We start from the raw sequence: 62919 nt of genomic DNA, 5'->3' as shown, positions 1-62919 counted from the left end.
TGATATGACGAGGGAAATGGAAAAATGTGGTGGACTTACAGAGGGAGGAAAGATAAATAGAATATTTGAAACATCATTTTCCCCCAATAAAGGGAGATTCATCAGCAGGAAAGTATAAGCAAAGAGCAACTCACTCCACAGACATCATGAGGGTGGAGTGAAATGCATGGCCAGAGAAGTTCCATCAGGACCCACCACCTCACAAGACCTGGAGGTCTGTTGCCCGGGATGAAAGTTAAGAACAGAGTAGGAGGTCACATTCTCTACGACAATACAAATGGTTCTACCTGTGGCTTCCTGACTCATACGAGGCTCTGTCCTATTAATGGTGATTGTCCAGTTGGATGCCAAGTGGACTTGAAGTTTTTCTTCTTCTAGGGACAGCATTTCTAGCTCTGATATGGTGGTCCTTCAGTCATGGAGCCAGCAATGCCTGCAATGTTCTGTATTGCCACAGCAAGGTGCAGAATCTTAGGAGGATTGCTGTCATTTGAAGGTTTATCTTCCATTGACCTCACACTGAGGGTCACAGCAATCCTTGCCAATGCATTTCCTCTGGAATAGAAGCCATCAGGAGATCTCAAGAGTCCAGCCTTGCAAAAGGTGTGCATGTATTTTGTTTTCTCATCCTCTCTACAAGTCCTAACCTAACTTTGTCCCCTCTGTTCTGCCCCTAACTACATGTTCTATGAAGCAGGATGATTTAGATTTAGTAAATGGTAGTCTAAGTTGCCAATGAAAGTTTATAATCTTCTCCTGATATCAGGAGCAGTTTTAATATGGATCCATTCTGTAAGTGATTTTTATTTCGGGGTATTACCTTCAACCATAGTATGTGTTTCTGTAGCCATCTAGAGACAGTAGGGGTTTTTATTAGGTCCCTGATCACTTCTTTCTAGTTACTGGTTATATCTATCATTTACTTTAAGTTGGCCAATTGTATTTATTACATACATCTGGGTCTTCTTTTTTGAACATTTGTTCAGCCATTTATACAAAGAGGTAAAAGGACCAGCCTCTCTGGCAAGGTTTCTGCCATCCTGCTTTAAGGTTGGCTACTGAATGTGTCCCATGGCGGGGTGGGGGTATGGGTCTGCTGAGTGGATGAAAGGCACTTGAGGGAGAATGTCATATCTGGAACAGAAAGCAAAAAACATGACTTCATATCCAAGGTGGCTGATTTACCCAGAAGCCTGGAAACAACCAGAGTCTATTTCCACAATTCCAGATTTGCCTTGGAAGGTAGAAGACAAGTTCCTGGCTGGGGGGTGTCGTATTGCTCAAGCTCTCTGTGAACTGGATGTAGCCTGGGCTTCTGGAGGTGCTTTGTCTGCAGGCCATGATTCCCCTTTTTTCTTTCCCCTTTCTGCTCCTTCTTTCTCCTCTCCTCACCCCTCTGCCCACACTCTCTCCCTCTTTATCCCCTCTACATCTCCCACAGTAAAAACAAGGTCTCCTTCAAGTCTAAGAGGAGGAGCAGCTAAAGGGATCATGTTCCTGAGATTTTAACATGGGTTCAGCTGTGAAACACAAAGCAGGCCTTTGGTTTTCTGATCTGGACAAATCTGTTCTGTGGAATAGCTGTGCATCACTTTGCGGCAGACCTGCTGAAGCTTTCAGGGTCATACGCCTTAGGTCGAAGAAATGGAACAGTAGTCCTGGTTAGAAATAGAGACATTTTGGTAAGAAAAGGAAGACTCCCGGAGTGTGCCCAGTGGGGAAAGTCATATGCTCATAAACACCAGGCCACTCTCAGCGCTGATTCCAGCATCTTCTATTGTTTGTATTTCTTTAGCTTTCCCACATGAGCTCCTGTTGTACAGGGAGGCAGCGTTTTCAGTCTTCCTTGCCTACTGGCTTCTTCATTGCTGGTCCTGATGCTGTTCTCTCCTCCCTGCTCTCATGCCATATGGACCCTGGTTTGTTTTGTGCCCTCAGTATCAATGTGTAAAGATGGCACATGGACAACTCCTGGCCTTTTGACGGTCTTTTCCATTTGTTGGACAACTGTTGATGTGACAGGCCATGTTGACTGTATGTGCCAGTAAGCCTGTTTGCTTGCTTTTCTCCATAGCCTTGTGTGACATCTGTCTACAGGTAGTTTAATCTTTAACTCTGTTTTGTGTCTGAAAGCTGTTTGTACTCATCTTGAGTCACTTTGATGGGCCAGCTGATGTAATCTCTGCTGTCTGATGCTTGAATAAACACTCAGGTGTTGGTTTTATTGTGAGATAAAGATGAATATTTTTACTTATATTTCAATTTGTGTGCATTTTGTTTGGAGAATTATATGTTTAAACATATGTGTAGAAATCTGTCTGTGTTAACTGTTTTGATGTAGGCTACAAAGCTGATGACAATCATTTTATTAGAGATTTATCCACATTCTCATTCCCTGGACACCAAAGAGAAGAGGTAACTGCTCTTTCCAGTCCTTTCTATGTGACTCCAGGGAGTCAAGGTTTAACAATGGTGGCAGGGGGTGTCTGGCCTAAGGATATCACATAAACCACATAAGAAGACTACACAAACATCATGGCTTGTTCTGGTCTCCAACAGCTCATCTGGGAGATAAACCTTAGATAGCCCAGTCACTGAGATATGCCACGCCTCTTGCTTCAGGGACTTCCTAGGACACTGGAGAAGGAAGATCTTCCCCCATTGGGGGTTTCTGGGAGGCAGTCCACATCAGCCATCACATAGTGATTACCTGGAACCAGTCAGTTAGCATTAACCATTGCTAAGCCACCAATTTGAGAGCTAACCTAAAACACAGTTTTCCTCTAGAATTCCTCAAAATAGCCGACTAGCATATGTATAGCCTTGTCATCTTAGTGCTTTCCCAGATTTATTTATTTATATGTACATAAGTGTTTGCCTACATGTATGTTTATGCACCGATGCCCCAGTGCCCTCAGAGGCCAGGAACAGGCATCAACTCCCTACAAGTGGAGTTGCAGATGGGTTTGAGCTCCCATCAGGATGCTGAGCATCAAGCCTCAGTCCTCTGGAAGAGCAGATGGTGCTCTTGACCACTAAGCCTTGTCTTCAGCCCACACCTTATTACATTTTTAAACATTTTTAATTGTTTTTTTGGGGAGTGTCACAACATGCACCCCAGTCCCTCTCATTTTCCAGTTCCTCCATATTTATCCTTTGCCCTTGCAGCATCCCTCCCTTGAAAGGGAGACCTTAAAAGGGAATAATAAAAGTCCATAAATAAAGATAAAAAATTAAAGCTCACATTTTTGATGCTCATATCACTCAGAAATTATTCTGACTGGCCTATTCAAATTATTTCTGCCATGCCTTGTCAAAATAAACGGGAGGTGGATTTCTAGGGTTGCTGCTAGTCTGGTTGTTTTGTATTTCCCCTTTCTGTGGTTCTTCTCTCTCTCAGTCAGGCCCAAGTGCAACAAGAATACTTACTTCAGTGTTGACTGTGAGCCCCCTGGTGGTAGACTCTGGACTCAGCACTTTCAAAGCTTAATTCTGGACGTTAAGGAATCCAATCCAGAGTTACTTCAGGTTGACTAAGCATGCATGACCTATAACACATGAAAACATAGGTCTACCCATTCACAAACCAGATAGGTCTGTACTGTCTTACAAATGAAGGCATTCTTAACTTCTTAGAACCTATTAGAAAGTGGCAAGATTTGAATCAATGTGTAAAGTCAACTCCACCCAGCCTGGTAACCTGAGTCCAAGTCCCTGAATCCATATGTTATAGTGAGAGAACCAACTCCTGCAAGTTATTCTCAGCCCGACAGATGTGTGTGCATGTTGTACAAGTACAACTAAAATAATGTAAGAAAAATAACTTAAAATAAAAGATGTTCAGTGTAAGTTTTTTTGTGTATCCTCTTGGCATGAGCTATATTTATCTGTGAAGTGGACTTCAGTTGAGCAAATGCCTCCGTCTGAATGTGGGCTAGTCTGTGGTGGCATTTTCTCGGTTACTTATTGATGTAGAAGTGCCCTGCTCATTCTGGGGGATGCAATCCCTGGGCAGGTAGTTCTGTTTGCTACAAGAAAGCTGAACAAGCAAACCAGGAGGTGCAATTAAATAAGCTAGCTTCTGCCATGGTCTGCTTCAGAGTCTGCTTCCAGGTTCCTGCCGTGCTCGAGTTCATGCCCTGACTTCCGTCCTGTTCCAGTTCCTTCCCTACTGGATTTCCTGTCCTGACTCCCATCTCTGATGCAGCATGACCTGAGAGTTGAAAAAGGTAATAAACTCATTACTCTTTGAGTTGCTTTAAGTTATAGTGTTTTCCACAGCAATAGAAACCCAATTAAACAAAAGGATATACTTGGGTCTACTGTGTATTTAACAAAATATTTAAATGTGTGTATAGACACTGTTTAATATATGTATCTATGTGTTAGGTCTCAAACTCAGGACAAATGGCTAACTAAAGTGCCTATTTAACACATCAAAGTAAGCTCTGGTTGCCAGTTTCCCTCGGCCCCTCCCTGTTACAGGATCATTCTGGCTGGCATATACTTCCCCCTACCCTAAATTCTCCTACTCAGTTCCTAGGCTGGGCTTCCCCTCCCAAGCTTCTCAGATTCCTATATAACCCAGTCATATTGGCCATACATGTCTCTTGGTCTCCTGACTCACTCCTGACCTCATGGCTCCTGTTCCTCTTTCTTCCTCTATTCTCTTCCCCCACTCTCCTCTCATGACCCAATTGTCAGTTGGCACAGGTGGGTGAAAGACAATGATGGGCCAAGTTGGGTCCTCGTGGTTTGGGCTGGCTGAAGACATCCACATGCCTGTGTTAGCAGCACCTGTTGAGTAGGTGTGTAGAAGGAACGGCGGGGCTGTGTCCCACCACCCGGCTAGCTTTGCCCAAAATAATTACACGGAAACTGTATTCTTTTAAAACGCTGCCTGGCCCATAGTTTCAGCCTCTTATTGGCTAATTCTCACATCTTCCTTTAACCCATATTTAGTAATCTGTGTAGCACCACGAGGTGTGGCTTACCAGGAGAGATCTTAACCTGCGTCCATCTCGGAGAGGAGAAGCATGGAGACTGCATATGGCGACTGCCTGAAGCGTCTCCCCAACTCTGCTTCCTTTCTCCCACAATTCTGTTCTGTCTACTCCGCCTACCTAATTTTCTGTCTCTTAAAGGGCCAAGGCAGTATCTTTATTAATAATGAAAGTAACACATAAACACTCCTCCATCATAGGTGCCCCTATGATAAGCTAATATATGGTGGAGAAGTGGGAGAGAAAGAGAAGCAGACAGAATCACTTGCTGTGGAAAGGGGCATAACTGAAGAAGCAAAGGCCATAGGAACAGGCTGATGTGGTATCCTGCTTGTCAGCCCAGACCAAGGTGACATCTGTACCTAGGCTGCTGCCAAGGGCTATGTCTGGGTCTGTGGCCCTACAGCAGCCAGGGTCTGAGTTGATGTCTATGGTTCCTGTTACCACTGAGAGCTGTGTGGATACCTGCCATCTGGTCAGTCACCTGAGACCATGGTGGTGTCTGAAGAACATGCTGCCACCTGGGCCATACTGATATGGGTGCCCTGTGCTGCCACCGGGGCCATGGTGATGTCCCAGCCTGAGCTGCCAGTGAGGTTCATGTCTGCATTAGCTTCTCTGCTAGAACTGAGATCTGTGTTGATGTCCATTGCCTGTGTTACCACAGGGGGCCCTAGGAACTATGTCTGTTGAAAGTCCAGGGCATGCTGTGATGGCCCCAACCTTCACTGGTCCTGGGATAGCTGGCTTTGTGCCTGGATACTGTAGAAGGAGAGCTGGCCTCACTCCTCAAGGCAGAGATGTTCCTATCTCTCACAACTGCTGTGGGAGAGCTGGCTCTGACCCTTGCCTGAGGCCAAGCTGTTCCAGAGACCTGAGCTGACCGACTCAGCTGTCACCTAGGCCCACATCCTGGGCCTTGGTTTAGACGACCCTAAATCTACCTCGTCTATGACCTGCTGGAGAGTGTGAAGGGACTGGCCCTGTGGAACCATAGCCACAGGACCTCCATGACTCAGGACAACAGCACCTTATCGGAGAGGAGTTCCAATGAGGGTCCAGTGATGATGCTGTGCCAGAGTCTAGAATTAGACCAATGACTCATTGCAATGAACATTTTCTGGGTGGCGCGGATTGGACAAAAGGGTGGACTGTGTGACACACTGCAGTTTTCAATGCCACTAGGATGAATGTAGAGGTGTTGGTGGGGTGGGACAGAATGAGGAGCGAGGTGGGTTTTTTTGTTGTTGTTGCTTGTTTTGATTATAATAAATTTGGGGTGTTATGCACAAAGTCTGGATCCCCAAATACCACCATGAGACAGAATCCGATGCAAAAGCAAATAGTCTTTATTGTGGGTTAACATGTGTCTCTCTGTCCATTCAAAGCAGCAGCAGTAGCAGAGCAGGAGAGTCATGAGCAGCAAACAGGGAGGAGGTTTTTATAGTGGGCAGGCCAAAAGGGGAGGGCTTGGGTCATTCCAAACCTGCGTAGCTAAAGACTCAGGATTGGCTCAAGTCCTCCAAACATACATAGTTACAGATTTAGGATTGTCTCAAACACTGACTAGGGGTATCTGCACTGAGCTGATTGGCTGCTACATGTCTGGGGCAATTGCAACAATGTTCTCTCAGCATGAGGACACCTGGAGTTTGTTTACTCTTTTCTGATTGGCCTCTCCCTGTGCAGTGAGGTGTTGCCTGTTCCTAATTGGTCACTCTTGGTGTGTGAACTAAGGGCAGAGAAAGGTCAGAGGCAGTCACACCTGGACAAGAAGATGCTGCTTCCTGCTAAGGACAGGGTAAGGTCACCTTTAGACCTGAGGCAGCTACTTCCCTGCTCAGGGGTTGGTTGGGTTTTCTTGCTCACGGTTTGATTGGTTTTGTGTTTTAATTGGGGCAGAGATGGCTCTGATTTCAGGGCCAAATTGTGTTTCTTCCACCGTTTTTTTTTTTTTCCTTTTGGCTCTAATTTTAGGGTCAGAGCATATTTTTTAACTGGCTCTGATTCTAGGGGTGTTCTCATGTTTCTTTGGCTCTGGTTTTATGGTCAGGGTGTTTTTCTCTGCCTCTGGGTTCAGGGATAAGACATTTCTCTCACTGGCTTACATTCCAGAATCTGGACGTGTTTCTTTCACTGGCTCTGGGTTCAGAGTCAGGGTGCTCAGGGATTGTGCTATGGCTACAGATCTGCTGGGGTCTGGGTCTCTCATAGGGGAGTTCTTTTAGGGAAATACTGCAGGGGTGATGGGCAGATGTGGAGGGCCTGGGAGGTGAGCAGGATTGGGGTGCATAATGTAAAATTCCCAGAGAATCAAAGAATTATTTGAGGATAGATACCAAAATTCTGATGAGTTGCTTTAAGGGAAAGCTACTTCCTCGGGATGGAAAGAATGAAATACAGCTCTGGCTGTGGCTGGCTGGTGACATGACTGTAAATGGCTCTGAAGAATGACTGTCACAGACTCCCATATCGATGGTCCCTTAAGAGTTAGTTAAGCAGAGTCTGGCAGTCATCTGGTGAAGCAACAGCCCCTCATGCAGGCTGATTTTCCTGGATCAATGCTAAGGAGAAGGGAGGAACAGTTTTCTGCACACCGAGACAAGGTCCTTGTCCCTCTCAGAAAGCCGCCCTCCACAGTGCAGACACATGCAGAGCTTTCCTCCCACAGCCCTGCAGATCTGATCAGACAAGGACGCTTTTCAGTTACCAGTCCTCCCCTCAAGCCTGAGCCTGCTTTCCCTGGGCTTCTGGGCTTTCTTACAGCTTCTCTGTCTCTTTAGTTGTCTGCTCCCTTTGCCGTGTGACCGCATACAAATAACAAATAGTGTACAAATAACTCTCCCTCTTCTCTAGCTTCCCTCTCTGAGCAAATGCCAAGATCCACAGGCTGCCAACCCTGCAGTTTTTCTCTCAAATCAGTAAAAATTGTCCTTGAGCTTCCTTCTGACTCCGTTTCTCAATTAATTTACTTACAAGACTAAGAACTCAAAATAGGCCATTGCAATTTCCCTAGTACCAATCGGCATCCACCTCAAGGGTCGCCACAGGTTCCAGTAACAGGGTGAATTAGGCTCTTTAGCAGTGTACAGATGTGGAAAATATGTCAGCTCCATCCTCTAGGTTGTTGGGACTGTTATAACATCCTAAGTAACATGATATTATAAATCTGACTCTCATATCCATAGCACAGAATTCTATGCAGGTTTGCAAGCACATTATAGTAAAACTAATGGCAGAAAGTAGATTCTAGTAAAAACTAATGGAAGTTGATTTGTAGGTGGTCAAAGTAGCGGCACCTCACATGATTCCCAGTGTGCGGGAGAGCAGGCACTTCCAACTGTGTTGTCAGGAATAAAGTTTGTCAATGGCCTTTGTAATGTAAAGGATAATTAAAAATACAGACTTTGTGATTCTGAAAGGATACCTTCAAGATTTCATTGTAGACAAGTGTTTGCAAGATGTACTATTGTAGGCAATAGAAACTATGACGATGGAAAATTCCCATCACTTGGGGGCTGGTGAGATACAGTTTAAGGTATCCCAGTATGGATCACTGTCGACATAAAACACAAACCTGAAATTTCAACAAAATTGAAGATGGTGCCAGATAAACAAATCTCATGCAAACATGGTCCTGGAGAGAGCTAACACACCTTGTCATCTACTCTGAGAAAGAAATCCCTGCTCAGAAGGTAGGTCACACCATGAACACATGGACCATGGAAGGAGCCTCCTTGACCACGGAGACTGAAGGACAGTGGGAATTTCTGCACTCTGGAGACATTGGACTTACAGGCTGTTTACTTTATCTTGGGCCAGTGGTACCTTCAGGAATAACCATTCTGTGTCCAACTCTGCTTCTAAACTTCCACCTCTGAGAAGAAAATCCTCATAGAAGCTGTAACCTTAGAACTAACATCTTGTGATTGTAAATAAAAGGCACTTAGAAGTTACCAAGTTAGCCGAACACCTGCTTCCACAAATCCAAGAGTAAAATGTCATCAGACAAGGTTTTAGACCCATGAAAAAGGTTCCCCAAACTCAATGTACTCTTTTTTCTGCCTTTTCTGGTGTACCTATCCATGTAGTTTAAACTTGCTTTAGTTTGCATCTCTCTCTCTCTCTCTCTCTCTCTCTCTCCTCTCTCTCTCTCTCTCCCTTTCCCTTTCCCTCTCCCTCCCTCCCTCCCCTCTCTGTCTCTCTCTCTCTCTGTGTATGTATGTATGTATGTAAACATATTTTTTAACAACCCCATGAAACTGCTTCTTCATTGGAACGTGGAAGTTTGGGTAACCTCAATCCATGTTCCTGTGCTGTGGTCACTCATAATGGCTCCAGAATAAAGTATGTCTTATTCCCTTTAGTATGAGAGCTCTGATTTTTACATCAGCAAGTAAAAATGACACGTGACCACTTTTATTTGTACAGATCTCTGTGAAAAGGTCTCAGAACATAAAAATGATGGAAAATCTTTGATTCCCGGCAACACAGAGCTTTCTATTTGATGCAGAAATTATCTTAATTTTCCCTAGAGGCCACCAGTGCCCCCTCCCTCTCTTAAAGTTTTGAACCTAGGCCTCCTCCTTCCAGAATTTCAGTTGTCTTCTGGTTGCACTTCATGAGGACGCCACAAGGTGGCACTATGATAAAATAAGTGTCCATCCACATAGATCTAAAGAAAAATCTTGGAGCTGGGGACATACAAACTCCCTGGTAGAATTCTTGTCTGGCATGGATACAGCCAACAACAGAAATACTCAGGGATGGCAGTGTAACTTCTTAGCAGAGACTTTGCTTAGCTAGAATTTGCAAAGACACGGTTTAGATTCTCCATGCCACAAAATGAACACAATTTCTTAAAAATCCAGTTTGGCCAGGCATCATGCTACATAATTTTATTGCAATGTCCACGATACATAAGAATGCAGATAGATGTCCGTGAGTTCCAGGACAGCCAGGTTTCTACCGCAGGTTTCATGTCATTGAGGGCACAGTGAGGCTATTTTTTAAAAATACCAGTTAATGAACCTAAATACAGAATTTAATTATTCTGAAAATCCTGATAGGTGTAAGGGAAGACCGTGTCCTTCAGGTTTTCATTACAGGGACAAATACCTTAGAGCATTGTCTTATAAAGCAAAAGCACAGTTTTTCTAGTAGGACTGAAACCCCAGTCCTGGACTGTTTGACTCTGTTGCTTTTGATCTGTGGTGAGGCAGCATCCTTTGGTTTGAGTGCATGGTAGAGAAAAAGCAGCCCTCTCGTGGCTAGGGAGCATGGGCTAAAAGACACAGGCCTGGGTTCAGAGGCTCGACTCCAAAGGCATAGGGCCTCCCACAAAGCCTTGCTTATCAAGACTTACCACCTCCCAATTGTGTTGCCTTGACAACAAAGATTCACCAAACATGTCATTGGAGAATGTCCAAGCTTTAGTCCAGAGCACATGCTAGAGACATGTACTCTGAGTGTCCATATTATAAAACACCAGGTAGTTCTGGAGCCCCTGGGAATCACCAGCGTGTGGCAGGGACGGCAGGAGTGCATGGAAGCAGATGGAGATGCTGGCTCAGGACCTGACAGCTGTGTGCAGAGCGCACAGGAGAGCAAGGGACTCCAGTGGCTGGAGGAGATTGGAGGACCCCCTGAAAGAATGGGATGTTGGAGAACCCACACTCGACTCCTGGAGAGAAATCTCGACAGTGAAGCACGATTAATAAAAATTCAGGGTCAGAAACTGGGGTTCAACTTGAAGATTCAAACAGCAAAAGAGCCAGCCACTGGCTCTTACCTGAACCTCAGTCTGAAATGGCGATCCTGCTTCAGGAATCTCAGAATGAGAATGTGTGACTGAGACTTGTCTCCCCCAGCCTTATATGCCTCTCCAGGGCTGGGATTAAAGTTGTGCACCACTGGGATTAAAAGTGTGTGCCACTGTGGCTACTGGGATTAAAGGTGTATGTTACCATAACCTGGTCTATAAGGCTGACTAGTGGGTCTGTTTTACTCTCAGATCTTCAGACAGTCTGTATTTATTAAAATACAACTGAAATGCCACCACACTACAGTTTGCAGAGTTCAGTCTGTACAAAGAGAGGAAACGATGAGCCTTTGAATGGAATGCAGATTTGGGGTCAACAGCAAACAGAACTGTCTTAATGTGTGTGGAAATTTGCTACACAGAATCCCTGTTGCAGTGAACATTTAAGATATTTAACTGAGATCAACGCAAAAGGAAACAGCCGTGGTGCCCCCTAGTGGCCAGAATCAGGATTTTTCCTGTGAGTCTGAACAGCTGACCCTGTAGTCTGGAGAGTGAGACAAAGACTAGGAGCAGTCTGAGCTATAAGAATGTTTTTAATCAATAGTTGTGACCGTTTTATGTTCACCCATTCCCAGGAAGTCTAGCTTCAACCTAGAAGCCCGTGTACACTCTCTGATGGGGAAAACTGCACCTGGGAGTGTACAATGCTAGAGGAGACACAATCACCTCCTCACACACACGTGGGTGTGTGCACTCATAGGAGCAAAGCTTCACTTTTATCCATGTTGTCCCTCCATGAAACTGAAAACAATGAATGCTTTCCAAAGGTCTGTATATCCGAAATACTTGAGTTCATCTGCGTAGAATTACATTCTCGGCTTCCTTAAATTATGGAATTCCTTTTTTCTTGACTGCAGAAATCTCAAAGCTAGAGCAAATGACATTGTAGAGGAAAGTCATTTTCTCAATGGACCAGTTCCTTCCTCATGGTTCTGAGGTGTCTCACTCACAGCCTGGGGACACCCTCTGACACATTGCTTTAGCCCACAAACATTCCACCTTCCCACATGCCCACACTATTTTTAAGTAGTAGAACTACAGCAGAGAACTTCCACTGAAGCTACTCTTTTCCATTTCTTACTCTCACGGTCCCTCGGTAACTCTTGAGTGCTTGTGTTGTGACATATTCAAAATATGTTGTACAAGATGCTCAGTGAAATCATTACCTATCATCCCCATTAGTAAGTGAATCTCACAGAAGATAGATAATAACCCAGTATTTAGGATTTGCTTGCAAATGTTTCTCCCCAGCGTTGACACAATTCCGTGTTTTTATACAGTTTGAGTGCAGCTTTTTAATAAACCTTTTAGTTATTCTTTATGTCTTTAACAACTCACATGTCCATCCCATTCATTCCCCCATCCCTTCTGATCTGCTCTCTGCCCTTTCACCCTCCCCCAGGGAAAAAAGAAAACAGGAGAAAATTCTCATGGTAGAAGCTGTACTGTTACACAGTGAGTCACACAGTGCACAGGTTAACAAGTATGGAGAAAGCATTAGCTTGGTGAGCTTTGAGTTAAGTGTGGTACTAAAAACCATTTTTTATCGTTTTGTAATGAGTACATGGTTTGTAAATTGAACACATGTCCTTGTGGTATGCTTGAGCATCCTTTGGGTACATACCCAAAAGTGGAATTGTTGGGTCTTGAGGAAGGTTGTTTCCTAATTTTCTAAGAAACAGCCATACTGATATCCAAAGTGGCTGTGCCCGCTTGCACTCCCACCAGCAATGCAGGAGTGTTACCTTTAGCCACAACCTCTCCAGCATAAGTTGTCATCAGTGGTTTTGATCTTGGCCATTCTTACAGGTGTAAGTTGTCATCTCAGAGTTGTTTTGATTTGCATTTCTCTGATTCAAGCCATTGTGTTTAGAGGCTTGAGTGGGTAGAGGAACTGCAGGGGTTCATACAATCAGACACTCTGATTGGAAAAGATACAAAACATAGAGTGGTGGATGATCAGATGACATGTGACACCAACTGAACCTGCTGTCTCCCCCTGTGATCATATTGATCAGACCAGCAACTTGGGTTTTCAAATGGATGAGAGACTCTGCTACACATTTCTCTGAGACACACAGAAGGCCACCAAACACATGAACATGTACACAGTGTCACTTATCTTTACAGAACTGAATTTTCAAATGGCCTTGTATCACAATTCTGTGACCACAAAAACTAAATAAAACTCAAGAAACTCCAAAATGCAAGTGAACCTAAAAAGTTTAGCTTATGCAAAACAGCGCAGGTGTGGACTACCACGATCAAGAGTGAAAGAAATTGAAAGCTATTGCTTAGAAGAGAGAAGTAATTGGTTCTAAAGCAAATGCGTTCTGTAGGCCTGATGTATAATACAGGGATTGTGATCATACTTAGCAGTAATGCATATTATACCAGATATTTTTTTCCATTAAAATATTTACACTTCCTCCCCTCCTCCCATTCCCCTCTGGCTCCCACGCTCACCCTCCTCCCTCTCCCTTCCTCCTTAAGAGAGGGCAAGATACCCTGCCTTGTGGGATTTTTTTAAAGAGATTAAATGTGTATTCCTGTCTAAAAAGGTAACTATATGATTTGATAGATGTAGTCATTAGTTCTTTTGAGGTAATCACTTATATATATATATATATATATATATATATCATTTAAATCTGTACGTTTCCATGTATCATTTATAGATCAATAGAACTGACAAGTAGAAAATTGATGGAATATTCATTACCATTAGTCTACACATTGGGAGTGGCAAGTCTAGTGATTCCCAACCAAAATCCAGAGGAACAGACAAAAGTAACTACAATGAAATGTATTAGTCCTATCTACATACTCTTCTTTCCCACAGCACCAATGTGAGGCTCATTTCCTACCCATTCCCATTTTACAGATTATAATTGAGAGATGGAGACAATAAGGATTGTACTCGTAGCTTGAATCTGTATCCAGTACACTGTTCTGAACTGTGGGAAAATGTCGGTAACTTGCTGAGCAATGAGTTGAGAAAAGACGGCACATTAAAGTAACTATCAGAGTGTCTGTAAACTAGAACAAGGTTAGAGAAAAATAAGGTTGTGGCCTTGGCAAGAGGACACCATTGCAATGTGGGGAGAGAAGTCCTAGTGTAGTCTGTTGATCGTCACTGTGAAGTTCAGAATCTTAACAGAGAACAGAGATATTTATTCTTGGTGTATTGTCTTCAAAAGTATGGGAGAGAGACAGTGGCAGAGAGACAGAGATGGATAGAAAGAAACAAAGAGACTGTGACAGAGAGAGTGAGAGCATGTGTGAGAGCAGATCCATGGTATCTAGAAATGCAGATGGCAGCGGAGAAACGGGCAGATAAAAGAGGAAACAAAAATCAAAACAGAGTCAAAACACACCATTAACCCCAACAGCAATTGTAATGACCCACAGAGACAAGGATAATGGGGTAGACACAAATATGGGAAAAGCCCCTCAACTTGGCTTTTGATTGGAGCAGTGAATATAAAAAATTTGGGGGGAGGCCTCACTGGCTCTCCTGCAGTGCTCTATATAAACCATGGGAGTCTTGAACTCACACAGATCTGCCTGATTCTCCCTCCTATGTGCTGGGATCAGATGTGTGAGCCACCAAGTTCTGTCGAAGCTATTTTTTTCCTCATTTTTTTATTAAAGATTTCCATCTCCTTCCCTCCTCCTCCCCCTTCCCTCCCCTCCCTTCCACCCATACCCCCTCTCCACCCCTCTCCAAGACAAAGAGCCATCAGGGTTCCCTTTACTATGTTAAGTCCAAGGTCCTCCCAGCTCCCCTTAAGTCCAGGAACGTGAGCAACCAAACTGACAAGGCTCACAGTGAGCCCGTCCATGCTGTAGAGTTCATGTTCATTGCCGTTGTCCTTGGTTTCTCAGTCCTCCTCCACCGTCAGCCACATTCAGAGAGTCCGGTTTGGCCCCCTGTTCCATCAGTCCCATTCCAACTGGACTTGGTGGTCTCCCGTTAGATCTGTCCCACCGTCTCAATGGGTAAACACACTCCTCACGGTCCTGACTTCCTTGCTCATGATCTCCCTCCTTTTTAAAATATATCTGCTGAACTGGCCGCAAGGCAACTCCAGAGGGGAAGGTCTCTACCTGCATGTCTCTCTCTGGGAACCAAAGGCAAGTAAGTGTCAGGGGACTACTTTCTTTTTAGATGTCCGTGTGTGTGTGTGTGTGTGCGTGCGTGTGTGTGTGTGTAACTTGTGTGGAGGCTAGAGTTGACACTGGGATGTCTTCTCGGATCACTTACTCACCTTATTTTTGGAGAGAGGGTCTCTTCCTGAGTCTGCAGCTCTCCATTTTTGCTGGACAGCCTGGTAAGCGAGTCCCAGGATCCACCTGTCTCTGTGTGTCAGTGCTGGTAATCCAGGCACACACTGCCACGACAGGAATAGAGGGGAGGGAATTGGAGATATATAGGCTCCAAACACATTATATACATGTACTAATACTAATTAAAATGTCAAAATAACAACAAGGGGAGAAAACAAGAAATGTGGAGGTATCAAAGACAAAAACCATGGCACATTCAAATCTAAGATCTGATGACACACTGTTGGCAATTGTACAGCCAAAACCTCCTTCTATAATGTAGTGTGTAAGTTCTCGTGAGCTGAGAGCTGTGTCCATGGAGAGAAAAGCTGGAGAAAGCAGGGCAGCTTCTGCACTTCAAGATGACCTACCCTACCAAAGTCAAACAGAGGACCTTACTTGTATGCTTAGCTCAGGGTGAACGAAACCTTCTGTTCTTTTGAAAAACAGGGCCCCTTCAGAATTCAGTTTGGCAAAGTTATATCATTTTTATTTGATATTGTTTTCTGGATTCTCCTGTAGGAGCTGAGTTAAAAGGTGAGACTATATAAGCTTTGCCAAACAGAGGGAAAATTTTAAGATTTCTGCAAGTCAACTAATGAAGTTTTATCCTAGGGAATTCTATATCCTAGTATAAAAATAGGAATAAAGTAAAATAATCTCCATGAATATTCACTTTTACATGACTATATGAAAATATTTTCATTTTTTTCTTGGCAACCTAACTTTTAAAATTTGATTGTGCATATATGTGTATGTCTGTGTACATTTGAACATGCAAGTTCAATTGCACACAACTCTGGGAACAGGGAGTCAGATTACCTAGCTCTGGAGTTACAAGCATTTGTGAACCAACCTACATTGGTGTTGTGAACCAAATCCAGATCCTTTGTGAGGAGCGGCCAGTGCTCTTAACCAGTGAGGCAGCTCCTCTGAGCAACTTAATTTTGGAGACTATTTAGAAAACAATCTAACCAGAAAATACTGAAGGATGGAGGAATGATGCCAGTGTGTGAACAATGGGAATTGAAACAAAGATCTGGGTGAAAGAACCAGGAGCTGTGCACATGTTAAAAGGGACATCGCAGGGCACTGTGATATACTCTTTAATAAATATTACAGGAAATGTCAAATTAAAAAGCTTAGATAAAAATCAGAGATTTTTATACCAGAATTATTTGAAGCTAAGGAGCAGCTTTGCAATGGGGATGGGGCCATTGCAGCGGGACACTGTTCTATGATTCTGAGCTTTGTGTGTGGAGACACAACTGGCTTAGAGTGCAGGCTCTTCTTGGGACAGACGGGATGAAGTTGGGAAACAGTTGCTTGGATAACCAAGCATACATGAAAGCATACATTCTTTGCCCATTTCCCAAATGTTCTGTCAGAATCTGTACCCTGGATAAGGAAGTGGCCTTTGAGCTCAGTTCTTCACACTCTACCACATATAAACAAGTGCTTTGCTTCTGTATATTTTTGCCTTGTTTCTATGTACTTCTTTTCAAGTACTGTTATTTATTGAGACATTGTTTCTTGCAAAGTGAGGTAAGAGTTTCTCATGATCATGTACATGAGTAATGGGGGGGGGGGTCCAGAGTTGAGGTAATGCCTTTTAGTTTGTATAAAAAACATACGAACTAAAGCTTGTTATGCAGTTGTTCGTACTCGGCATCCCGTGTCCTGATTTGCATGAGACCCTTACCCAGGGACCCCAACACACTAGATATTGACATTTGTGGGCCTCTCAGTTTGGGATGGGATTTTCCTTGGACAGAGAGATGTGATTGGGAATGGAAGGAGTACATGTGAGGTGTAAGCAACTGAGCTTTTGAGACTATAGAGTCGAGGCTTCCCTGCATGGGGCAGGTCATTCCTCAGGGCCTCTCTTCTAGGTCAGGTGTGTCAAGCTATAGGGCTGGCAAACAGCAGTGATTTCAGAGTGCAGATCACAGCCATGTGCAGGAACATGAGAGAAATTCATCTAGGACAAGTGAAACATGGAGAGACATCTGGAATTGGAGGTGGGGGAAACGTCTGACCTTAATGTGCAGTTGTGCCATCAAGTCTTACCTACATGCACAGGTACCAGAATTTCACTTTAAGTACAGCTGCATCTGTGAGACTCACGTGGGAGTGTTGGTGAACCAGAAATACACACCTAAAGTGTGTATCATATTACATCAACATTTTCTTAACTCACCAAGATGGACCACGATTTGTCTCTAGGTATCCTAAACAGAATTCACAAATACAGCTAAAACTACAATATTTTATTAATTTATTATTTCAAATCCCATATCATTCTAAATTATTTCCAATAAATCTAATTCAAAATGTGAGTTTTGGATTTTTGGGGTTGTTGTCTGTACTTTAAATCTTTCCAAGTTTATTCTATGAGTATTAGTGATTTTCCCATGTGGATGTTTGTGTACCATGTGTGTATAGTGCCCAAAGGGGCCTGAAGACAGTGTCAGATCCTCTGGAACTGGAGGTACAGGTGGTTGTTTTGCCCACATCCTCTGGAAGAACAGCCAGTGCTCTTAACCACTGACCCATCTCTCCAGTCCCTTTTATAATTTTTATGGAAAAATCCATTATTCAAAGCCTTTATCTCAGCTGGCTCTAACTTAAGTGTACATATGGAAATGTGCACTTAAGGCCTCCTCGTGGAATATTTAAGTTTTAGCACTTTCAAATGGTAATTCTGGAAATTAATGTTGAGGAGAGAAAAACCTTTGCTGTAGGTTTACAAAACATGATTTATAACAAATTAAAATACAAACTAAGTATGTAACCTATCACAAATAATTTGGAACTAGATAAATCTATACTGTCTTACAAAAGAAGGTACTTTGAACTTCTTAAACACCTGTTAAAGGAGCCAGGGAGACAGGACAGCAGGTAAAGGCATCTGTTGCTACACCTGACAGCGTGAGTTCAATCCCTTGGACCCACCTGGCAGAAAGACAGAACAAACTCCTAAAATTTGTCTCTGAACAGCACACATGTATACGTGTTTTGTATATCAAATGCGACAAAATGCGAAAATGCTTTGAATATATAAACACATATATTTAAATCATCCCCCCAAATATTAGGTTTCATTATGGAATTTTTATGAACTTATTTTTAATTCTGTAGGAAATCACAGTTAAGAAACTTTGAAATTTTAAAGAGACCTTGAACTGTTAATATACTGAAAAAATTAAAGGATTTGGTATTTTGAAGGTCATATTCTTTTATGCTGTGATAGTAACGAAAGGGACTGGCAATAAACAAGGAAAGGTTATAGTTTATAAGCTATGTATCTGTGTCAAGAAGACAGAGGTCCACTGTAGTGGCTAGTTTGTCAACTTACAGAAACTAGAGTCATGGAGAGAAAGCGGACCATAGATGAAGAACTGCCTCCACCAGATTGACCTGTAAGCAAGTCTGTGGGGGCATTTTTCTTGATTAATGAATGGCTGATGAAATAGAGCCCAGCCCACTGTGGGAAGTGCCTCCTGGGCAACTGGTCCTGGGTTGTATAAGACATGTTGTTCAACAAGCCACAGAAAGACACTGAGCAGCTTTCCTCCATCTTCCCTGCCCCTGCTTCTGTTCAAATGCCTACTCTGACTTCCCCCAATGATGGCCTGAGATTGGGACATGTAAGTAAATCTACCTTTTCCTCCCTCAGTTGCTTTTGAAGTTTTTATCACAGCCCTGTAGAAGCAATAGAGCACACTCACTTAGGTTACCTTTCACATCTATAGAAAACAAAGTATCCAGAGCACCTGTTTGCATGGAAGTCTCCAGGAATACCATTCACATCGTCAGTACAGGAATAAACTCCAAGTTCTCTGTTCATTGTAGGGTCTAGTTTTCACCTCAGGGTGCAGTGTCTCTGACAGAAACATGGCGCCCAAGGAAAGACAGAGAGAGAAACTATGCCAATATTGGTCCAGTTTCAGCTTCCCCAGTATTCTGATACTGTTAACACATTAATCAGATTCGTACTTCTGAGAGCACAAGATCTCAGTTTATTCAGAGAATATATAGTGACAGCCACATGGAAAACACAAAAAAGAAAGTTCAAAGAAACAGGTAAACTTAATTTTAATATTTTATTTAATACAAACTGTCAAAACTCTACATTTTAACTTGTAAACAACAAAAGTATATCGCTCATTACACTGGTATTTTAGTTTTTGAAATTTTGTGCATTATATAATGATGCAAGCATTATGAAAAATATGTACAAATTTGAAATGTTATATCACAAAAGAATTATGACACCTGAATTACAGCATATTTTATATTCTTTTTCTTATTATTTTAGAAATATAATGCTACTACCAAAAGAAAATTAATAAAAACAAATATTAACTGCTTTGCCATTTTTATTATATTTTGGCTGTAAAATATAGTTTGAACCCAGGCAGTGGTGGTGCACTCCTTTAATCCCAGAACTTGGGAGGAGGAGGCAGGTGGATCTCTGTGAGTTTGAGGTCAGACTGGCCTACAGAGTGAATTCCAGGACAGGCTTCAATGCTACACAGAGAAACCCTGTCTCAAAAAAACCAATATATATATATATATAGTTTGAAACATTTACCAGTATCACTACTAAAAACAAAATTCAATTACTTTTTTTTGGTCAGACTGAAACTGAGCATGACCTCACTTAAAAAAGAAAACTATAAACAATATAAGGAATTAAGCCATTGCTTTTACTAATTTTTTTCAATAGGATATTATGTAAAAATTATTACTTACAATCTATTCTTTTTGTTACTCAGTGACTGAAATGCAGATGTTTTGACATTTCAACAAATGCTAATTTTGTATTTTTATCATGACTTTGTGATGCAGTATGCATTTAAAGAAATTAACAATGTGAGTAAGGTATTTTTATGTGTCTGTGTTCATGTGTGGGAGAAGGTTCATGCACTTGACTATGTGCCTGTGCGCACACGTATGTGCTCATGCTCACACATGCATGCCAAAAGTCAATATCTGTTTTTTTCCTCTATACATATTTTCTGAGGGCAGATCTCTCACCGAACATAGAATCCACTAAATTGCTAGAATGTCTGGTTTTGTAACCCCAAATGATCTTCCTTCCTCCACATTTTCAACACTGGAGTTACAAGTGTGCTCTGTAATGCTCAGCTTTTTACACAAATGCTAGGTTGGGAGCTGAGCACAGGAGTGATTGTATGGTAAGCAACTGGGTGACTGAGGCATTTCCTTAGCCCTGTGTAAATTCTTAATTACTGACTTTACATATACCATTTCTAAGTAATTCTAGGATATGCAAACTGAATTTATATTTGTGTTATATTTTGGAGTATAAAGTCAGTTAGACTCAGTACTCAAACATGTCCAGTATGTGTCATACCAAATGGGACACAGCTAATGGAAAAGAGAAGCAAAATGTATATAGGGAATGATTTATCCAGCTAAGGAAATGTACAGGATTGATAGAACTGGGAGTAGAATAGGAGAACTAAAGTAGGGGGAATATTATGGCAAGGATCCCAAATCACACCTAAAAATTCATGTGACAAAGGAAGACTTCATGTGAAGTAGTAGAAACTTTACAGTTGGCCTACATCAAAGAACTGTCCAATTATATTTATATTCTTGAGGTTATATTGAAACATCAGCGCCTCTGCTTGCCTGCTTTCCTTGTCCACTACTAAATCTTGATGGTTTCCCCAAAGCAACCAAAACCAGCCTATAGTAACTTAGGGGATGGAAACATTGTCTCATAAAAAAAAAAAAAACACCACCATATCCTCAAATATAGGCATTAAAGGCTGTCATTGTTCTGATTTGTGTGGTGTACCAACAATTGAACCAACAGGATGAGCAGAAATATAGCAAACTAGGACACGATCATCCTGTATTATATGGACACAATGTAATCAGTAAAATGAAATATATGATAGTAGACAAGAGATACACAGGAATTCTCGAAGTCCTCCAGTTTTTCTAAATTATTCTCTATAGGAATTAGTTTACTTATCTATTTTCCCTAAGTGTAGTTTCCCTCAATATAAGAAACTTATATATTGTGTGTATGGGTTCAGGAAATAACATTTAGTACTTAAGTAGTACATATCAGATTGAAATGGTGTTAGACTGTGAAATTTAATCTGTGTAAGTGATCCATTTCATGTCATGCCTCCCTGCAGTCCGTAGTATTGCCTTCAGGTGTAGTTGTACAATAGCAAGCCTCCGTCGGTGTAATCTGCCCTGAAAATGCCATCGTTCATAGCAATGTATAGGGATAGGATAAATCACATATTTTAGCTTCATCAAGGGTGTTAAACTATGCATGATATGCATAAGCATAGGCATTGTGATGGGGTTAGCAGCAAAGGATAGGATACGGAGTTGAGTACAACGAATTAGGGCAGGGATAAGAACAGAGATTGCAGAATCATTTATAAGGCAATGACTTATCTCTAGATGCTTAAGAGTACCAGAGAGATTTAACAGAAGAGTTTGAAAGGGCACAAAGTCATCCCAATACATTGCATTGTTACTAAGATTCAACATCTTTAGGTGGGAAACCTGAGGGCACCGGGCTAGAAATCGGATGTCTCTGTACGATATTTCACAGAATGACAGATACAAAAAATCCAAACTACGTGGCAGAACTCTGTAGGGAGAAAACAACAATAAAACTTCTGAAGAATGAGGATTGAATGAGAAAAACTATACCTTTATATCCAGAATAAACCACTTTTCACATGCACTATAAATGGGTATTAATACATTAATCTGTACTTTGTTTGCTTAATACTTTCATGACTCTGAGAATTTTTTGTAGGCAGTAACTTACTATGTAGTCCTGGCTGTCCTGAAACTCACTATAGAGATCATACTGGCATTGAACTCAGAGAATCTGTCTGTCTTTGCTTCCCGAGTGCTGACATTAAAATCGTGTGCCACCACACTTGGCTGAAAGTATTGTTTTCAACACTGAGATACAATTTCCTTTAATCTTAAGAATGTATAAAGTATATTATAATTGATTATTTTAAGAAATAGTAAGAGAAAAACTAACACACTCGATACTTAAAATATTATCCATTGTTGATTTCAGTTCATGTTTTTAGTGGAAAGGGATCAGAAAGAGCAGTCAACTGAAAATTACCTTTGGTCAGTCCCTAAATACCATCCTCTACTTTCATGGCCTATGCCTCGGTGACTACAAATTAGTAAAGTGGTCTGACATTGTAAACCTTTGGCATCTATGATTATGTGCATCAGTGCTATAGAAAGACAAGTCTTCCACCATCTCAATTTATTTCTTCTCATATCTAGATGCCTAGTGATTTTACACCTTCATATTTCTGAACTTATCTTTAAATTGCTGGCTGCTTAGTTTCTGTACTTCCTCCTCCAGTTCCAAGTTCCCAAAAGTGACAAAGTGGAAAGCATAAAAGGTTTTGAGGATTTTAGGAATACCCATGAGTATTTTCTATGTTGTCCCAAGACTTATCCAGGAAACTCGGAAACCTGCCCAAAACTCTTACCTGAGCACTCTGTCCAGATGATTTTTGAGACAGAATGAAGACAAGTTGAGTTCCTTAAGGTTTTCCATACGTTGCAAATGACTAAGGAAATTTTTAAAGACTTTCCCACTCAGAGATCTAAAAGTGACTTTAAACAGACTAAGGCTCTTTAGGTGGCTCATCTGAGACAGAACGTTGGTGATATCACTCAGTGAACCCTTATCAACTGACAGCTGAGTAACACAGTTGAGATCAAGAATTCTCAGGGTGCATTTGCAGTCACCCAATTTATCAACTTGCAAATCTCGACAGCATATGTGCAAAGCACCGAAACTCTCCCTACTTTTCCTCATAAGCAAAATCAAAAATTCCCTTTCCATTAAAGAGCCATCCAGGGAAAGATCCACTAGTAATTCCATAGGCCTAGGTAAATGAATTGTGGACCCTAAATTTATGAAATTAGGCTGTCTTTCCATTTTCGTGACAGAGTTGTCAGAATAAGTACAAGAGTGCAAACAGAAAGGTGGTTCGATGCTGACTTCAGGGCATATGATCCTACAGTCAATGTCTTGCCTTAAATCTAGGATCCTCAGTTTAGGTTTCCTGTAGGGGTAAGAGGAGATAGAATATCTGAGAAATAGCAAATGATAATGAAACACAGTAGGATCAGTGATGACATATAGGAACAAATCCTTTTATCCATAGCTGCTATTCCTTGTACTAACTAAAAAGTCTTTGCCATGAAAATTCAACCTCCATTCCCCACATCCTTTGTACACCTTAAATACCCTCCAGTCTTAAAGCTCCTGTCTTTCTCTTAAGTAACACCCATTATATAAACCCATCAATAGAATCCTCAATAACATATTTCCTAAGGAATATTGAAGACATCAGTCTTTAATGTGTTACCAAGTTTTAGCTGAGTCTTACAAATAAACCTTCCACATTCACTAGTTACTCCTTCTAAGACCTCCTATGTTTTACCATGTCTCTATTATAGAGTCTTACCGAGAAGTAGAGTTCTTTGCAGGAAATACTGGAAGATTCTCAATCATGGCTTTCAGGAGTTCATGTTGAGGCTCCCGTACAGTTAATGTTCCAAGATGGAGACAGTAAAAAGGCCAAACTTTCACCATCTCACTCAATATATTCTTATGCCCACCCTTGAAGGCAGCAATGAACAATGGAATAAAAAGATTTCTTGGAATATACTCCAGAGTTTGGATTGCTGCAGACTCATGTCTCAGCAAACACTGTATAGCAAGATCCAATAGTGTTTTGGGGTTCTTTGCATCCATTTTTGTGAACCTGCATCAGGAGGAGAAACACTTAGAAGTTCTGGGAAAACACACAGTTTCTTCTTTGCAACCTGTGCTAGCAAAGTAGAAACGATTTAAATAAATCAATCAGATAGCCACCACCAGCTACTTCTAGTATAGACACAGATTAGAAATAGACTTGTGAGTTTATAACCGTATGTGTTTATGTGTGTGTTACTACTCTTTCCCCCATGTATACATAGTCTGTATCTTGTAAAATGTCATCAAAATGGGTAGTAAGTAAGCAGAAAATAATTTTGGTCACTTATCTACATGAATTCCAGTATTTTCCCTCAGTAGTATAAAAGCTATGATGAAGAAAAAGATAAATCTACAAAAGTGGTACAACTGTAAATATTAAAACATCAAATTAATTGTGATTAAAGAGAAAAAGAATGACATTCTAGCCCTTGATTTGTCTCACTCCCAACACTATATTTGTGGCAGATGAAGACACCAAAACTCTCCAAGACACGCATAAAGCTAGACGGTTAAGAACTTAAAGTTGATCTTTAAAATATTCAGAAAAATTAGTCATAAATTAATCCTAAAGATGATAAAGAAAACATAAAATTAAAATAATGCCCAGCACTCGGGAGGCAGAGGCAGGCGGATCTCTGTGAGTTCGAGGCCAGCCTGGTCTACAAGAGCTAGTTCCAGGACAGGCTCCAAAGCTACAGAGAAACCCTGTCTCGAAAAAACAAAAAAAAAAAAAAAGAAAATAAAGAAAAAAAAATTAAAATAATGCAGTACAGTTGGGGCAAAGACTTCAAACTGTTCAATTCAAAGCTGTATGTTGTCTCACACGTGGAAAGTAAAAAATTAAATAGTCAATCCGATCATGGAATAATGACTTCTAGGGTCTAGGAGAGATGGCAGGGGTCGGGGTGACAAAACACACTTAGATATAATTCGTGTACCCTAGAGGTTGGTATGGACACATCACAATGAGTCTCATTAATATGAATTATGAGTATGTGTTACAAAAATGAATATCAAATGCATATCAAATAAACAATATGGAGGGTTTAAAACTGCAGTCTTTGAAACACACAGACTCTAAGAAAATAAATTGATGTGGATAGGAGAAACATTCAAGAAAATTTGTTAATGATGGAAAAAAAAACAAAATGGGGGGGGGGGATTAAGAATCCTGTAACACATAAGAGTCAGAAAGCTCCTAAATTTTTCTTCTACTGCTGGAATGACAACAAATCCTCTGAAATGCCTACATAGCACTGATAAAAAGAAAACAGTGTGATAAATTGGATTATAAAACAACGCAGTATCATATGAATACACAAAATAAGGAAAAATTTGAAGCAAAAACATTAAAACCATCAGAAACAAAATAACTGTTGCTTATCACCTACCTAATATGGTACTTTTCTACAACATTTTGTACACTTTATAATATTGTCTTTTGATAAAATAACTTGATGACTAAGATTTAAAAAGTGTTACCCTTTCTTGAGGCTTCTAGGATTTCAATCTCAGGGACATGTCTAAGGGTTTTAAAAAGGTTGTCTTCTGGCCGGGCGGTGGTGGCGCACGCCTTTAATCCCAGCACTCGGGAGGCAGAGGCAGGCGGATCTCTGTGAGTTCGAGACCAGCCTGGTCTACAAGAGCTAGATCCAGGACAGGCTCCAAAGCCGCAGAGAAACCCTGTCTCGAAAAACCAAAAAAAAAAAAAAAAAAAAAAAAAAAAAAGGTTGTCTTCTCTTCTGTTGTAGCTCAAAGTGCAAAAGAGGGCAAGTGATTCCTTTTGGTGAAGAAAAAATTAAATAGTCTATTTAATTTTTACTTTCCACATGTGAGACAACATGTGTGAAGAAAAAGTCAGTCTAGAAAGGAAGGGAATGGGTAGTCTCATGTAACAAAGTAGCTAATTTCACACACTATTACAAATGCTAGTGAAATGTATTTAAGCATTTTCTATTTAATGTTAGTGAAATGTATTCAAGAATTTGCTGTTTGCGCTCTATTACAAGGTCACCTGGTGTAGGAGGGTCTTCTGTCTATTTGTTACTTTCATTGGTTAAATAAAGAAAACTGCCTTGGCTTTTGATAGGGCAGCCATTAAATGGGCATGGTAGATAGAACCAAATTCTGGGAGGAAGAAGACAGTGTGGCAGATGCCATGGCTCTCCTCTCCAAGACCAACGCTAGTTAGACTCATGACTGGTAAGCCACAGTCAAGTGGCAATACACATTAATGGAGATGGGTTAAACGAATACGTAAGAGTTAGCAAATAAGAGGCTAGAACTAATGGTCAAGGCAGCAATTTAATTAATACAGATCTCCGTGTGATTATTTCGGGTATAAACTAGCCAGGTGGTGGGGATGGGGCCCGCTGTATCTCTTTACAACAGAGTGGCTGCCCAATGTGGTCTACTTATTCCACGTAAAACCTGAGAGTGCTTAAAAAGGAGAGAGAGAGAGAGAGAGAGAGAGAGAGAGAGAGAGAGAGAGAGAGAGAGAGAGAGAGAAACACAGCTTTTTGCTGTTTGTGAGGGGTGTGCCACAGAGAGAATTCCTGACTCAGCAGCTTTACCAAAAAAAAAAAAAAGTCACGCCATTTTAAAACACCGCTTCCTGGGCCCTGCTGCCCATGCAATCTCCAGCTATGGAGCATTTCTGGACCTGGATGTTTCTGTGCCCACTCAGTGTTGTGAGGAAACTAGCTGAGACCTTGCCTGTGACTCAGCGCTCCCTGGCTGGGCAGGTGGCGGAATCAGGTTTACTAGGTGTGCACAACAAGGAGAGCATGGCAGATTTCTGCCGCAATACAAAGAGATGTTTCCAGGCTGCGCAGTGGTCTGCCTGGCAGATTAGGCTGTAACTTAGATAAAAAGCTCATTCTCAGAGTTAAAGTGCTGAGTGCGGCTCCTACATGGAGGCATGGGGAAAAAAGCCATGCAGTTTTAAAACACTGGCTGTCTGGGCTATGCTCCTACTGCAACCTCTGTTTCTTGTGGGAGACAGAGAATTTGGATGGGGTTTTGTGAGTAAAGTGCTACAGCTTGCTTGATGGCAATGTGGACTGCTGTGTGCCTGGAACAGTGTGTGGCTCAGGGGCACCAAATGGCTCTGAGGCAGGAGCAGCTCTGCCATGCTGAACTGTGCTGATCTCAGGCAGGAACTGTTGTAATTATCATAATAACAGTACAGTTAAGATTTAGACTGGGCAGGAAACAGGCTGTACCGTATTACCCCTACATGGCGCAACTTAAGTTTTTAAGAAGTGCTTAACATTTTAAGAAGTGCTCCTGGATAGTAAAGAATTACAGATTCACAATAGGACAGATTCAGACATAAAAGACCTCTAAATGGGTCATAGTGTTAGATAGACATAAGTAGGCTTGAGAGAGAGAGAAGAAAAAGAGTATTAAAAAGTCATAAAGTTAATGCTTTTAAAAAAGGGTAAAGTCTTTAAAGAGACAGAATAAAGTAAAGTGATAGAGTAAAAGTAAGCCATGTAAAAATGAAAAATTCACAGAGTCTGGATTCTTTGTATTATTGTGTTTTCTTTGAATTTTTTGACTGTAAAGGAGCTAAGTATAGAGAGTCATTTCATTATATGGGCTACCAAGCTAAACCAGAATGGATATCATAAGAGTATTATGACTTCAAAATTTGGGTTTAAGGATATGATGCTTTGGAAAAGAGGTTCTTCTCTTGTTTTCACAGAGGATGAGACCCTGTGGATTGCTTCTATCCCAATATGGTATGATAAACCACGCCCTCCTGAAAGATCACTGTGAAGACCTTCAGAAAATTACTTCATGCAACTGCCAACTGAGATTAACCTGACACACAGGTTATACCACGAAAGACCTGATTAACAGCACGAAGCAGTTTGGAGAGAAATAACTGCACCCATATTCCCAAATATTGTTTATAAATGTTCTTTTACATTTAAAGAGGGATATGATATAGATATGAATAATTTGCATTGATATGAATCTTGGTTTACTGATAATAATTTAATGTCAGCCGGGCGATGGTGGCGCACGCCTTTAATCCCAGCACTCGGGAGGCAGAGGCAGGCGGATCTCTGTGAGTTCGAGACCAGCCTGGTCTACAAGAGCTAGTTCCAGGACAGGCTCTAAAGCCACAGAGAAACCCTGTCTCGAAAAAAAAAATAATTTAATGTCAATCTTGCTATATATATATATGTATTTCTGCTCTTGATTAAGGTATTGTGATTGTGCAGTTCACTTAAAAATGTAACGTATAATTAGGAAATATAGGTTATTAATGGGTAATCATCAATAATAGTCAAGCTTGTAGTCATGTTAGTTATATTTTCTAGATATATAGAGATATATTTATTTAAATAGGCATTCTTCATATCTTTCAATGACTACAGAATATGGCATTTTAAATGTTTTAATAACTTAGGGCTTTTCATGACAATGAGACACGTTTGCTCCTGGCAGCACCAGCTACTTCAAGAGGAGGATAGGCATCAAAGAGGCTCCTTATAGAGTTTGCTAGCCATTCGTGCAAGAAACTGCTCTTGCCTGGATTGTTACATAAACTGGACCCAAGGAACCTGCAGAGAGAGGACTATTAAACTTGCCTAAAGGTGAGATGATATTTCGGGGTTCCTGATTCATGAAAGAGTCTGCGAGACATTCTGCAGGATACAAAAGAAAGTGACTGAACTGTCTTTGAAATTTCCTGCTTCATGGAAAAGTCAGCTGGATACTATGGGCCTGAAGGCCGAAGATGGATGCCCCAACAGTACAAAAGAACTTTGGGTGACTGTCCAGGCAGTGAGATGTCTCTGTCGTTTCTTGAGTTTTGTAAGTTGTTTACTTCTCATTTACTTTGGTAATATTATATCCTTCTGGAGTCTCTGATGGAGGTGAAGAATGCTTATAGTTCTACTTTTCCTTTGTTATGATAAAAGATAAAATAGAGGGGTGAGAAGCTGCCCTCCACACAGGTCTGAGGATTCCTGCAAGGGAGTGCGGGCTCCTTCAGATTGTGCTGCAAGGTTCGTTGTGTGATACTCCATCCCGCCCTGCCCCCACCTTGGCCCTTTTGTCCCTGGGGTGTCCCTGGGCTACCAGGAATCCCAGATCCAGTGCGGTGGAGTTCCATCTGGACGGGTGAGTGTGTGCGACCCTGGGGCGACCTGCCCTGGAAGAGAGCACAGCCCCCACCCAGCTCCTGGTTCAGGGGTGTCTTTGGTACTCACATCCCTGCCTCTCCCAAGCCTTCCCTAGTGTATTCAAGTGTCCTGCTCCTGTACTAAGGCCATCCACCCAAAGGGATGAGAGGCTGCCCTCCAGGCAGGTCTGAGGATTCCTGCAAGGGAGTGCGGGCTCCTTCAGTTTGTGCTGCAAGGTTTGCTGTGTGATACTCCATCTGCCCTGCCCCCACCTTGGCCCTTTTGTCCCTGGGGCATCCCTGGGATACCAGCAATCCCTGATTCGTTGCGGTGGAGTTCCATCTGGGCGGCCTTCCCTAGTGTATTCAAGTATCCTGCTCCTGTACTAAGGCCATCCACCCAAAGGGGTGAGAAGCTGCCCTCCAGGCAGGTCTGAGGATTCCGGCAAGGGAGTGCAGGCTCCTTCAGATTGTGCTGCAAGGAATAGCTCCTGCTCTGGCACTGAGGAGATCCAACCAGATTCAGTCACAGTAAAGATTGGTCTAAGACACCAAGTCCCTCCTGGCTCCATTTGAAGGAACAGATGGGCAGGCCAAGAACTCCTCCAACAACATGAAAGGCAACATGACATCACCAGAATCCAGACATCCCGAAACAACAAGAATTGAACACCCTACTTCAGAAGAAATAGAAGAAATCAACCTTAAACAGTACTTTATGAAAATAAACCTTAAACCTTAAACAGGAGGTAAAAAACTGCCATAAAGAAATGGAGATGACAAACAAAACGGTAGATGAAATAAATCTCTCAAAGATACTCAGGAAAAACAAGAAAAACAAGAAAAAGCAATGAAACAGGTAAGGGAAACAGTACAAGACCTGAAAAATGAAATGGAGGTAATGAAGAAAACACAATCCGAGGGAAGACTGGAAATTGAAATTCTGAGTAAACGAACAGAAACTTCAGAGACAAGTATTTCCAACCGAATACAAGAGATGGAAGAAAGAATCTCGCACTCTGAAGATACTATAGAGGAAATAAACTCACAGATTAAAGAACAAAACAAATCCAACAAATTCTTAACACAAAACATCCAGGAAATCTGGGAAACCATGAAAAGACCAAACCTAAGAATAATTGGGGTAGAAGAAGGAGAAGAATTACAACTCAAAGGCCCAGAAAATATATTCAACAAAATTATAGAAGAAAATTTCCCCAACCTAAAGAAGGATATTCCTAATAAGGTACAAGAAGCCTACTGAACACCAAATAGACTGGATCAAAAGAAAGCATCCCCAGGCCATATAATAATCAAAACACAAAACATACAGAATAAAGAACAAATATTAAGAGCTGCAAAAGAAAAAGGTCAAGTAACATATAAAGGGAAACCTATCAGAATTACACCTGACTTCTCACTGGAAACCATGAAAGCCAGAAGAGCTTGGATAGATGTGCTAAAGACACTAAGGGAACATGGATGCAAGCCTAGACTACTATACCCAGCAAAGCTTGCATTCACCATCGATGGAGAAAACAAGATATTCCAGGACAAAAACAGATTTAAACAGTACGTAGCCACAAATCCAGCCTTGCAGAAAGTAATAGAAGGAAAATCACAAACCAAGGAGTCCAACAATGCCCACAATAACTCAGACATCTAGCGACCCTTCACCAGAACAATCAGAAGAAGGGAAACACACAAACTCTACTACAAAAAAAATGACCGGAGTTAACAACCACTGGTCATTAATATCACTTAATATTAATGGACTCAATTCACCTATAAAAAGGCACAGGCTAAGAGATTGGATACGAAAACAGGATCCAACATTCTGCTGTTTACAAGAAACACATCTCAACCACAAAGACAGACACCTATTCAGAGTAAAGAGTGGGGAAAAGGTTTATCAATCAAATGGACCTAAGAAACAAGTGGGTGTGGCCATACTAATTTCTAAAAAAGTTGACTTCAAACTAAAATCAATCAGAAGAGATGGAAAGGGACACTTTATATTCATAACAGGAAAAATCCTTCAGATGGAAGTCTCAATCCTGAATATCTATGCCCCTAATACAAAAGCACCCACTTATGTAAAAGAAACACTTCTAGAACTCAAGGCAGCCATCAAACCACACACACTAATAGTTGGAGACTTCAACACTCCTCTCTCACCAATGGACAGGTCAATCAGACAGAAACCTAACAGAGAATTAAAAGACTTAATGGAGGTAATGAACCAAATGTACTTAACAGACATCTATAGAACATACCACCCAAATAGGAAAGAATATACCTTTTTCTCTACTGCTCATGGAACCTTTTCGAAAATTAACCATATACTCGGTAACAAAGGAAACTTACACAGTTACAAAAAAATACTAGTAACCACCTGTGTCTTAACAGATAACCATGGATTAAAATTAGAATTCAACAACAATGCTACCCCCAGAAAGCCTACAAACTCATGGAAACTGAACAGTCAACTACTGAACCACACCTGGGTCAAGGAAGAAATAAAGAAAGAAATTAAAGTCTTTCTTGAATTTAATGAAAACAAAGACACAACATACTCAAACCTATGGGACACAATGAAAGCAGTGCTAAGAGGAAAGTTCATAGCACTAAGTGCCCACTTCAAGAAAACGAAGAAAGCACTCATTGGATATTTAACAGCTCACCTGAAAGCTCTAGAAAAAAAAGAAGCAGACTCACCTAGGAGGAGTAGAAGACTGGAAATTATCAAACTGAGGGCACAAATCAACAAAATAGAAACACAGAAAACAGTCCAAAGAATCAATGAAACAAAAAGCTGGTTCTTGGAGAAAATCAACAAGATTGACAAACCCCTAGCCAGACTAATCAAACGGCAGAGGGAGAACACACAAATTAACAAGATCAGAAATGAAAAAGGGGACATAACCACAGACACAGAGGAAATTCAGAGAATCATTAGATCTTACTACAAAAGCCTGTATGCCACAAAATTGGAAAATGTAAAAGAAATGGACACTTTTTTAGATAAGTACCATATACCAAAGTTAAACCAGGACCAGGTAAATGCTCTAAATAGTCCTGTTAGTCGCGAAGAATTAGAAACTGTTATCAGAAACCTCCCTACCAAAAAAAGCCCAGGACCAGATGGGTTCAAATGCAGAATTCTACCAGAACTTCCAAGAAGACCTAATACCTATACTCCTTAAGGTATTTCATAATATAGAAACAGAACAGTCATTGCCAAATTTCTTTTATGAAGCTATAGTTACCCTGATACTTAAACCACACAAAGACTCAACCAAGAAAGAGAATTACAGGCCAATCTCACTCATGAACATCGATGCAAAAGTTCTCAATAAAATACTGGCAAACGGAATCCAAGAACACATTAGAAAAATTATCCACTATGATCAAGTAGGCTTCATCCCAGAGATGCAGGGCTGGTTCAACATACGAAAATCTATCAATGTAATCCATCATATAAATAAACTGAAGGATAAAAACCATATGATCATCTCATTAGAAGCTGAAAAAGCATTTGACAAAATTCAACACCCCTTTATGATAAAGGTCTTGGAGAGATTAGGAATACAAGGGTCATTCCTAAATATAATAAAGGCTATTTACAGCAAGCCGAAAGCTAAGATCAAATTAAATGGAGAGAAACTCAAGGCCATCCCAATAAATTCAGGAACACGACAAGGCTGTCCACTCTCTCCTTATCTCTTCAATATAGTGCTTGAAGTTCTAGCCATAGCAATAAGACAAAATAAGGGGATCAAGGGGATTCAAATTGGAAAGGAAGAAGTTAAACTTTCGTTATTTGCAGATGATATGATAGTGTACATAAGCGACCCAAAAAACTCCACCAAAGAACTCCTACAGCTGATAAACTCCTTTAGTATCGTGGCAGGATACAAGATCAACTCCAAAAAAATCAGTTGCTCTCCTATACACAAAGGATAAGGAAGCAGAGAGGGAAATCAGAGAAGTATCACCTTTCACGATAGCCACAAATAGCATAAAATATCTTGGGGTAACTATAACCAAGGAAGTGAAGGATTTATTTGACAAGAGCTTTAAGTCTTTGAAGAAAGAAATTGAAGAGGATACCAGAAAATGGAAGAATCTCCCTTGCTCGTGGATTGGGAAGATCAACATAGTAAAAATGGCAATTCTACCAAAAGCAAACTATAGATTCAATGCAATCCCCATCAAGGTCCCAACAAAATTCTTCACAGATCTTGAGAGGACAATAATCAACTTTATATGGAAGAACAAGAAACACAGGATAGCCAAAACAATCTTATACAATAAAGGAACTTCTGGAGGCATTACCATCCCTGACTTCAAACTCTATTACAGAGCCACAGTATCGAAAACAGTTTGGTATTGGCATAAAAACAGAGAAGTCGACCAATGGAAGCGAATAGAAGACCCGGATCTTAACCCACAAACTTATGAACACCTGATTTTTGATAAAGGAGCCAAAAGTACAAAATGGAAGAAAGAAAGCATCTTCAACAAATGGTGCTGGCATAACTGGATGTCAACCTGTAGAAGAATGACAATAGATCCATATCTATCACCATGCACAAAACTCAAGTCCAAATGGATTAAAGACCTCAATATTAATCTGAACACACTTAGCCTGATAGAGGAGAAAGTGGGAAGTACTCTACAACATATGGGCACAGGAGACTGTTTCCTAAGTATAACACCAGCAGCACAGACATTAAGGGCAACACTGAATAAATGGGACGTCCTAAAGCTGAGCGGCTTCTGTAAAGCAAAGGACACTGTCACTAAGACAAAAAGTCAGCCTACAGACTGTGAAAAGATCTTCACCAACCCTGCACTGACAAAGGTCTGATCTCTAAAATATATAAGAAACTCAAGAGACTAGACTTTAAAATGCTAATTAACCCTTTTAAAAAATGGGGCTCTGAACTGAACAGAGAATTCTCAACAGAAGAAGTCCAAATGGCCAAAAGACACTTAAGATCATGCTCAACCTCCTTAGCTATCAGGGAAATGCAAAGCAAAACAACTTTGAGATACCATCTTACACTTGTCAGATTGGCTAAAATCAAAAACACCAATGATAGCCTTTGCTGGAGAGGTTGTGGGGTAAGGGGTACACTCATCCATTGCTGGTGGGAATGCACACTTGTGCAACCACTTTGGAAAGCAGTGTGGAGGTTTCTCAGGAAATTCGGGATCAAGCTACCCCAGGACCCAGCAATTCCACTCTTGGGAATTTACCCAAGAGATGCCCAATCATACTACAAAAGCATTTGTTCTACTATGTTCATAGCATCATTATTTGTAATAGCCAGAACCTGGAAACAACCTAGATGCCCTTCAGGGGAAGAATGGATTAGGAAAGTGTGGAATATATACATGTTAGAGTACTACTTAGCGATAAAAACAATGACATCTTGAATTTTGCATGCAAATGGATGGAAATAGAAAACACTATTCTGAGTGAGGAAACCCAGGCCCAAAAAGATGAATATGGTATGTACTCACTCATAATCTGTTTCTAGCCATAAATAAAGGACATCGAGCTCATTATTCGTGATCTTTGAGAAGATAATAAGAAGGTGAACCCAAAGAAAAACATATAGTTATCCTCCTGGATTTTGGAGGTAGCGAAGATTCCCAGGCAAAAATTGGGAACAGGGGGGGGGGGGGGGAGGGGGGCAAGGGGAGATGGGGAGAGAAAAGCGTGAAGGGGAGGAATGGGAGAACTTGGGGGAATGAGATCCTTGGGATATAGGAAGGGTGGAAATGGGAGCAGGGAAGCATATATCCTAATTAAGGGAACCATCTTAGGTTGTTAAGAGGACTTGACTCTAGAGGGGTTCCCAGGTATCCAGGGAGATGCCCCCACTTAGTTCGTGGGCAGCTGAGGAGAGGGAACCGGAAAAAGGGCCAGATCCTATAGCCATACTGATGAATATCTTGCATATCACCATAGAACCTTCACCTGGCGATGGATAGAAGATAGAGACAGAGCCGCACATTGGAGCACCGGACTGAGCTCCCCAAGGTCCTGATGAGGAGAGTAGAAAGAGGGAGAACATGACAAGAAAGTCAGGACTGTGAGGGAACCTTCCATCTGGCGATGGATGGAGATAGAGACAGAGCCACACATTGTTGCACCTGACTGAGCTCCCAAGGCCCAAATGAGGAGCAGAAGCAGGGAGAACATGAGCAAGTAAGTCTGGACTGCGAGAGGTGCTCCCATCCACTGAGATAGAGGGGCTGATCTAATCGGAGCTTACTAAGGCAAGCTGGACTGGGACTGAATAAGCATGGGATAAAGCCGACTCCCTGAACATGGTGGACAATGGAGGGCTGCTGAGAAGCCAAGGACAATGAACACTGGATTGGATCCTACTATGCATACTGGCTCTGGGGGTGGGGGCTAGCCTGTTTGGATGCTCACCTTCCTGGACCTGGATGGAGGGGGAGGAGCTTTGGATCTTCCCACAGGCAGGAACCCTTATTGCTCTTTGGACAGGAGAGAGGGAGGGGGAGTGGAGGGCGAGGGGCTAAATGGGAGGCGAGGAGGGGGCAGAAATTTTTAATAAAAAAAGAAACTAGAGAGAAAGATAAAATAGATATAAATATTGTAACTAACTTTTGCTTTATAACTGTTTTGTTATATGTAATTTTACTATGTTAAAGTTAAAGCCTTTCCTTGTTTAAAACAGAAAAAGGGGAAATGGTGTAGGAGGGTCTTCTGTCTACGTGTTACTTTCATTGGTTAAATAAAGAAAACTGCCTTGCCTTTTGATAGGGCAGCCCTTAGATGGGCGTGGTAGACAGAACAGAATTCTGGAAGGAAGAAGAGAGTTTGGCACACGCCATGGCTCTCCTCTCTGAGACAGATGCTGGTTAGACTCATGCTGGTAAGCCATAGTCAAGTGGCAATACAGATTACTAGAAATGGGTTAGATCAATATGTAAGAGTTAGCCAATAGGTGGCTAGAGATAGTGGGCCAGGCAGTAATTTAATTAATACAATTTGGTGTGGTTATTTCGGGTATAAACTAGCTGGGTGATGAGGACGCAGCCCACCGCTATCATTACAACAGAGTGGCACCCGTTCCTAAGAATATCTGTAAATATTCCAGGACTTTGGTTCAAAATTCAGTTGTGGATGTGTCTGATATGATTGAATAAGGACTCCAGATTCCATTATAAGGGCTTTGGAGCAGTGCTATTTAAATTTGGCTTTTCCCTGAGAAACTCAAAATTAAAAAAAACATTTAAGAAGTTCTCCCTAAGTTGATGTTTAAATGTAATTCAATTTCAAAAATATCTACATTTTACTGAGTTAGACAGCCTGATGGTAAAGTTCATATATGAAAGAATATACAAGAATAGCTAAGAAGAGAAAAGGAAGCCTCTTGAGAAGGGACTCCTGATACTAAGAAAATGAAAACTTCTAGAGAATTTCTGTAATTACAGTATCTTGTCACTGCTATAAGAAGAGACAAATAGCTGAATGAAATAGCTGAGAACTAATGGCCCTGATGATCCACCATTTCAGAGCACCTCTGTTGACCTTTCTTCTGAGTTCTGCATCCAGAACAGCTTCAAGGCTACTGGCTGAGATGATCAAGTCTCACAGAATATTCCAGTCAGGACTCGACCATAATCACAAATTTTCTTTAGAGCCCCATGAGATTATTAGTGCCCCCAATCATCAGGAAGTAGCAAAGAAAACTATGCCCACATTGCCCCCCCCCAAATGGTTATGGTTGCTTGTCTTTGTTTAGATCGTTGGTTACGGTTGTTATGTATGCTTGTTAGGAAAAAGCTAAACAAGAGATTAGACTCAAGAGTTCCTGTTTTGAAAAGAAAAAAGGGGAAATGCTGTAAGACAATGCACTTGTACACTGTAAGATTTGTCACTCGTATTAGTTTAATGAAACACTTAGTGGTTAGTAGCCAGGCAGAAAGCATAGGAGAGGGGACAAGACTAGGAGAATTCTGGGAAGAGGAAAGACAGAGATGCTGCCACCAGCCAGACTTGGAGGAAGCAAGGTGAAAATGCCTCACTGATTACCAAGCCATGTACAAATAAAACCAAACAAAAAACAATTAGGAGCATCCCTGCATCTTGTGACGATTTTACATCCATATATATTAAGCTATTGCTGAAACACTATGGTAAACATACCTCCTACCTCCAAATTAGCAAAGGGTAGTATGGATGCCATTAGAACAGGTATTTATGTCACCAATGTGTAATTTCCATACAATCATAAGAAAACGTGAAATTCTTGGGTAAAATACCATAGAAGCTATGTACATACTACCTGGTAAACAGAAAGAGTTAGAGAACTAGGTATAGAGGCATATGCCTGCAATCTCAGGACTCAATAGGCAGAAGCAGATGGACTAGTAGTTCAAGGTATTCTCAACTATATAGTGAGTTAAAGATGCACCTTGGACTACATGACATCCTTTCTCAGAAATCCAAAGTCATACAAACTAGCAAAAAAGAAGGCAGGGTAAAGAAATGGCACACTACTGAAAAAGAGAAAGAGTAAAACATCAGGAATCACAAAAGAAAGGCTAGGACAGCTTAAAAGTACTGAGAAACAGAAAGGCTATCCATCCAAGAGTAGCCATGTCTCAAAAGTTCTAGCACCAGTTCTGTGTGAAGGTCTGAGGAATGAGGAAAAGTCACTTCCAAATATAATGTGTCTCTGATAAAATGATAGAGACCCCTACCTCAAAGGTCAGCGCAAGATTCTCCCTAGCATTAATTCAATCTGGAAAATTTGGGGACTGTGATTCTGCTATTGGCACCAGTCAATATGAAAGAAAAGTATTTTTTACTCTTTAGTGTCTGAGGGATATCCAGCCAGGTGCAATCTCGAGAGAAGCCGACTATTTAAGACAAAGCTACTCTGGTAAATAAGAACTAGAAAGAGACTGCCACACCAGCTTTATGGGGAGACACCTGTAGAAGGCAGTGATGGGTTGGGTGAATGACAGGCAAGGGCACACTGAAAAAGACAGGCAGCAGATCCTCAGGTACTTAAGGCTCTGCCATTCTGAGGTCACACCACTTGCATGTTAATGAGCAATCTCTGCCACCTTGTGAGGACACTGATGATTCCATGCGTGAGACTGGGGACCAGTCCTACATCTGAAGCCATTTACCTTCTGGTTCAGTGCTGGTGAAACTGAGAATCCTGAGTTTCTGGTCCACAAAGGCCTTAGGTTGCAGCAGCCTCCTCCCTCTCACAGATGGTCTACTGTTGGCTGAGAAGTGAATGCGCTAAGACAAAAATCCCAACACAGACCTCAGTGCTCTATTTCCTTCTCCTGTCCTCTTCATTCACTTATTAATATTTCTACTTTTAAAATAGAACATTTTATTAATTATTTGGAAATTTCACAACGCATAAAATGTATTCTATTAATATCTGACCCCAGAACTGTCCATATGTCCTCCTAGATCAATTCCCACCTCTAAACACCGCCCAACTATATGTGGTCTTTTTCACACACATTGGGTATGATTAGTTCTACTTTTGCCCAAACTGAGTTTTAACTTAATAATCTACTGTACATTACTGCTGTGAGTATCTGCTGCATAGTTGTTGGGACACAGTAGTTGACTTTAATACTTTCTGTGTGTACTTCTATATATAGTTTAGCCATTACAGTGGTTTCTTTTCTTCTTTCTTTTTGGGACTTGATACTGAGCCTTCCGCAGATGGCTATACACTATGAAAAGATAAACCTGAGGGTGTCACATATCCATCCAATGTGATACAGAAGTCACAACACAAAATTATAATATGAAAAAGCCCAGCAAATGAAAATATCTCCTCAATGCCATATCAAAAAAATGCAGAAGTACTTAAAATGCTGAACACATAGTCTAAAAGTATACTTGAGAAAAAAGTATGGTTTTCAGCTGAACAATCCGGGGGAGGGGGAGTCAGTAAACATAATTACTTTGTGGTTTTTGCTTCCAGATTCCTGTCTTGAATTCCTAACCTTACTTCCCTGGATAATGGATTTATAAGAGGAAAAGTTAAATAAATCCTTTCCTCCCCCAAGTTGCTTTCAGTTATGGTGTTTATCACAGAAACGAGAAAGCAACCTGGAGCAAGAATCTATAGACTATTACATTCAATAGCTACAGGATACATATCTTCTCAGCAGTCCATGGGGTACTCTGTGATATAGATACCAATGTAAGTGACTGGGCAAGTAAAAACTATTTAAAAGTAAAAACAATGTTTTCTATCTTATCAGATCCTAAAGCAGTAAAATTATAAATCACTATCAAGGGAAATGACAGAAATGAAACAATCCAAATAAAATTAAACATTGTACCACAATGATCTATATGTAAGTGAAGGAATCAGGAAGGATGTTAAAAAATTCTGAAATCGAAACCTGCCCTTTTGTCTCTGAGGTCCTTGGCCAGCAAGAGGCCCTACTCCTTCCTGTACCAGGAGATCCATCTGGAGGTATAAGTGTGTGCCTGCTCGTCTGGCCAGACACCCCACGAACAGAGTACAGGCAGTCTTCAATCTGCTAAACTTTCTGGCCATTCATCAGGGCTTCTCCCTGGCTACTGGCTTTCTCTATTCCATCCCAGCTTGCCCCAAAGCAACCCTTTCCATCACCCCTTTCCATCTGTGGGGTCTTAGGATTCCCCAACTCAGCCTGTTTTGGGGCTGAGGGGCTGAGGACACAGTGGTGAGTGCAATGGCTGCAGGACTTTCTTTGTTCCACACAAGCCTGTACCTACCAAGCCAGCCCTTTTGTCTGCAAGGTCCTTAGCCAGCAAGAGGCCCTGCTCCTGTACCAGGAGATCCATCCGGAGGGGTAAGTGTGTGCCTGTATGGCCAGCTGGATGCCATGGGGATGGAATACAGGCCCCCTCCAATTCCCTAAACATTCCTGGCCATCCAATGGGGTGTCTCCCTGGCTACTGGCTTTCTCTAGTTACCCCATCCCACTTTGTTCCCAAGCACCCCTTTCCATCTGCAGGGTCCTTAGATCTACCACCACAGCCTACTTCAAGGTGGAGGGGAACTAAAAGCCAACTCCAGTGCTGAGGGGACCTAAGAGAAGGCATACCAAGAAAAGCCCCCGAGCACACATACAGCTACAGCAAAGATTGGACCAAGATGCCAAGACTCTCCTGACTGCATTTGAAGGAAGAGATGGGCAGGCGCCAATTCAAGAATTCCTCCAACAACCTGAAAAGCATCATGATAACACCAAAATCCAGTGAACATGTAACAGGAATATTTGAACACCCTAATCCAGAGCAAGTAGAAGAAATTGACTTTAAACGTAACATTATGAAAGTGTTAGAAGACCATTAAATAGGACATGAAAAACTCCTTTAAAGAAATGGATGAGAAGACTAACAAAAAGTTAGAAGAAATGAATAAATTCCTCAAAGATACCCAAGAAGTTTCAGAGGCTTAGTCCATGATAATCAAGGTGAGGAGTAAGGTGACAGGCAGGCAGGTATGGCGATGGAGCAGTAGCTGAGAGCTTTATTCCTGATCTGCATGCAGGAGGAAGAGAGAAAGTTAGACTGGGCCTGGAACTGGCTTTTGAAATGTCAAAACCCACTCCCAGTAACAGGCTTTTTGGAACAAGGCCACAATTCCTAACCCTTCCTAAATAGTTCACCAACTAGGAATCAAACATTCAAATACTTGAGCCTATGGGGGCCATTCTCATTCAAACTATTCCATTCTACTCCCTGGTCTGCATAAGTCGGTAGTCATATCTTAATGCAAAATGCACTCAGTCCAACTTCAAATGTTCCCACAGTCTTTCAGTCTTGAGATTGTTTACAATTCCAGAGCTCAAAGTTTGTGAGACTCAAGGTAATTTCTTAACTATAACCCCTGTAAAATCAAAATAATAAAAAAAACAAATTACATACTTCTAACATTTAATGACACAAAAATTACATTGCTATTCCAAAAGAGAGGAGGAAAGTGGACATAGTGAATAAATACTGGAGCATAGCAAGACTGAAACCCAGCAAGCAAATTCTGTATCTCTATGATTGATGTTAAAGCGATTATTAGATGGATCTTCATATCTCCCACTCCTCCTAGTGTTGCTGCCTACATCATCAGTTTTCCTTAACAATGGAGCAAGATTCCACAACCCATTTACACCTGTATCTTACTTGAAACAAAAATGGAACCATGGGACTTAAGGTACCAAGTAATTTTTTTTTTACCTGGATTAAAACCTGGTCCCATCCATGACTTACATTTACATGAGCTTTGGCATGGTAATAGTTTCTGATAGAATTCCCTGGCAGGTGAAAACCAAAAGTCCTGCTGAGACTGTATTAATATCATTGTGCAACTGTTCCAGTCAGCCAAATTCATATCTCAGGGAGAACTGTTTGTTGACACAGTTCCCAAGATGTGCTGCTGTTGTGGAACAATCTTTTTATACACTATGAATATGTATACTCTCATTGGCTAAAAAGAGCTCACTAACCTATAGCTGGGCAGGAGGAGGTTAGATGGGAAAACTAGGCTAAAAGGATGCTGGGATGAAGAAGTACAGAGTCAAAGGAGTGACCAGACAGAGGCAGAATGAATCAGACACACACAATGGGACAGACATGAAAGCTACACGACAGAATGTAGATTAATAGAAATGGGTAAGTTTAAGTTATAACAGCTAGTAAGTAATAAGCCTGAGCTACCAGCTGACCATTTATAATATAAGACTCAGTGTGTTTCAGAGCAGCTGCAGGACAGGAAAATTACACCTACACAAATCGCACCCAACATTCAGGGCCATATACATCCACATAAAGCCAGAAAAGCTTTTTTATAAAGGATTCTAAACACACAAAAGTGGAGTCAAACTCGAATTCCTGGTACCATTGTTTTCTTGTTTGCTAGAAGCAACTAGAGCCATGCCTACTTTAAGATGCATTTTCCTGGTTTGTGTTACCAGCATGGATGGGTCTTTTGGGAGGTCCTGCTACTGAACACTTAAATGGGGTTATGAGCAGCAAGCAGTGCTACTTGTTGGCAGCATGAACTCAACACTTCCCAGAGTTGGGGCAGTAAATGTTGCTCCCATCTGTACCTCTGACATGAACCTAGGCTCTCAGGGAACAAAACAGGGCAGAATCAGCTGCCAAGGCATAGGCTTTGGTCCTAGCCACACCACTTAGCAGTTTGAAGTTTGGCTCATGTGGTCAGAAAAGGATAGAGATGTGCAGTAAATCAGGATCAGATGGGATAAACCTCTAAATGTGTCACAGTGTGTTTGAAAATATGCATAGACTTGGAAGAGAGAAGAGAAATGGTATATAAAATAGTTTTAAAATAATTAAGTCCTAAAAGAGGGAGTAAAGTAATATAAAAGCAAAAGCAAAGTAAAGATTAGGAAACATAGAGAGTCTGGATCCTGTATGTTATTCTGTCATCTTTGAATTTTTTGGATTCTAGGACATACTGTATTGTAAGGACTGCTTTATTAAATGAATTTATATATTTTGAAAATGCTTGACTTCAAAATTTTAAGTCAATATATGTATTGCTTTGCAGGAGAGGTTGTGCTTTTATTTCCACAGGAAACAAGAGGCTGTGGATTCATTCTGGGTTAATGAAAATCAGGTCTGAAAGAGAAAGATCCTCTGAAATCCTAACTACAAACATAAAGACATGAACCTAAAAGAACTAAAAAATATGTAATGCATATTTACCTGCTCAAAAACATAATAATAACTCATATTTGGCTGACTTATGTATAATGTACACACTATACTAGAATTAATGCAAATATATATTTTCTTTAAAAGTTTATGTATTTTCAGAGCAAGGGGACCAAACACCAATGAAAACTTGTAGCCCAGGTGATCCAGAATTTCAGAATACCTCTGTTAGAGTCTCCTTAAAATTCTTCAACCAAAACAGCTTCGAGGCTGCTGGCTGAGATGGTCTAGCCTCACAGACTTCTCCAGCTGGTACTTCATTATTGTCCCAATTTTCTCAAGGGTCCCCCAAAGATAACAGCACCCACAAACATCAGGAAACAGTCTAGAAAACTATACCCACATTCTAAAACTTTGGTTTTAGATGTTTGTCATCACTTAAGGGGGCTTGATCACAAGTTATTATTGCTACTAGTCATTTAAAAAGTTAGACAATGATTAGATACAAAGATCTCTTTCTGAAAAGAAAAAGGGGGATATATAAATGGTAGGATAAAAAGATAGATTATTGAATCTACTTTTAAAATAAAAAGGCAACACCTAGTCCTAAGTGTAAATATGTGTTTATATTTGTATGGAATTTTGTATATTGATACAAATTTAATGTTAATTTTGTTATACTGTGTTTGTGTGCTCTCGGTGGTGTTTATGCAGATCATTTAGACATGTCTCCTGCTGACAGAACCAACCTACTTCAGAGAAGGTGATGGGCACTGAAGAAACTCCATATGGAATTTATTTTCTTTATGGCAAAAGTTAGCCATGTGGGCAAAGAAAATCCCTTTGCCCTAATTGCTGAAAGCTACTGTCAAAACTGGACCAGTAAATGCAAAAGAAAGTGAGTGACTCCCAAACTTTGCCAATACAAGGTAGGAAATCCTTCAAAATTCCCTGCTTCTTAGAAATGTCTGTCAGATACACCAGGTCTGTAGGCCATAGTTGGATGCCCCAACATCACAGAAGAACCTAGGTTAACTGTCCAGGCAAACTCATGTCCCTGTCATTAAGTAACATTTTCATTCTTCTGGGTTCTTTGATGGAGTTGAAGAATAGATAGTTAAGAGTTATCCTAAGCTATGATAAAAGATAAATTAGGTATAAAACTTTAGCCTCGGGGCTGGAGACATGGCTTTGTGGTAAAGAACACTGACTGTTCTTCCAGAGGACCCAGGTTCAATTCCCAGCACCCACATGGTAGCTCACAACTGTCTGAAGATCCAGTTGCAGGGGATCTGACACCTTCACACCAATGCACATAAAATAAAGTTAAATAAACCATAAAAATAAAAAACTTTAGCCTCACAAAGATACGATAGATAATAGAGTATTTTCTCTAATTTTGCCAAATAGACTGAATTATGATAACTCTTTTTGTTATATATAGTTTTACTTTGTTAAAAGTTAAAACTTTCCTTTTAGTTAGACAATAGGGGGGAAATTCTGTGGAACATTTTTTGTATACCATGAATAAGTATTACTATAATTGTCTAGTAAATAGCTCAGTGGCCTGTAGCTTGGCAGGAGGAGGTTAGGTGAAAAACCAGACTAAGAGGATGCTGAGCTGAAGAGGGACAGAGTTAGAGGAATTGCCAGCAAGATGCAGAATGAGTTGAATACACAAAATGGAACAGAGGCAAAAGGTACATTCCAGAACGTAGATTAATAGAAATGGGTTAATTTAACTTGTAAGAGGTAGTTAGTACTAAGCCTAAGCTATCAGGTGAGCATTTATAATTAATATAAGCCTCAGTGATTTTCATTCACCCACTGAGACGATTTTGGGACAGAACTATCGGGAGATCACCAAGACCAGTTGGAATGGGACTGATGGAACAGGGGACCAAACCGGACTCTCTGAATGTGGCTGACGGTGGAGGAGGACTGAGAAACCAAGGACAATGGCAATGAGCATGAACTCTACAGCATGGACGGGCTCTTTGTAAGCCTTGTCAGTTTGGTTGCTCACCTTCCTGGACCTGGGGGGAGTTGGGAGGACCTTGGACTTAGCATAGTGTAGGGAACCCTGATGGCTCTTTGGCCTAGAGAGGGAGGGAGTGGGGGTATGGGTGAAAGGGAGGGGAGGGAAGGGGGAAGAGGAGGGGAGGAGATGGAAATTTTTAATAAAAAATATAAGCTTCAGTGTATTTGAGATTGTCTGCAGGACAGGAAAACTCTGCCTACAGTCTGCTTTGTCTGAAAGAGAAGTTTCAAAAGAAGGAGTTCTTATGTACCCTCTGCAGCTCTATCAACTTTCTGATACTCAACCCCCCTGCCCAGTCCTATAAGAGCCTTAACCAGCTCCTTCCCCATCACACAAGCTCCATTCCCATGGGAAGTCATTGGCCCTTGCTGCTATGCTAATAAATAGTCTCAACTGTTGAGAGAAGACTTGGGTCTCTTTCATGGTTTTTGTTCCTTTATTATTCTTAAATCTAACATTTTGGTGTAGAAACCCAGGAGGGCTTCTTGGATCCCTGCCCTTTGGTAGCTCCACCCCTTCTTCTGGGACCTTCTGGACTGTTTATCAACCTTGACTCCTCTTGGGACTTGGAACTTCGGAAGCACAGATACTTTCTGAACTCACTCTATAGACTAAACAGCCACCAGTTGCCATCTGAAACCCACTGGTTTTTGTAGCTTCTGCCTCTGTGAACAGTACACCTTTTATCCCAAGCTGATACAGGTATATCTGTGATTATCAGGTTTACACCAGAGCAAGATCCAGTACAGCCAGGGCTACAGATAAACCCTGACTCAAAAAAGGAAATGGCCCCATAAACTCCTATGTTTGAATGCAGGTTCCCAGTTAGGGGGACTATTAGGAGGTGTGTCACAAACTCATGCCAGGCCCAATCGCTCTCTGTCTGCAACTTTTAGATCAGATGGGAGCTGTAACTTATACTTTAGCACCATGCCTGCCACACTCCCCATCATGATGGCCATGGACTCACCCTTTGAAATTATAAGCAGCCGCCCAATTAAATACATTGTAAAATTGCTTTGGTCATACCTGTTCATAGCAATGAAACAGTAACTAGGACGAATAACAATACAAATAATCAATGAAAACAGATGGTTTCTTTCAAAAGATAAGACTGACACAATCTTTAGTTGAACTAAATGAGAGAATGAATATATAAATTAGTAAAAATAGAGATAAAAAGGAAAACAGTACAAAGAAACACCAATAAAATTTGGAAAATGGTTAATGAATATTTGAAAACTCATATTCAAAAATATCTAAAAGAAATGGATAATTTCCTACATACAAAAGATATAAATAACTTTAGAGATCCATAAAATCAAAATGATTAAAGTATCACCAAACAAAGAAAGTCTTAGAAACAAATGGATGAAGGAAATATTTTATCAGACCTGAACAATGCTCCCGAGACAACCTAATTAAAACATACCGGAAATACTAATCTTCTCCTACGTGGACAATATACCTTGATATCTAGCCTAGTTCAGACTAAAATTTTTAAAAAAATTTTTGGTGTTGAACATTAATAATATATTACTTTTTTCTAATAAAATCTTCATAAACTGAATTTAATAATATATTTTAACACCATGATCAATTTGGCTTATATTAGGTATGCAAGGATGTTTCACTTCTTAATAGGTTTGTAGTCAGAGATCATGTGATGATCTTACAAGTGCAAAACAGGCCTTTATCAAAAAAGCACTAAAGAATCTAAGACTAAAAGGAACATATCTCAGTATAAAATGCCTCTATACAATAAACCTATAGTCAAAATCATATTAAATTTGGAAAACTGGAAAACATTTTTCTCAAGTCAGCAACGAGAAAGTATGATCCACCCTCTCCAATCTTATTCAATGTGCTGAATGAAGTTTTAGTTCACTGTAGTAAAGCAACAAAAAATGGCAAATGATACACAAACAGTAAAGGGGGATATCTAATTATTCCTAAGAACCTTTGCTATAATCCTATAATTAAAAGACTCCAAATGTTCTAATAGAAAACATTAGGATTTGGTAAAAGCAGCAAAAAAAGAAATCAATATTACAATATAAGTGCAAACACTGATGCTTTTCCATATTCCAATAACCATGACATTGACAAATAAATCAAGAAAACAATTCCATGCACAAATGCTTCAAACATTAAATACCAAGGAACAGACTTAACGAGAAAGTGAAAGCCTGAAACAGATAATTTAATAACAGTGAAGGAAGAAATCGAAGAAGATAGTAGAAGACAGAAAGGCGTCGTAGATACAGGAACAAGCAAGCAAATATAAGCTGCTTTCAAATTATGTCATAGAGAAATAGAAACACAAACAGCAACAAAATGAGATGTGTAAGTCAGTGGAATGAAATAGAATACCCTGAAATATGATCGTATATCTAGAATCACCTGATTATTGAAGAAAAATAGTGCCCCAAACATCCACTGGGTAAAAGGAAACTATTTTTACAACACTTTTCTTTTGTTAGTTTTTGCTAGTTTAGCAAAACTAACCATCTAAATGTAGATTAACCTGTATCTCTGTCTCTTTCTACAAAAATCGATTCAAATGAGATCAATGCTCCTAATATAAGATGTGACATCCTGAAACTTCTATAAGAAAAAAAACACTTTATAGGCACTGTATAGGCACAATAAAGCCTCTTTAAAGTACATTCTGGAAACAATAGCAAAAAATGACAAATTAAATTTCAAGAAATTAAATATCTTCTGGCCAGGAGGTGAGGTACATGCCTTTAATCCCAGCATTCGGGAGGCAGTCGCAGGCAGATCTCTGTGAGTTTGAGGCCAGCCTGGTCTACAAGAGCTAGTTCGAGGATAGGCTCCAAAAGCTATGGAGAAACCCTGTCTAGAAAAACCAAAAAAATAAATAAATAAATAAAAAGAATAAAAAAGAAAAAGAAATAGGGGGATATAGAAATGATAGGATAAAAGGGTAGATTACTGAATTTACTTAAATCCAAAAAACAACTGTTAATCTGAAATATTCTACATTAATAAGGATTTTGATTTTTTTGATACATTCTTTCTCTTTTCTTTTTTTATTGCTTTTATTGAGCTATAAGGTTTTTTTTTAATCTGCTCCTCTTCCTTCTTCCCCTTTCCTCTTCTACCGTCTCCTTGACTCCCACACTCCCAATTTATTCAGGAGATCTTATCTTTTTCTCCTTCCTATGTAGATCCATGTATATCTGTTTTAGGATACTCTTTGTTGCTTAGGTTCTCTGGGGCTTGTAGACTGGGTTTTCTTTGCTTTATGTCTAAAAGTCACTTATGAGTGAACAGTTTCTATATTTTTCTTTCTGGGTCTGGGTTACCTCACTCAATATGATTTTTTCTATATCCACCCATTTGCCTCCAAATTTCAAGATATTATTTTTTACCACTGGGTAGTACTCGATTGTGCAAATGTACCACAGTTTATTTTTGTTGTTGTCGTTTTAAGACAGGTTTCTCTGTGTATCTTTGGAGCCTGTCCTGGAACTCACTTTGTAGACCAGGCTGGCTTTGAACTCACAGAGATCTGCCTGCTTCTGCCTCTCTGTTGCTGGGATTAAAGGCATGCACCACCATGCTCAGCTATACCACATTTTCCTTATCCATTCTTCAGTTGAGGGGCATTTAGGATGTTTCTTGGTTCTGACCATTATGAATAATGCTGAGAGGAACATACCTGAGCACATGTCCTTATGGTATGATTGAGCATCCTTTGGGTATATGCCCAATTGATGAAAATTTAATTTTGTTATACTGTATGTATATTTATACTCTTATTTGGAGTATTGTGTTTATATAGCTCATTTTAAAAAGTAATATATAATTAAGAAATAAAGATTAATAGGCATCTACAATGGTCAAACTTATAGTCATGTTAAGTATGTTTTCAAGGTCATAAACAGCTACATTGAGATAGATTGATGGTCTTCATATACTTCAAAGACCTATAGAATATGACATTTAATATGTTTAATAACCTAAGATTTTTAATGACAGTGAGATATGTCCACTCCTGGCAGCATCAATCTATTTCAGAAAAGGTAATGGGCATCGAAGAAACTTTGTATGGAGTTTGCTTTCCTTATGGGAAAAACTAGCTTTATAAGATGTCTTTCAGCAGAGATATCTGGGAGAATACATTTTAGATTTGTAAAATTATTTTTAAATGTTTTATATATAAAAGTCAGACATGGAAGCAAACACTTATAACTCTCACATTCAGAATGCACAGACATGTAAATCATAAAGTTTCCAACCAGACACAGCAGGGAACTGAAAATGTTCTAAATACCTTGGAAATGAAATCACACTCATCACCAACAGGTATTTCTAGTTCAGATGCAAAAATATTTTAAAATACATATTAAATAAACTGGAAGGGACACCAGCATCTATCATTTTAAAAGCCTGGTATATGAAAACTAGTAAGACCAATATGCAAAGAAAAACATGGTGTGTTCTTTTCTTTGTGGGGGTGGTTGTTGTTTGCTGGTTTTGTTTTACTTTTTAGGACAAGTCCTTTCCATGTACTCAGGATGATGCAAACAGAAAGAAAGGTGATGTTTTCCTGTTTTTGTTTGCTATATATATATATATATATATATATATATATATATATATATATATATATATATATTGGTTTTTCAAGACAGGGTTTCTCTGCAAGCTTTTTTTTTCTTTTTCTATTTTTTTTTTTTTTTTTTTAGAGCCTGTCCTGGACCTAGCTCTTGTAGACCAAGCTGGCCTCGAACTCACAGAGATCCGCCTGCCTCTGCCTCCCGAGTGCTGGGATTAAAGGCGTGCGCCACCACCGCCAAGCTGCTGTATATTTTTTTAAGACAAGGATACACCAGGTACAAAGTTTGATGCAAATAATGATGTATTTGGTATTGTTATTTGTTTTTATTTGTTGTTTGTTTTTGTTTTTTTTCCCCCACGAGAGAGGACCTCACCATGTATCCAGGCTGAGGCAGAACTTGGATTCTGCTTACTTCAGCCTCCAATATGGCACCACACCCAGCTCAGAAATATGACTTTAACTAATAGGTAAAAGGAGGTGAAGCATTTTAAATAGAGAATATAAAGCAATTGATCACATAATTGATGTGAATCACACATCAGGAACTCATACCTCAAGCGAAGAGGGCCGGAATGCTGCCTCGAGAAAAGGAGCCGGGACCTATGCCTTGGGCTAACAGGGCGAAGAAAGGGTGCCTCGGGAGAACAGGGCTGCCTCGTGCGAACGGGACCAAACTGTTAAGAAATCCGATGAAATCGATGATTAATCCCCAAATAGGTTCAGTTTACATAAAGAAACGTCTGTAGTCGCTTACCTGGGTAGGGGAGTGGGGCGAATTTTCCACCTTTTTCAGCACCTCAGGCGCGGCAACTGAGACGACGAGAGCGCGAGAACTTCAAAAGCCCTCTTGAGGACCCCAACAGGTCCTTTTCAGGGTTAGTGCGCCCAATGGAGGACTCCAATTGGCTAGCTGCGGTCAGCTGACTTCTCTCCAACTCCTTCCGCGCACTGCGGCTCACGAGGCCCCAGCGGCACGTCAAATTTAGGTGTCTATGCAATTGCCTACATCTTTTTGAAATAAAAATTTTATATGGACTATATCAGTGTGACTTAAACACTGAATGACCAGAGAATTCTACAAAGCCGGGTCTCAAGCTTGGAGACAAACAGTCAAATAGAATGAACAAAAGAACAGAAGATTTTCATTTAAAAGTCAGGCCTTTGCTGGACAGATGGTTCAGTGGTTAAAGCACTGGCTGTTCTGCTCGGCCTAAGGCTGTGGTCGGAAGGATACACAAAAGCCTCACAACTTTTGACACCTTGAGTTTCCCCCGAATCCACTGCACTCTTTAGGTCTCCATCAAGGACAGATGCACTCTTCTGGCTTTTGTGGGCACTGCATGCACAGGGTACACAAATATGCATAATATTCACCAGTTCCTTTTTTCTTGATGGTAACACAGTCATTTTATTTTTCTTCTTAAGTGTGTTAACATAGTGAAACCAAACTGATCTCACTTTGAGAAGTTGAGTTACTGGATAACAACACTTTGTATGTTGATAGATTCGATTTACTAATGTTTTACTATGAATTTTTACAACTATGTACAAGAAGAATACTGGTATATTTATTTCTTCTGACAGTTTTGCTTAGGTTGCCACAGAATTTAGTGTCATAAAATAAAATAGGAAGCTACTCATTTATATCCTTGAAAATGTTATGCAGATGAGATTTACCTCATTCTTAAATTTTGTTGAAGTTCATAAGATCATTACTATGGACATGGAGATTATTGTTATTGCGTTTGAAAAGTTTTTCAACTATTATTTTAACATTTTAATTGCTTGAAGGCTAATCAAAATATTTATTCCTTCGTGGGTATTGTATGTATGTTCAAAGAATTGCTAAGTTATGCTTAATTTTCAAATTCTGATGTTTTCAGTGTTTTCTTATTATAATATTGTTCATTAGTTTTGTAATAAAACATTACTTTCATTTTTAAAATGTTTTAAATATTTGTCATACAATAAGATTCATTTTTGTGTGTATGTATGTGTGTATGCTGTGTATCATGTTTGAATTTATTTGTGTGTGTGTCTGCTAGAGTTTCAGGCCAAGAGTCTTCCTCGATTGCTCTCCTCATCATTTCATCAAAACACGATCCCTCACTTTAATCCAGCTAGCAATGTTCCCTATCTCTGTCTCCCCAGCCCTGAATTACAGATGGAAAGTCATGCCCAGTGGGCTTTGCTTTTTTTTTTTGAGTGCCATGATCTAACTGTGGTCTTCATGCTTTTCTGGCAAGTGAATTGTCGAATACCTTTCCCAACCCTCATAATATGGAGTTTTATACACACACACACACACACACACATATCATATATATATATATCATATATATGTATGTATATCATATATATCACACACATATATGATATGCACACATATATCACACACATATATGATATGCATACATATATATGATATATATGATATATATATATGATATGATATGTGTGTGTGTGTGATGTTTTAGTCACTGTTCTATTGCTCTGAAGCAAAACCATGAGCAAGGCAACTAAAAAGAGAAGCATTTAATTGGAGCCTTCCTCACGGTCTCAGAGTGTATTACCGTCATAACCAAGAGCATGGCAGCAAGCATAGCAGGCATGGTGCTGGAGAAGTAGCTGGGTACAACATCCTGATCTGCAGGTAGAGAGGCAGAGAGACTGGGAATCTCCTTGGCTTTTTGCAACCTTAATACCCACTCCTAATAACATGCTTCTTCCAACTGGGACACATCTTCTAAATCTTCATAAATAATGCTACTCATTGATTAAATAACAGCTCAGATTCTGGAAGTCAGAAGTAAATGAATACCACAAAGTCATACCACACAGCAAATCTCACACAAAGAGATTTATTGGGAGGGAAAAATCCAGGAGGATGGCTGCCTCACCTCTGCTCAGGTGAGAAGCTGCATAGAACTGAGCAGAAGACAGAGTATATATATATATATATATATATATTTTTTCTTGGTGGGACACAGCTTTCCATGGTGACCAGAGATTGAATGATTACATGACCTGCCCTTGGGGAAAATTTAGGCATTGGTGGGATTTTTTCTGTAGGCCACAGCCTGGTCACTCTCCTACCTTGAATGGGTGATTACATTCCTTAGGATGGGGGACCATGGCCTGGCTATTGGAGCTCCTCAAAGCTGGCTTATGAGGGATAGCCACTCACATGCCTTGAGGGGTGAGTTCTGCCACTAGAGTATTCTGGGGTGGATGGAGACTGGTGGCCAGACGTCTCCAGGGTCATCTCTTGGAACAGCAGGGAAAGTTTCCCCCATTACTCACGTTGGCATGAATACCTAACACTCATGACTAAGCATTCCAATACATGAGCCTATTGGAACCATTCTTACTCAAACTATCACCTTCCAATCTCTGGCTCCCATAGGCTTATAGCCATATCTCAATGCATATATCCATTCAGTCCAACTTCAAAAGTCCCTATAATCTCAGTACTGTTTATAGGTCCAAAGTCCAAATTATAGATCCAAAGTTCAAATTACCTTCTGAGGAGCATGACAATCTCTTAACTGTAACGCCCTGTAAAATCAAAATAAAAAAGCACATCTCTTACTTCCTACATACAAATGCACATGGTAAGCCTTGCCATGGTAGCACATGTCTTTTTAAATATTTATTTATTTATTATGTATACAATATTCTGTCTGTGTGTATGCCTGCAGTCCAGAAGAGGGCACAAGACCCCTTTACAGATGGTTGTGAGCCACCATGTGATTGCTGGGAATTGAACTCAGGACCTTTAGAAGAGCAGGCAATGCTCTTAACCTCTGAGCCATCTCTCCAGCCCCCGTGGCGCATGTCTTTAATCCTAGTACTCAGGAGGCAGAGGCAGGTGTATCTCTGTGAGTTCAAGGCCATTCTAGTCTACAAGATCTAGTTCCAGGACAGGTCTTAAAAAGGAAAATAGAAAAACAAAGGCACAGGATATACATCACCATTCCTAAAGGGAGATTAGGGAGCCTAGTGAGAAAATTCCAGAATAAAGTAAGTTCAAAAACTAGAAGGACAGGCTTCAAATTCTGCATCTCCATGACTGATATTGAATCTCCGTTCCAAGCTCCAGCTTCTTTCAGTTTTTTTGACTGTAACATGCTTGTCTCTCTTACGATGATGATGCTATACCTAGTCTGCAGCTCTCCTTGGCAGATTTCCCACAGCTTTGGCTTCACCTGCACAGTTTCATAAGTGGCATCACCCAGCCTCCATGCAGGGACTATGAGACCTGCATTCCTGGCCTCAGTTGCTTCTGTAAGCATAGAGGAAGACCCCACAGCCCCTATCTTTGAACCACTTGGCTAAAGCTAACGAGCTTTGCTGCTTGATGGGATTGGGAGCTTTGCCCATTGTTCAGTTACTATTGCATCAGATTGCTGTTGATTATGGTTTCCTTCACTGCTTAAGCTTTCTGTGACTGCTTTCTGCAACTATTGTGCCTAGCTGGATGGGGTCTCACTCTGAGGTCACCACTCCCTTATTCCATTTAGCATCAGGCATTTACTTAAGCTTTTTTATCTTCTTGAGCACTGAACATAGCCAACTATACTTCCTAATGTTCCTCCAGAAATTTTGGACAAGGTCAGAAAACAGTTACAATCTTTGCTAAAGTATAACAATTATGGTCTCTAGACCTTAGTAATATTCTTTCCTTTGAATCTTCTTGAGCTGGGCCCACATTGCCCTATCAGCATAGTCCCTAAGTCCCACCTCAAGTGTTCAACTGCTTTTCTATTCCAAAGTCTTCCATAGTCCTCAGACAACAGCACAGTTGGCCCTTTCACAGTGATAGCGCAGTCTTGGTACCACCTTCTATCTTAGCCACTGCTTTATTGCTATGAAGAAACACAATGGCCAAGGCAACTCTTCCTAAGGAAAGCACTCAAATAGGGCTTCCTTGCAGTTTCAGAGCTTTCGTCCATTGTCATCATGGCAGAGAACATGGTGGCAGGGTGGACAGTTATGGTGCTGAGAACTAGCTGAGAGCTGCATCCTGATCTGCAGGCAGCGGGACAGAGAGATTGGGCCTGTCATGGACTTTTCAAAACCTCCAAGACCACTCCTAGTGACACATTTCCTCTACCAAAGCCATATATCCTAATTCTTCTTTCAAATAGCCCCAGTCCCTGGGGACTAAGCATTCAATTACTGGAGTCTATTGAGGCCATTCTTTTTCAAATCACCACATTCCTACGATTATTACTAATGTTAAGTGGTATGGTGGTTAGTATTGAGTATCAAATTTTTCTTCCTTTAGATGAATGAATTTAATATTTTTACTTTAGTTTTCATGAATACTATTTTCAGTATAAGCAGTATCATAAAATCTTTTGATTTTGACATTTTATTTTCTAAAATGTATTTCAAGATTATATATGTTATATAATATACAAGTATTTCTTTTCCTTTGATACATTAATATTCAATTGCATAGATACATAGCATTTTACTTATTTCTACAAGTGGCTAGCTGTGTGCTATTTATACTGCATGTTTTTCATGAATAGTGTTGTTATAAATATTTGAGTAAAGGAATTTAGAAACATGTTTTTGAATAGTTTCAAATGAAGATATACAATCACGAGCAGAGACATGGAAAACAGAAGCAGCTTAACATAATTAACTGGTAATGAAATTCAACTACTGAACAATCATTTTACAACTGTAAGTATGGCTATTAAGAACAGTTGAAATATAACAAGTGTTACAACAACCAGTACACTTTAAGTGAGAGTAAAACTTACTAAGGTGTAATGGGAAAAGCTATATAACTTCCTTTGTTAGGGAGAAATTAATTTATGAATTGATGAAGCATTTTACTTTGGAATATTCTCAAAAGTACTTCCACATTTATTACAGCACCATGTTCAACAGCGAAGATCTAGAACAGAAAATTTATGTTGAGATTATGAGATTCCCTTACATGTTTTAGCTTATGGTACATTCACTTATTATTTTGCTGTAATTATTTTATTTTTTATTTATTTTATTTTTAAGCAACATGGAAAGGATAGTCATTGAGTATCCTGTGGAAGAGCAGCAAACCAAGCATTGATTAAAAGTACCACCACAATGTAAGGTAATCAGCTGAGTGGTAATCCATTTGGCTGAAGCACTCTTACAGTTCCAGTAATAGTGAGTTTGTTTGTGTGCAATCCTCACATATAATTCACACCACACAGGAAGATATTCCAGATTGCCTGGGATACAGTTCTGGTATGTTATCATGAGTCATGATGCATAGAATTTACATTTGCATGATCTCTTATATGTCAAAGAGGTTCATGAAAGTCAGGGTCATGGAAATAGATAGCCCTGATTGATCAAATATCAGCACATGTCAAAGATTTGGGACACAGAATGTAAGGATGCAGATCCTAATGAGAACCAACTTTATTTCCTAGGTTATTTTTAAAAATTAATTTACTTTTCATGTTGGTATTGTGTTCACATGTATGGGTGTGCTTATATTCATGTGCATGTAGAGTTCAGAGGTCAACTTTGTGAAACATGAACATCATGGAAGGAATCAAAGGTTTTAGATTGAATTTCAGCCCTATTCCACAAAATGAAACTCATAACTGGAACCATTGTTAGGCCCAACGCTTGTAAATAGCCAGGTCATAGACCCTTGGGGGAGAACCTACTACTGTTATTCTACTAAATAGTCACAGTATTAAACTGACTTCTAATGACTTATTGTTAATGCATCTCTCATCCCTCATCAATTAATCTTGTAACTGAAGTAGATGGTGATTAAACTGAGCCCCTAAACTTGTGCAGTTGATATAATAAGAGATTGCAGCTGCTCTGTCCAAATGGGACATAAATATTAAACTTTGTCCTCCCATATTGAGAAATAATAGCAGGAAAAAGGGCAAAAAACCTATAGGAGTGAGAAGTCTTTGATTAATACAAGGAAAACATTTCTTCCAGACACACCATAGCAGCAGCACATGGGAACCCACATATGTTACTTTGTGGGTAACAGTACAGTACTATATACTGTAATAGCATGCACAAAGCCCCATGCATGTACAATTCAGACAAAATCCTAGTATGGGAAGGATGAGGTAGGCATGAACTTCCATTATTTGTTTATCTGTTTTGTTTTTCACTTTGTGTCTACCTGTTTTATTTTTGTTGAGAGAGAACACAAAGTTGGGTGGGTAGGGTGGTGGGGAGGACCTATGAGAAGTTGGGGAGGGGAAATAATATGAACAAAATATACTATATTAACAAAAATACTACTGGTCCTGGTAAGTCCTCCATGATCATGCTCTAGTGGAAAGCCACACATCCAAGAAAATCTGGACAGCACACATTGGACTTGATTGGTAAAAAAGACCCCCACAAAGTTGTGGGTTTAGGGAATAGAGGATAGATCTGAGAGGAGTGTTTTGGTACTTTGAATTAGACTGGCCACCATAGGCACAGAGATTTGAATACCTGGTGTCTTAGTTGTCGGGGATGCAGACATGTCCCGACAGCCAGGTACTTGGCATGCTGTGCTTCTCAATAAGAAGCATGGCACATTCAGCTTCTGAGTGGTCCCAGAAGTCAGAACACTGAATTCTAAAGAAACATAAATAATTGAGCAATGTGCCTGCAGGTGAGTCTGCCCTCTCCATGTCTCTTTTAATGCGTTTTTTTTTTCATAGAGACTGTGGTGGTTTGAAAGAAAACGGCTTTCATAGGCTCATAGGAAGTGGCAATATTAGGAGGTGTGTAGTGAGGAGCTGCAGGCAAGCATGTTTTTCATCCTGCCCAGCTCCGGGCCACCTGGCTAGCTTATGCCCCGAAATGATAACAAACAAATTGTATTCATTTAAGCACTGCCTGACCCAAAGGTCTGATCTCCAAAATATGTAAGAAACTCAAGAGACTAGACTTTAAAATGCTAATGAACACAATTAAAAAATGGGGCACTGAACTGAACAGAGAATTCTCAACAGAACAAGTTCGAATTGCCAAAAGACACTTAAGGGCATGCTCAACCTCCTTAGCAATCAGGGAAATGCAAATCAAAACAACTTTGAGATATCATCTTACACCTGTCAGATTGGCTAAAATCAAAAACACCAATGATAGCCTTTGGTGGAGAGGATGTGGAGTAAGGGGTACACTCATCCATTGCTGGTGGGAATGCACACTTGTGCAACCACTTTGGAAAGCAGTGTGGAGGTTTCTCAGGAAATTTGGGATCAACCTACCCCAGGACCCAGCAATCCCACTATTGGGAATTTACCCAAGAGATGCCCAATCATATTACAAAAGCATTTGTTCAACTATGTTTATAGCAGCATTATTTGTAATAGCCAGAACCTGGAAACAACCTAGATGCCCTTCAGTGGAAGAATAGATGAAGAAAGTGTGGAATATATACATATTAGAGTACTACTCTGCGGTAAAAAACAATGACATCTTGAATTTTGCATGCAAATGGATGGAAATAGAAAACACCATCCTGAGCGAGGTAACCCAGGCCCAAAAAGCTGAACATGGGATGTACTCACTCATAATTGGTTTCTAGCCATAAATAAAGGACATCGAGCCTATAATTCGTAAAAAATCCTAGAGAAGCTATATAAGAAGGTGAACCCAAAGAAAAACATATAGTTATCCTCCTGGATATTGGAAGTAGACAAGATTGCCGGACAAAAAAATGGGAACTTGGGGGTGGAGTGGGATGGGGGGTGGGGGGGGTGGGGAGAGAAAAGTGTGAAGTGGAGGATGGGAAGAGCTTGGGGGAATAGGATGGTTGGGATATAGGAAGGGTGGATATGGGAACAAGGAATTATATATCTTAATTAAGGGAGCCATTCTAGGGTTGGCAGAGACTTGACTCTAGAGGGGTTCCCAGGTGTCCAGGAAGATGCCCCAGCTAGTTCCTTGGGCAGCTGAGGAGAGTGTGCCAGAAATGTCCAGATCCTATTGCAATACTCATGAATATCTTGCATATCACCATAGAACCTTCACGTGGCATTGGATGGAGAAAATGACAGAGCCCCACATAGGAGCACCGGACTGAGCTCCCAAGGTCCCGATGAGGAGCAAAAGAAGGGAAATCATGAGCAAGGAGTTCAGGACCGTGAGGAGTGCGTTTATCCATTGAGACGATGGGACAGATCTAACGGGAGACCACCAAGTCCAGTTGGAATGGGACTGATGGAACAGGGGACCAAACCGGACTCTCTGAATGTGGCTGACGTTGGAGGAGGACTGAGAAACCAAGGACAAAGGCGATGAGCATGAACTCTACAGCATGGACGGGCTCACTGTGAGCCTTGTCAGTTTGGTTGCTCACCTTCCTGGACTTAGGGGGAGCTGGGAGGACCTTGGACTTAACATAGTGAAGGGAACCCTGATGGCTCTTTTTCTTGGAGAGGGGTGGAGTGGGAGTATGGGTGGAAGGGAGGGGAGGGAAAGGGGAGGAGGAGGGGAGGAGATGGAAATTTTTAATTAAAAAATGAGAAAAAAAAGCAGCTATTTCCCATGTCTCAAGTGCCGAAGCCAGCTGGCAAAAATCAGGGCTAAGATTGGGCCACTAGGCCCCTGGAGGATGAAGGCCAGTGAGAGATCAGACCATGTCCCCCGACTGGGAGAACACTTGCCAAGTAAGTTGTTTGGGTATGTGAGGGCTCTCCGAGACCCTGGCATCTAGGACAAGGAGGGCCAGGGTTGTGATCAATATTAAGCCCTGACAAGTCTTATCTTTAGCGGGTTTGGGGTGTGCTGGAGCCTCCATGGTGATCCTGGATCTGGATTGTCGATGAGGTGTTCGGGCTGGGCTATTTTGATGTGCGATGTGTGGATCCAGGCAGCAATTCCGTCCACCTTTAAGGCCGTGGGCTTGTTAGGAGCATGGTATGGGGTCCTCTCCATCGCAGTTTAAAAGTCTTTGTCTGATGTCTCCAGACCCCAAACGCTGTTGCCTATCTTGTAGGGGTGAGGGACGACAGGAGCCTGATCTGAGTCCTGGTAGGCAGCTGTCAGGGGCTTTTAGATTTCTTGCTGCACCAACTGGAGGTCCTGTAGGGTAGGGGAGGTGGCATAATCAGCAATATCAGAATCAAAGAAAGTTATGGCTGGAGGAGGACCTCCTTACAGGATCTCAATAGGGGTTAATCCATGTGGTCTCAGGTGTTTTGAACCCAGAACAGGACAGGGGGAGGGAGGTCTGTCCAGTCATTTTTTTGCCGGTCTCCAGGGCCAATTATGTTAATTTGTAAAATTTTTTTTTAGAATTTTATTTATCCTATATATCTGACCTGAGCTTTGGAGTTGGTAAGCACAATTTCCAATTGATCCCCAGTGACTTACCTGGGCAACAGAGGCAGGTCTATTATCGGACATGATTACCTTGGGCATCCCAAACCTCGGGGAGATTTTTATGATCTTCTTAGCCATTACATTGGCTGTCTCAGTCCTGGTCAATGTATGATGGCTATCTTCTTTCTCTGCCATCATAGAGCTTATACCAAAGTCATAAGTTCAGCTTTCTGGGCGGGCCGACATCCCTTCAGGGAGGCTATTGGCCCAGATCATTTGCTTCCTATCCGTCATTGCTGCCCCCACCTTCCGCTTACCTTCAGTTTTGTGTACCGGCTCGGCTAGGACTCCCAGCTTTGTGCCCCAGGAGAGCTTTGCCATCATTTCCGGCTCTGCCTGGCCCAGCTCAGCCTGCCACTCTGCCAGCCAGCCACCTGTCCTTTCTGTAGATGCTGGTAGGATCCATAGTCCATCGACGTGAGCAGGGCACAGGAGCAGCAGCCCGGTGAAGGGAGGGACCTGTAGTAGCATTGTGAGTGCTCCATCACAGTCTGACATGGGTGAGGGGAGCGAGACTGCAGGGTGAGCAGCCAGGGCTCATGCCGGCTTCAGGGCAAGTGTGGCACCAAGGCAGTTGCTAGGTGAGGATTGATGGTGATGGCAGGGGGAGGTGGTCATCCTAGTGAGGAGGGCGTGGCAGAGGCAGACAAGCAGTCTCCTGCAAAACTGAGAACAGCAGGGAAAGCGGAACTCCCTTGTTTGGTCAACAAAAGGCTTTGATCATATATTCAGGGGTGACCAGGGAGGAAAGAGTCATTTATTTGTCCTTTTTTTTAAATTGATAGTTCGTAAGATGTCCAGTTTGTTCAATGGTTATTTTAACCATTTTCCAAGAGTACTCAGTTCTTGTGTCCCTTAGAAGATCTATAGAGGTACCTAATGTCCTTTTTTTGTCATAAGCACATTGGCCTTTGTCCAAGGGGTGCCTCTGTCCGTCTCTATTTGTCTTTAATCTTCTGTTGCCCAGGCTCCCTATCTGTCTGAGTCCTGTCTTTTTTTTTATTATTTTCTCTGTCTCTCGTTTAACATTTTCTCTGTCTCCCCAAATTTTGCAAGGTATCTATATCTGATACTAACTGTCCTATGAAGGCCATGGCTACCGCTGTCTGTTGACCTTCAGAGGTTGGGTAAAATGTCTGTAAACTTTTATTAATCATTTAAGGAACACAGATTTTAACTGGCCCCTGGAGAACCTCTCTTATCTTGGCCGAATTAGTGGGGTGCCTTGCAGCCCCTCCTCTTTTGTCATGAGCCTGGCTGTTATGACTGTCAGTTCCTCCCTTTAAGAATTAATTAGACATCATCATGTAGAAGAATGAAAATAGATCCATATTTACCTCTATGCACAAATCTGAAATCCAAATGAATCAAAGACCTTAACATAAACCCGACAATATTGAACCTCATAGAAGAAAAAGATTTTAAACACAATTTTAAGCACAGCCTCAGTGGCATAGACATTGAGAAAAACAATCAATAAATGAGATCTCCAGAACTGAGAAGCTTTTTGTATAGCAAAGGGTATAATTAACAGAACATAATATCAGCCTGTAGAATAGGAAGGTATCTTTATCAATTATTTTAAAATAATATAAGGAACTTAGAAACTTAATCCTCATAAAAACAAATATTTTAATAAAATTATGTTACAGACCAAAACAGTAAAATCTCAACAAATAAACTTAAAATAATTAAAAGATACTTAAAATTTGCTTAAATATAATATCCTTAATTATCGGGGAAATGCAAATCAAACAACTTTGAGATTTTATCTTATCCTTATAAAAATGACCAAGATTAAAAATATTGTTTGACAATTTACACTTAAGAGAATGTGGGATAAAAATCCTCCATTGCTGGTAAAAATGCAAACAGATACAACTACTTTGAACATTAGTACATAATGATACATACTTTGAACATTAGTATGGTGAATTTTCAGAATTAGGTAACATATTACCTTAAAACTTAGCAATATCCCTTTTGAGCCTATTTTACATAGCAAAATTATTTCATCATAGACAAAATCGAAAAACAACCCAAACTGTACCTCTTTTATATCAATAATAAATGAGAAACATCATGTTTTAAATATCCATAAACATAAAGAATCAAAAGAATCATTTTTAACTCAATCTCATCATTCAGCAACATCATCATTGTGGTTGTAGGGAGGTGAGAGGCAACTCAGAACCCCCATCTTACAAGTGCCAAACTCAGAACTAAACATGGGCTGTCAGCTCAGCTGGGCTGTTTACATGACCCTGGCCCGGAGCCAGGGCTTTTATAGCAATAGTTCTTGAAGACAGTGTAGTCCTGTATCCATCTAAACAGAGCTGGGAATTTATTTTTCTCTGGACACACTACATAGTAAGAAATATAGAAACCAATAATCTGTAGTTTTTTTATAAGCACATTCTTTAAAGTGACTCAGCTTAACTTTTTTTAATTTTTAAACCAGAAGCTTTACCCTGAATATAGCACATGATGACTGGAACAGAGCATCCCTAGAAGAGAGATGCTATCAGGGCTGGGAGGCCCTTTTGATGTTGGCTTGCCCTACTACCTGTTGTTCCTGAATCTACATTCGCCTTAGGGTTACTTACTTGCAATCTCTCTATCTGCTGTCATACCCAGTTCTGGCTGCCAAAATGAAGAGGTCCAGGTTCTTTAGGGGACTTTCGCTTTCTAATAGGGTATCTGACCCCAGAGAAACAACCTACTTCTGGTTCCCAGGCTTACTGGGTCCTGTGGGGGGAGGAATTAGCACCAGCTTGGATCTTGCTGGCACGTGTGTCTCCACAGGAAGCCATAGTTTCATGACCCTGGCACTAGCACCGGCTATCTCCCCTAGCAATGGACATAAATCCTTGGCACGAGGCTTCACATGGTACTTGCTGAAGGGAGGCTGCCATTCAGTCCCTAGCACCTTAGTTTCCAGGGTGAGCAAGCCTTTTCTTTGGAAAGGAGACCCCACAGGGAACCCCACTGGGGATCCTCTCAGGACCTGGCTCCAGCCTCAGCCATCCACAGTGAGCTCCTAGATGCACTGTCATAAGCTTCCCATAACCCTACTTCAGTACCCCCAGCATCCTAGCTAGCACATTCC

General features: G+C 40.7%; 1 protein-coding gene across 1 annotated transcript; it reads right to left on the bottom strand.

Moving 5' to 3' along the window:
- Positions 1–21294: 21294 nt before the first annotated feature.
- On the bottom strand, positions 21295–23965 carry LOC119804555 (melanoma antigen preferentially expressed in tumors-like). The gene is made up of 3 exons (XM_038315942.1): positions 23676–23965; positions 22689–23270; positions 21295–21808 (listed from the first exon to the last, which is right to left on the bottom strand). The coding sequence occupies exons 1-3, from the start codon at positions 23963–23965 to the stop codon at positions 21295–21297; spliced, it is 1386 nt and encodes a 461-aa protein (XP_038171870.1).
- Between the last annotated feature and the right edge of the window lie 38954 nt (positions 23966–62919).

The sequence above is a fragment of the Arvicola amphibius genome, chromosome X, assembly GCF_903992535.2.
Source record: "Arvicola amphibius chromosome X, mArvAmp1.2, whole genome shotgun sequence".
Classification (NCBI taxonomy): Eukaryota; Metazoa; Chordata; class Mammalia; order Rodentia; family Cricetidae; genus Arvicola; species Arvicola amphibius.
Note: the sequence above shows the minus strand (reverse complement) of the source record. Positions and strands in the feature narration are given on the sequence as shown.

Excerpts from the sequence above, each read along its gene's own strand:
- LOC119804555 (XM_038315942.1), bottom strand. The coding sequence starts at position 23,965 with ATGGATGCAAAGAACCCCAAAACACTATTGGATCTTGCTATACAGTGT. Across the intron at positions 23,271-23,675 it reads GCAAAGAACTCTACTTCTCG|GAAACCTAAACTGAGGATCC; the intron begins GTAAGACTCTAT and ends TTACCCCTACAG. Across the intron at positions 21,809-22,688 it reads CATCTGGACAGAGTGCTCAG|AGTTCTGCCACGTAGTTTGG; the intron begins GTAAGAGTTTTG and ends TTCTCCCTACAG.